Raw genomic sequence first — 72,089 nt, 5'->3', positions numbered from 1 at the left:
CCATGTACCTACCCCCTCCTTGCTGCAGTCTCTCCTGTAACTGCCTATCGAGGTCAGGGAAGACCACCGCCAGGACACGTTTCATGTGGTGGGTAAGGTGTCGGCAGCCGCCGTGGGGGCGGGGAGGAGAGAGCTTGAGCTGGACCCGGGCAATCCGCCGGGTCCAGCACCGGATGTCCTGCCACCTCTTGCGGACCAGGGCCAGCTGCCGATCACGCCCCCGCAGTCCTCACGGCCCTGACGACGTTGGTCCAGATCACCCCCTTCTCGTAGGCAGTTACCTGTCAGGATGACAAAGTGACACAACATCAATACACCTGCTCCATGTCCCAGAGACACACATTAGAACATCTTTGAAATGTTGAACAGGGCATAGGATGCTGACATGAATAGCCTCATTCACAACATGAAATTGGCCTGTGTGCAAGCGCCAATGCAGTACATGGCATTGAAAGTCTACAGGTGGCATGTGGGGTGCAAAATACTCAATGAACATGCCACACACTTTGCAGCACATGCAACAGCAGGCTGATGGGCAGCACGTGCCATGCAGTCACATGTCCCACTCCACTGACGCACCCTCAGCAGACTAGACAGACACACCCAGCCACAGATCACTGGCCTGTCATTGACAACAGCGGATACAACCCTCACTCTGCACATGTGACATTTGCCAGGGGGGAGTCACAGGTGTCGTGCTAGCTCTGCAAGTCAGACCCAAAGCACGGCTCACTTGACACATCAGATGGTTAGATCAGCAGCCTCCAACATGCAGCTGTGGTGCAACACTTCACATAGACACTCACCCACATGACAAGGAACATTCACACACATCAATGTCCTTGAGGTCGTACACGTCATTTGGACACTCTCACCACAGGTCCACTCAACTCATATACATCTGTGGGTAAAAGCCCCCAAGGATTAGCCAGGCTGAATGTCTCATGCACTATGCAGTGAAAGTCACTGTAAGCACCATGCAAGTGAGGATTGCACACAGGAACTACATGATGCACTGCATGAGAGACATAAGCATGCCCCCCGGGACACACTCTGAACAACATTGCATGTCAGTCCCACCTGGACACAATATTGACAGTCACACAACAGGTGCATAGGCAAAGGTAGTGGACTCAGCACTCACCTGCTCCCCTGGTCTCCCATACAGGCTGGTGTACTGTGGGAGGAGGACGTCCAGCAAGGCCTGATTCTCCTCCTGGGTGAATGACTGGGCCCACTCCACAGCACGAGACATGGTCCAGGGAAGCAGAGACAGCAGCAATGTTGTCGACAGGAAATTTGTGCAGGCAAGTGCCCTCTCATGGTTTCTGGCTGCGTTATATCTGTATTGCTGAGGGGCATTCATTTTGAGGAGTACATAGTGATTGGTCAGAATCATTCGCATCTTACGTTTACTACAATCCCTTTAAACATACACCAGTGACAGCATTTGCATCGTTCAAATTTAGAGCATCATGTCAAGTCAACAACCACTTTGCAACATTGTATTTTGTGGCCAACTGACTTTTCCAGGACACCTGATGGAAAAATTTGAAGAGAAAACTCGGTATCCATGACAACCAGCATGCATTTAGGGCCTAATACTTGTCCCTTATGTGTCCCCTATGTAATTTTGCATACTTCCATGTGCAGGCCCTAGGTGTGTTAGCCAGTGATATGGCACACATCACCTTGACACTTGCCACATGTGTGTCTGTAGTCCAACTGTGTCATGCATAGCAGCAGTGGGTGGCACAGTCATCAACACCCGCACCTGTCTCCTGATGCCAGGGATAGGGACACTTTATCAACTGACCTGTCACGATCAGCGTGCCCCTTTGGGACTATGTCAGGTGAGTGTCATGTGTTCCCATGAGCTTCATGTCAGTGTCCCGTCAACGGCATCTGATGTTGGTGCATCCAACAGGGGTCTGTGTGGAGATAGGCATGTAACACATCTACGCACACCATGCCACATGTGGGTTCCCACGGCTGTAGGGTCTGTGTGCATGGGACATCATATATTTTCAGTCATACATGTGTTTGTTATCTCAATGGCTGTGTCTTTGTGTTGTCACGTGTACCCCTTCATCGCACTGTGTTTGATATGTACATTTGACATTCCATGTGACCTGTGCGTGTGCCTTGCAGTCAGCTGTCTGGATGAGATCACATCCTTCAAATGCAGCTATATGGTTGTGTGTCACTCCGGTCATATCTGTGGCTCTTCACTCAGACTGGCCCCCAAATCAATTCAGGGCATGTCATGTAGACTTGACAATCAACAGGTGTATAAGGCTTTTTGTAGGAGTGCCAGCAAGCTGGCATCTGTGTCCTGGATGTATTGCACACACCCGACTCCATAGTTACCTGATGTGTATTAGCAGTGTAGCATGTGCTATGTTCATTGACATTGATGTTTGCTGACTCTCAATCTTCATTCTTCAAAACTATGTTTTGCAGGGCACCACCTGTCCCAAGACTAATGCCAGACTTGGCTGCCATGAGGGAACGTGCCTGCATCCGCCGTTACAGATTCACTCAACAGTTGATTGAGGACCTGACAAACAAGCGCGCACCACACCTCCAACCGCAGCACAGGTATCCTACTGCGCTGACCCCCAAGATGAAGGTGATGGCAGCCTTACATTTTTTTGCCACAGGTACGTTTCAATAGACAATAGCTGATGTGGGTGGGATGTCCCAGACTATGTTCAGCCGTGTCCTGCGTGATGTTTTAGCAGCCATGTTGGAGCACCTTGATCAATTCATCAAATTTCTGACTCCAGAGGGGTTGAGGGATGTCAAGGGGGATTTCTATGCCCTGGGTGGGATGCCCCATGTAATTGGGTCCATTGATGGTACACATGTGGCTTTTGTACCACCACAGGCACAGGAACAAGCCTATCACAACCGCAAACATTACCACTCGATAAATGACCTTGTGGTGTGTCTTGGTAACATGCTGATTTCCCATGTCTGTGCACGTTTTCCAGGATCAGCACACGATGCCTACATCATGAGGCGTAGCAGGGTGCCACAAATGGTGATGTGGCTTCACAACGAACAAGCATGTCTTGTTGGTGGGTATAGTCTTTTTGTCCTATTTGTTGCGGTATCTTTGTCTCTTACGGCATCTCCTGACCCACTTTTTTACATGATGTTTCCATGTATGGGACTCTGGCTATCCCAACATGCCATGAATGATGACACCTCTCCGCAACCCAAGAACAGCTGCAGATCAGTGGTACAACGATGCACACGGGCAGACCAGGCGAGTGATTGAGAGTACGTTTGGACTCCTGAAGAGCCGATTCCGGTCCCTGGACAAGACAGGCGGGCCCTCCCTTATGCCCCGGAGAAGGTCTGCAAAATCTTCATTGTGTGCTGCATGCTGCACAACATGGCAGTTGAGAAGGCAGTGCCACTCATCCTGGATCCAGATGAGCAGGAGCATCCACCCGTGGAGGATCAAGGGCTTGGTCATGAGGCTAGTGATGAGGAGGAGGAGGGGGATGATATCCGGAGTCAGCTCATACGCAACTTCTTCTCTTAATGGTGAGTCACTGGCTATGAGTGTGCACGCTTGTAGCATTGATTGTCATGTGTTGCAATGTGTGTGTCCAGCTGACTGAATGCAAGGTGACTTGGATGTGTGCTCTGATGTGTCACTCGAGTGATGATGTCATGCAACACAGTTTTGCAGAGAGACTAGATTGGCAATTTACATGTGTCCAACATTGTTCATGTTTTGTACACTTCCATGTGTGTGTTGAGAATTGTTTTAGGTGACTTCTCGTGTGTCTGTCATTCCCAGGTATTTTGCACCTGTTGTCTGGTCGTGTCATCGTTGTCCTCCTGCTATTTCTTGTGAGGATTTCAACGTGTGCTGAATCAGCGTTCCATGCACGGACATGTGGAAATGTCAGTTTGGGTAAGTATTGCAGCAAGGCTTTTTGGTGGTGGTACAGGTTGGGAATGTGTGGTGACTGCTTCTGTGCATGTTGTGGTACAATGCATACATGTCTTCTCACCATGTAGCATATAACATGTAGCATCACTCCCATGACATGATAGTCAGCCTTCATGACAGTCATCTGTAGTGGAATATGGCGTCTGATGAAGGCATCAATGTGTGTGAACCTTGGCTCTGAAACATTGCAGATGCTACGGGTGGACATAGCGGGGGATATCACAACAACATGCTCTATGGGGAATTGCAGCCTCTCCGTGTGCAGCAGGATGTCTTTTGCTCATCCCCTTACCTTGTGTGCCAGTTCATTGGGATTGACATCATCCGTGTTGTGAAGGGGGGTCCAGCGTATGTCCCACATGTTCTGTCAACTGACCTGTGAGTCTGTTAAGATGGAGGCATATCCCTTTGTGTGTGTATGTGGAATAAAGGTGTTCAGCACAATCCAAAGTGCCTCATCTCGGTCACTGCAGATCTCTTACCAGTTTGCATGCGTCATCTATGGCATAATTGACAAAGATTGAGCATAGGAGTGTATGTGTACTTTGGCAACATGCATGCAGTGCTTCATGGCTAATGATCTCTATTGTGCATGAAGTATCTGGTTGTGTATGTATTTGTGCAGGTTGCTGCCCACAACGGGACGTGAATGCCTGCTGATGGTGTGTCTCCTTTGTGCATCTCCGGATAGACCTGTGCGCTTCCATTTCGGAATAAGACATTCTTTGAAAACAAATGAGGAAGGACTCTCCCCTCTATATGGTTTTGCTGTCAGAAAATTCAAAGAGAATCTGGGGTCTTTTATGTGCAATAATTACTGTCCTGAAGATGGTCTGACGGATTGTTGCCACCCAAGACCGAAACGTCGACTCCGTCATCTGTTTTCACAATATTTGCTATACACAGTTGATTATTTTCTCAAGAATGAAATATATCTCTGTTTAAATGTATTGGAATAGATGTTTTTCTCATGAAATGTGGATATGATTTGACCCTCCTTGTCATGATCTATTGCTCAACCAATGGTTTTCATGTACTCCTTTTAACTCGATTTATACATAAAAACATTTTGTGTTTATCTCACAAAAAAAGACTTCCCGTGTGTTCTGCTCTTCACATTATATGATTGAATGAATGAGGCGATTGATATCGTAGATTGGTGTTAACTTTGAAATACACTTGCTAATGAATTTTCTTTGAATTATATAACTAGATAGTTTTTTTTAAACAAAATCCCTTGTTGGCACTTTGACCTTTCCAATTTGTCTGCCCAAGCCCTCAAGGGTTTATTGGGTCTTTCCCTACATTTATATCTGTCGCACATGAAGGCCAGGTGCCAGGTGACCTGGGAGATGTGGATGGCCCGCTGCCTCTCACGGTCTTTTCCGTGGACGACCAACCTTCCTCCGGGGACCCTCAGATGCAGGCCTTGATGATGTTTGGGACGCTCCGTCGGATGAATCTTCCTCCTCCTCCCTCCCTGTGGCTGGTGCTGGTCTGCTCCTGGTGGCACAGGGAGGGTTGCCCATGTTGTCGGTGATCCGACGGAGTGAGTGGCTTATGTCCCTTTGCACCGCCAGGAGCGAAGCCAGTCTTGCCTCCATCCGTCCTTGGTGTTGTTGTTGACTGGCGTGTCGCTCGGCCTGCTGGTTTTTGATCTCTGTGAGGGTCACCACTACCTGGCTGATCTCCCTGGTGTCACGCCGATATGCCTCCATGATGTTGCGGATGTGTGACATACCGGTCCCTTCAGCTGGCTGGTCACCAGGTTCTCGCCTCCGCCTGCCTCCACTCCCGCCACCCCTGCCCACACGAGCCTGGCCTGCCGTTGTGGGCACATCGGGTCGACGGGACCCCTGAGGGATGGCAGTGGCGGTGTTGTCTGCCTCCTCCTGGGTGCCCGCCGCACCATGTCCCTCCTGGTCAGACTGGCTCTGTTCACTGCGGGCAGGGCTCCTGGGTGTCTCCTGTGATGTGGCAGGAATGGGGGTGGTGGTTGGCACAGATGTTCCTGAACCAGGTTCTGCAGGGTCTTATACTTCTGGTTGGGTTTCTTAGTCCGTTTTCCCTTCCCCAAGGGTGTCTGATCAATGTCTTTTGAATTCTCTTGGCTAGACACCTCATTCACTTGTTCAGCTCTAGATGACTTTACTCGTGTCAATCGATATCTTAATCTCTTTACCTTGTTTGGCCAAACTTCCTCCTTTGCTGGCCTTTTCAACTTACTTCCCTTTTCACTTCTCTCAGTTTTCCATGCTCTTTTCCTCAGGACTCGGCCTTCTTGCACTTCTTCGTCACTGTCCTCAGATTTAGTTCCACCTTGACTCTTACTTTCGGTAGTTTTTCTTTGGACACCTTCCATTTCCTTATCTAATTCTGTCCCTCCTCATGTTTCTTCCACGCAATCTTCCTGCTTACTAACTGTCCCTTTTTCTACCTGGATGTGTGGTTTCCCTACACCTCCTCTGGGTTCTTCTGCAACAATATTTCCCTCTCTCTCTGTATCTAGTACCTCATCATCTACTTCTGTAACTTCAGGTGGAATTTCTCTCGATTTTACATGTGGAGCTTCTTTATCGAGAATTTATTTGACAGTCTCTTCACTGTTTTCTTTTACTCTTTCATGTATCTGAACTTGTTCAGTATCTGACTCTGAGCTAGTGTCAGAAATCTCCAATCTCCTTCTTTATGGTAGATTCTCTGGTGCTATAACTGGACTTGATTCTAACTCCCCCCTTTCAGGAGTTAGTCTTGTTCTTGGTTCTTCTGATTCTGACTCGGAACTGGTATCAGATTCTTCAAAGTATTCTTCTTCACTGTTATTCGCTGGATTAGGAATTCGCAAGGTATGACTAGCATGGATCCAATTCTTCACTCCGGCACATTTCACAGCTGTCGTGGTGGTCAAGATTACTTGACTCGGTTTACTGCACCGTGGGACCAGACAATTTCTTCTTCTATGCACTTTAACTCTTACCCAGTCTCCTGGACTTAGATCATGAGCTGGCTTTTTTTCAAGAGTGGTTGCATCCGATCCAACCTGATGAAACATAGAATGAATGGAATCAGCCAACCCCTTGCAATAATCCAACACTAAGTCATCAGATATAGGCAGTAGTTTGTTGACAGGAATGAAAACATGTCTCATTGCCCTCCCCATTACTATTTCATGGGGACTCAATCCAGTATTCCTATCAGGGATAGATCTAATAGTCAAGAGCACTAGAGGCAAGACATCAGGCAATTTCAACCCTGTGGCTAAACACATTTTTCCCAATCTATTTTTAATGGTGCCATTCACTTGTTCTACCACACCAGAAGCCTCTGGGCGATAAGCACAATGCAGTTTCTGCTGTACATTCAATGCTTCACAAATCAGTTTCATGATTTCATTATGAAAATGCTTTCCTCTATCTGATTCGATCGTGACTGGAAAACCAAATCTGGGAATGAATTCTCTCAATAGTAGTTTTGCTACAGTTATTCCATCACTCCTTCTAGTTGGGTATGCTTCCACCCATCGTGAAAATAGGCAAACTACCACTAGAACATAACTCAGTCTATTGCAGGGGGCATTTCAATGTAGTCAATCTGCATTCTGGTGAAAGGCCCCTCTTCCCGTCCTATCGTTCCTAGGCTCACCACTGTTTTTCTTCCAGGATTGTATTGCTGACATATAAGGCATCTCTGATACAGGCTCTCAGCTACAAGGCTAAACTTGGCATTATACCATGTCTGTTTGAAAAGCCTAATCATATCATCCCTTCCTACATAAGCTTGTCGATGATACATCCGTGCCATGGCAGAGACCATGCTATCAGGAATGACTGGTCTTCCATCCCGATAAACCCAAACGGGATCTGTCTCTCGGGGTGCACATCCTGATTTTATCAACTGTTTCCTTTCCTCATCTCCTGCTTCTTCTTGTAACTGCCTCACCTCCTCCCATGTATTCACATTGTTAGTAAAAAGTAAGGGACATGAATTCATTTCCTTTTCCCTGCCTCAATTAACTGAATTCTGGTTGCGTGCACAATATTGTGCCATGTCATTTGCAAACTCGTTCCCCGCCGATATATAGTCAGCGGTCTTTGAGTGTGCAACACATTTTACTACTGCCAATTGCTTAGGCAGCTGTATCGCCTCAAGCAACTTTCCAATCACTTCAGCATTCCTTATAGGAGTTCCACTTGATGTCAAGAATCCTCTTTGGGACCAAATCTGCCCAAAGTCATGCACCACACCAAAGCCGTACTGACTGTCAGTAATCACAGTCACTCTCAGATTCTTTCCCAACATGCACGCTCTTGTTAATGCAAATAGATCAGCAACCTGGGCTGATTTCACTCCTTTCAGACAAGATGCTTCCAGTACAGCTGCTACAGTACATACTGCGCACGCTGCACTCAAAATCCCTTCGTCTGTTCTCAAGCATGACCCATCCACAAACATAACATACTGACTTTCTTTCAGAGGTACATCTTTTATATCAGGGCATGGCTTAGTACAAAAATCAAGCACTTCCAGACAATCATGATCCACATCATCCCTGACTTCCACATTCTCAGCATCAGGTTACAATGTTGAAGGGTTCACATTAAGACACCTCACAAGACTCACATGTGTTGCACCTAAAATGACCTTCTCATACTTAGATAGATGACTATGTGTCATAAACTGAGTGCGACTCCTAGTTAAAAGGATTGCCACGTCATGAGGCACAAACACTCTCCCAGGATATCCCATCACAATTCTTTCACTCTGTTCCAGACTCATACAGGTAGCTGCTACAGCTTTCAAAGAACCAGGTAATACCACAGCTACAGGATGTAGTATAGCTGAAAAATGTGCAATTGGTCACCTAAATTTTCCATGTTTCTGCACCAGTACAGATAATGCACATCCATTTCTTTCACTGCAATAGAGCTCAAACTTCTTTTCATAGTCAGGCATTCCAAGAGTTGGGGCTTCACACAAACCATCTCTCAATTGTTTAAAAGCCTTCAACTCCTACTTATTTAATTCAATGGGGTCTTTTACATCACTCTTTGTCAAACGTACCAGAGGTTTTGTAATCAGTGAGAAATTGCTGATCCATTGACGGCAGTACCCAACCATTCCAAGAAACATTCTCACCTCTCTTTGTCATTGGGGCTCTCATTCCTTTGATTATCCAGATCCTATCTGCAGTCACTTTTCTTAGCCCTTTTTCAAATTTATGGCCTAAATACTGTACTTCCTTTTGACAAAATTGTAATTTTGAGGGGGATACTTTAAGTCCTCCATCTGCTAAATGATTCAGCAATGCAACAGTATCCACTACACAGGCTTCTCAAGCTCTCGATGCCACCAATAGTTCATCGATATACTGGACTAGTACCGAACTTTCAAGCATTTTTAAATCTTTAAGGGACTTTTTCAAAATCTGATTAAATATTGATGGACTTTCTGTATACCCCTGTGGGATTCGGAACCATGCCAAAGTACATTTGCCAAACCGAAGCGCAAAACTCTGTTGGCTGTCAGGGTGCAATGGAATAGAAAAGAAAGCATGACACAGGTCAATGACTGTGTACCATTCTGCATCATGAGGAATCTGGTATAGAATCACAGAAGGGTTTGGTACGATAGGACAACATGATACAACAATTTTATTCACCTTTCTCAGGTCTTGCACTATCCTAAAAGTTCCGTTAGGCTTTTTCAGACCCATAATTGGCGAATTGCATGGACTACTCATTATTTCTCTCAAAATACCTTGTTCAATCATTCTGTCATTATAGGAGTAACTCCTGCAATTATCGCAGGTGTCAGCTTATACTGTGGAATATTTGGGTAACTTACTCCTTCCTTTACAGTAATTTTTACAGGGTCTACATTTCTCATTAGTCCCACATCTTCTCCTGTGAAATTCCATACCTCCGTTTTCACTGTTTTCTTTAATTCCTGAGGCAATTCCTCTGGGTCAAATACAGCAAATGCCTCATTAACCTCAGGTTCCATATTGGCTTTAGTCATTTTGTACAGTACATCCTCGTCAGGGATCTCAAAGGCTATGCCATCAGGAGTACAGAAAAATGTGCAGTTCATCTTACGCAGCAAATCCCTCCCTAACAAATTTACAGGGCTGGTGTCGCACACGACAAAACGGTGCATATCGGAAAATTTCCCTATTTTAAGCTTAACTGGTTCAGTAAGATACATTTTTATCTGTTTGTATTTGAGACCAACTACTTGGATTGTGTCATCCGAGAGAGGAAGATTTTTAACGTCAGCTGATCTAACAGTTGAACGAGTAGCACCAGTATCTACTAGGAAAGTAATGTTTTCGTCATTTATCTTTCCATCCACAAAAGGGCCTGTCTGGTATACTTCCAGAGTTGTGCCAAGTACGCACTCTTCTTCCTCTCCTCGGCACCGTCAATAAGTTTCTTATGACTCACTCTAATCGCGTTGCAGCTTAGTTACCTGTTCTTCGGTGTAGAATCATGTCTCATTACTGTATTTCTGAGGGTTTACGCTCTGTGGAAAAGGCGGTTTTGGCACCTGACACTGTTGGGCAACAACCTGCTGCTGTCGCTGTGGTTGACAACTCACCTCATTCTGCACCTGTGGATTTAATGATGCATTATCTCCATTAGCACTTGGAGGTAATTTACACTTGGATTTCCAATGCCCTATCTTTCTGCAGTTATGACATGGCCACTTCTTTTTGGCTTCTTCTATACTAATCTGTCCTTTTCCCTTCCCAATATTGGGTTTTTGTTTCATATGTCTCATGCCATTTGCCTGTTCAATCAGTTGGGCTTCCTGTCTTTCTGCCACTTTAACCTGAGCCCACATGGCCTTTTCTTTTAACTTACGTTGCTTGGCTTCAATCTCATCACTAAAATACTTTGCATGCCTCAATACTTTGTCTATCTTTTTATTTTGCCAATCCACAGTATGTTGTTTAATCATTTCACTTACTTCAGGTCGCAACCCATACACAAATCGATATACAAAATGACTTAAATCTTTCTCACTCAAATTTTCATCACCACTGAATTGTTTAAAAGCCAATAGCAATCTCTCATGATAGGCATGTACAGATTCTTTTACTTCTTGCTGAGTTCTATCAATCTTTACCCAATCAGTTTCTTTTGGAGGTACTTTATTTTTCAAAAAGGTAACTACCTGTTCATATTTTCTCACTACATCTGGATCAGGGGCACCTGTTTTAGGATCTCTAGGGTATTCCTGAGTAGGCCAACCTATTGTAATTTTACATTCTGCCCATAGATCTGCTGGCAAAATTATGACAAATAGACTATTCAAATCTATTCACAGTACTTTTGATAATTTGACAGTCCTGTCTACCTGCCTATACCATTCCACCGGCTTCTCGCGAAGACGGGGGAAGTCATTTGTAAATGATAAAATGTCCTGTCTATAGTCTAGGGAACATGCACATAGCCTCCTCTTGGTATCTCCCTCATGGGACACTCAGTTACCACTTTCTCCTTTTCTCTTATTGGGAAAGCTGAAAACGTTTTGTCTGTTGCATCATCTCATTTCCGAAACCACCTGCTCTTCCATTTATCTACATCGCCCCATTTTCTTAGTAAAAGAATCAGCTCTTTGATTTGAGTCAATCTTCCTGCGGTATTCAAATTCTCAATGTCTTTTTCTCAAAATCGATACCCATTTCACTCGCCAATTTTTCATGCAAATTTTTCGCCCTCCATGTTATACTTTTACATAGAAAAATTAGCTCTTCATCCTGATATGCTTTTAACTTTTCTGTTGGAATAGTTCCTACTATTAGTTCTTCCAAAGTTATTTTTAATGTTGCCACATCCAAAGGTCGAGGTTCTGTATCTTTTTGCTTTTAAGCTCCTTAACCATTCACTTAGTTCATCAGAAGTGGGACCTACAGGAATTATTTAATTCCTCACTTGTTCTAGACTCTTTGGGGATCCTGGTACTGATTCTGTTGTCATTAGTGTTTTATTTGTTGGGCTCTGATTCACTGTCAAATTTTTAGGCATACTTAACCCAGAGGTTCCTACCAATTGTCCCCATGGATTTTCTCCTGAATCCCTTTTTCCCGTTTCAGCTTGTTTATTACTGTTGTAAGGGATTGTTAGACAATGCTCACTATCCTTTTGCTTATCAAAGACAGTCATCACTGGTCCTATTGTTACAGGAACAGTTACAGCTTCCATATTTTTGGTCAATTCCCTAATCTTTTCAGTTAATTCCAGGGTAGTTCTGGCTAATTCAGCTAAGTTTTCATTTGTCATTCTACCGGGCTGTGTATTTTCTGATTCTCTAAAGGGATTGTTTTTTCCTACCTCAGGTGGCGTTGGCTCAAATTTTATATTTTGTGGTGCCTCTTTTACTGGCGCACTTGGTGTCAACAACGTAGAATTTGGTTGGTACGGGGGAGGATTTTTATAAAACATGTCCTCAAGTACATCATCCTCCGACTCATTCACACCATACTTGTAGCCTTCTGATCCTGTATTGTTTCTCTTCTCTGTACACTTTCTACTACTAGTCTCTTCAGCATTTCTCATAGGGAACATCCCATCAGCCATATTTCCACTCCGCCATCTCCTCATTCTGTCATCATGATTCTCCTGTCCACACGGTCTACCAAACATGTATTTATACCTTCCGCCACTCCGCTGTCGCTCCCTTTCATACATCTCATCTTCCCATTCTGTTAATGCTTCAAACTGAGTGGGTCTAGGTCATGGTTCTAATTTCATCATCCTTTCTCTTAAGCTCCTTAATATCGCAAAACTAAATGAACCATTTTCTGGAATTGCTAAAACTCCGTCATCTTTGGTATACTTTGCCCAATTATCTAGCCAAATACATGTAGGATACCCATATTTTGCAACCATGAAGTATGCGGGCGATTTCGGTGGAGGAAGCAACTGTCCCTCTCTAGTCACAATCGGCTTATCTTTTTTAAATAGATTCTTGATCTTCCCAAACCATTACTTTTTCTCTTTCTCTGGTGGATCGTAATACATCATTTTCCTTATTCTGTATCGCTAGATTTCTTCTACGACAATTCTGTGGTCTTATCCAGTCGTAGGGCGACTCACACTAATGCACCAATCTGGAGCGTTTACGTTACCCTGTCACTTCTCAACTCCTAGCGCGGCGTACACTAACGCACAAATCCGGAGCGTTTACATCTCTTAATGGCTGGCCAGTCCCAGCGCGTTCTTTCTGACGTCAGCTTTCTCGCTACTCCTGCTTCTGCTGACCCCTACTTTACAAATTTTATCTGCAAACTTTCTCTACGTTCTCATTCACTCAAAATCTGTTAGTAACGACATAAAAACACCACCATTGTCCGCTTCGCTAAACCAAAGAAATAGTTTTTAACTTTTACCCAAGAATTCCGTATTTCTCGAGAACAGCGCTTACCTCTGCCCTACCATTGAATTATTTCATTTGCCGATAAAGTAGCACTTCCCTCTACCTTACCCTTTTAACAAGCAATGGCTAACCATTTCTCTGGAGATAAAACACATGTGGAGACTATACTGCTCCTGAGAATTAAGGCCAGAGTTTCACGATAAAACCGAATGCTATTTCACTTACGCACATTCATATGGAAAATGTAGTCCATTTGCACAAGAATCCTGTATTTCCCGAGAGCAGCGCTTACGTCTGCCCTTCCACAGAATTATTTCATTCATCGATAAAGTATCACTTCCCTTTACTTTACCCTTCTTACAAGCTTTGGGCAGACCTATTACCTTTCCAGTGATAAGCGTAATCAGAGCTCACAATTGACTCCTGTTCTTAAGACCAAAATTTCACAGGTGGCCTTCGCTATCCATACACCACTTTCACACAGAAATGTCCCGACCAATAACACACGACGATGTTACCAATTCGAACCCAGACAATGCGTCGTGCAACTCCAATCGTCACACGTTTTCCCCGTATACCTACAGGGCAACAAAACAATACACCATGCGACTTCACTTGCCACACGTTTTCCCCATGTACCTACAGGGCATCCAACTTCCTACATCCCAGAAGTCTTCAGAAAAAACATAGAACGCGATGCAACTCAACATAGAATGTTAGAACATAAATCAATAATCAATCAAACGTTCACAATCAATAATCACCAAACCAATGCAATAAAACCATCCTCTGCTACCAGAAAAACTGATCCAGCGGAAAAGGCAAATTTACATATCCTCTCTGCGTCACAGATCCGTCACCACACAAGTTCATTCACACACGCATTCATTGGTGGGGCCCATAACACCAACATTCATACGTCTCACTCGTATCTGTACACAGAAGGAATGAGGAATCCGCTGGACATGTGGGGGGGTACCTTATTACCTATATGGAAGGAAAATGTGTTACAAAATATACATATTTACATCAACACCTATAGGATCCTAACGTTAACATCAAGGCACTCTACCACTTGGTCGATGGACCAATTAGTTGGACTGGTTGATGGTGATTTAGGACCAGCTAAAACACATTAAAGCCTCAGAAACCTTTTAGTGACCTACTTGAAGAACCACACTCATTTTCTGTTAATCAATGTATATTTTATCGAATTTCTTGCTTGCAATTATATAATTAACATTTCGGTCAATCAAGTTTGAGTTTCAATCAATCAACACAAATTTGCATGACATTTTATATTTACCTATTCTTGCTATCGGGGTCTTTTCTAAATCAATTGGTTCTGCATAACCCAAATCCTTTTGCTTAATCGTCCCAATCGAAAGCAGGCCAAGACTCAATAAGTCCGAAAAGTTCTCTCGCTCAGCACGGCACAGTCCCAAAGATATCCAAAGGACCAAGCAATCGTGCAAGTGAAACGATCACACAAGTTCTGGACACTCTCCTCCAGACACGATCTGTCCAAGGTGGACCTCTCGAACGACTAACAACTAACATCTAACCCCTCCCTGTTCTACTACCCTTTTTTATAATAAAATTCTGGGTAACATGAAACATTTATTGAACTGGAAAGAAATGTGATTGGCTCATCTTGCAAAAATTGTTATATGATCCAATTTCCTCAGAGTCTTGGGTTCTCAGAGAATTAGCTTGGTCATATCCTCAGTTTATGTCATTCTCATGCAACAATGTAGATTCTTCATTATAGGTGACTATTGTTTCTCTAGGTAATTTTCACTGACTGAAATCTGGCAGTCCTCCACGTTCCTATCCTTGACCAGGAACACTGTGCTCTGAATTGAGGATGCCTGGAGATCTTCGAAGCTATCCGAGTATGCATAGTAGACATCGCACTCACAAGACGGTGGCCACTTCCGAACTCCATTTTGAATGTCATGGCTTGGTAGGCCCGAATGCCAAATTAAGCAAAATAAACACAAAAGAATAATTAATATGCGGAAATGAAGATTCTAATGTTAAACCCACACTAATCCTTTTATATATTAGTATTTTCCTAGCTTATAGCGACATTTAAAGCAATAATACTCACCATTCGGCCCTAACAGGAACGCAAACGTCACCAAAGCAACATAAATCATACACTTTTCTATCACCACACCTTCTATTGTTAATAGGCGTACCACAATTAGTTATTAAAGTTATTCTGCCATGCAAATAGCAATGAGTCCCACGTGTAATTTGTGTTTACAAAAAAAAAATGCACATTGTTGATTAATAAATCACAGCACACAGTTAATTCAAATTAATATATAAATTGATTTCGTCATTAGTATTTTCATGCAAAATAGAGAAGGTATACAAATTTTTGTTTTACCTGCTCCATCAATATCACTGCCATTCTCAAAACCATGGACACTCCAACATCAATAACTACATACCCGCTCACTGATTCTTAGGTCTACACACACATCCACTCACTCACCCGTACAGTCACTCATACTTACGGTCACTCAGTACAGGACTATCATATGCACTCATACACCTACATAGACACTCACACAGAGCCACTCATCGATAGAGGTACTCACACACCTAGTCACTCATGCAAATAATTAATCACACTCCCATTTACTCACCTATACAGTTATACACACACCAGCTCACTTACTCCTACAAATACTAGCACATTCTAACGCTCCTATACAATTACTGATACAAGCACACACTCATCCATACAACCACTATCACAATCACACACTCTTACTTATAGCCATTTAAATACTCTAACACACATATATACTACCTTTCACATATTTAGTTGCACATGTACCACTGAGATATACATTAACTCACTAACACACCCATACCCACACTCACCCACCCATACAGTCCACCACAGAACCATGCACAAAGTGAATCACCCACTCACACATCTATGCACAGAGTCACACACACCCCACCCATACAAACACTCAGTCACCCATACACATACTCAGACAACAAATCAATAACTCATATATACACTCATGTAGTTATTCACAAACCGATGCAGCCGCTTACACACCAACAGACAGACGGATACAGACATTCACACAGTTTAGTCACTGTTAGACCTGGCACCATTGGCGTGGGTCACCCTTCCATTTTTGTCTGTGCCTCAATGTGTTTTTGTGTTGGTGTTAGCTGCTCAGGGCACTGTGCCACTGCCACCCAGTGCCACAGTGCAAGTGCTCCCTATGGTAAAATGTATTATGTGAATTGACTTCCCTGTTTGGCTTATTTGGTTTACTGTCAGTCCCTAGTAGAGCGCACCAGGGGTGCCAGGGCTTGTAGATACAAATGCCGCTAGTGGGCTGCAGCACTGGTTGTGCCACCCACAGAAGCGGCCTAGTAAAATGCGTCTAGGATCTGCCACCGCAGAACCTGCGCGCGGTCTGGTACCGTCGCGCTGACTGAGCAAGTGTCCCCACTTGCCAGTCCCTAAACCTTCCCTTAACTACATGTTAGTCACCCCTCCGGTAGGCCCAAGCGCAGTGTGCATTGTAGGCATAAGGTAGGACATGCCCTGATGTGTGTGGCATGTCTTAATAGTGAATTACAGCCATTTTCGTTTTTCACTATTGAAGGCTACCTGCTCTCCATAGGCCAGGATGGGCTGCTGGGATCACTACACGCTGTGACCCCAGTGGACTCAGAGAGCATGGTAGAAAGTCATGTTTAGTATGCCTGAACTCAGAATAATAAAATACTTCTTTTAGCAAAGTTTATTTTAATATCCTGTGTTTGTAAATACTGCTTTTAGAAAGTTAGTATTTACTGATCTGACCATCCAGTCCGCCTCTGCGTGTGTGTGTGTTCTGCCTAGCAACAGTAAAGGAGCAGGGCTGGGGGATTCCAAGAGACAGGTTGGCTGCCAGGTGGTGGGTAGAGAGATTACACCAGGATGGATGGGAGGAGTACACCTTGACTCTTGAATAGACCTGTGCTCTGCCACCACAAAGCCGGCTCCGCCCCCTGTGGAGCGGCTGATGTCTCTGCCCTGCTGCTGAAAGGAAAGAGCAGAGTCACCATAACAAAGTGCTCCAGAACTGGACTGAGCCAGGCCCAGGCCCCCTGGCGCTAAAGAACAAAAGAATCACTGTATAAAAGTAGGAGCCTGGCTCCTAAGAAATTAGATCCAGATTGAACCACGAAGGAACTCTGCCCGACTAGAAGGACCTGGAAGAAGCTGAAGGAGGAGTAACTTTCCCTGACCTGAGGGATTGGCCTGCAGTAGGTGCCTTGCTGAGGAAGGAGAGGAAAAAGACTGAAAGAGACTTTTGCACTTTGTTCTTCAACTATCTCCAAGGGCTTGGAAGAAGAGCTTGCCCCCTGAACTGAACCCCAGGACCAGTGGGTTCACCGTGTCTCCGCTCGTCTGAGGACTCGAACCGTGTGCTTTCTCCCGCCGGAGTGCTCTGCGCACCTTGCCACCCCTCCTAGGGCCGTGACACCCAGAAGCCTGGCCGCTTCCCCTCGCCGAGAGCCCCGCTCTGCCTGAGTCGCTCTGGACCCATCGAGGCTGGCCGCCCCGCTTCCCTGTCACCTGCCTGCCACTGGAGCGTGCCTGGTGCCCTCTCGCCCTCCCGCCGGATTTCTACTTGGGAAGTGAAATCAAGCCTCGGACGGCCGCCCGTACGTCGTAACGTATCCGGCCGCCCCGCTTCACCTCCCAGCCTGAGTCGGACCGTGCCGCCCTCCGCAGTGACCTCCCGCACAGTCCGTGTCGGAGGCCTGGGGCCGCACCTGTCTACCGAGAGCCGCCCGCTGATTCTCGATCCGGAGACCCTCGAGGTGCAGAATCTGCATCTCCCCCCCGAAGACTCGTCCAAGCACATCGCACGTTCCCAGGTACAGTGAACTCTCTATCGGACTCGGGGTCCGCAACGTTCTGATTTCCCCGTATCACTGTACCCTGGGTGCACTGCGCATCACCGTGACTGGACCGACCCAACCGAGCACTGCGAAGCGCTCGTGATAGACTAAGTGACCGAAGAAAAGAACAGTGCCTAATTATCATCTTGTGGCTTCCATTTCGCAACCGTTATTTATGGTCTTGTACATGCCTGCGTAACAAAGAATCTTTTATATAAAGCATCAGTATTTTTGATACAACTTACGCCTGGTGTCCATTTGTGGGGGATCGTTGTGGTTTACTGTGTGTGATCATAAATGCTTAACTGACTAGCGCCCTGAAGTTTAGCCCTGACTGCTCGCGCCACACTACCTATAGGGTGAGCAGGGGTTGTTCTGAAGGGGTAATTCTCTCGCCCTGAATAGAAGAAGGGATCGCTGCTTGTCACAAGTACCTACCTGTGCCAACCAGAGGTTCCCCATTCTAACATTGGTGGCAGCGGTGAGGATTCGGATTTGCATTTATGATTTACATACAGTGAATTATTGATCACCACGTAGAGCAGACCTATAACGCAGCCACAGATTGATTGACAGTTTTTGCTAAGGAAGAATCTCCACTTTAAGAAAGCATGCCTAGCTCAGTCAGTGGGAGCAGAGCGTCCTCTGTATTCTCTGGAGTTGATGACATCGATTGGGAGGAAGGCGCACTGCGGAAGTGCAACAATGATATCTTGAAAGGATATCTCTCCAAGTACCGAATTAAGCAAAGCGGACTAACCACTAAGGATCAGTACGTAAAGGCGCTGAGAGCCTGTCACGAATCAAAGTTTCCAGAGAATGCACGAGAGGTGATACCCCCAGAAGGTGTTTCTGAGCCTAGCAGAGGCCTGTCGCCAGAGGAGATGGCCGACAGGAGTGCTGCACGAGCACATGAAGTGGAGATGGCGAAACTGCAAATGGAAATGGAAAGGCAAAGACTGGCCATGGAGCATGAGGTAAAAATGAGGGAGTTGGATCTCAAGGCCAGGAGTTTAGACAACTCGCCCTCTGGTGGCAGCAATTTAACAGAGTCGAGGGTGCACATTCCTAAGGATGTAGTGAAAGAGTATTATAAGCAGGATGATATTGGGCAGTGGTTCAGGGCCTATGAGGTAGCCATGTCCTCCCACCGGGTCCCTGAGAAAGATTGGGGAGCGGGGTTGTGGGGAAGGTTCCTGAGTGAGGGGCGGGACACACTGCTGGATCTCCCCTCTGATGTCAACACATCCTATCCACACATGAAGGAAGCTCTTATGACAAGGTATGGGTTAACTCCTGAGTTGTACAGACAGAGATTTAGGAATTGCACCAAGAAACCTGGTACCACTTATGTAGAGTATGTGACCTTTTTCTGCAGAGCGCTGGATGGTTGGGTGAAGGGTAGCAAAGTGAATGATTACCAAGGGCTGTTTGACTTAATTGCATGGGAGCACTTGTCGGATAATTGTTTTTCTGAGCTACGCCAACACCTGATCGATAGCAAGCTGACTAACCCTAGGAAGCTTGCTGAGGAGGCGGACCGCTGGATCAGCACCAGGGTCCACAAGGGTCCCGTGGGAGGCCCCGCCAAAGGTGTCCAGGGTCCCCAGCAGAAGAATGGGGGGGACAAGGGTAAACAGACGGAGTTCTACAAAGGGCCCCAAAGTAATTCCCAGGGGAACCAAGGGAAAGGTTCTCAGCCTCCCCCACCCCCGAAGCAGACCGGGGCCCCGACAGGTAACCCTGTTCAAAGAGGGCCCCTCAGATGTTACAAGTGTAACAACCTGGGGCACATTTCCGTGGATCCCAAGTGCCCCATGTATGGTAAACCAGCACCCTCTGGTGCTCCACCCCCCAAGCAGGTGACTAGTGTAGCCTTTGGGAGGGAGATAGATGTCCAAGGGGCGGGGGATCCCATACAGATGACCCTAGTCTCGTTAGGAGACAGTGAGATGGTCGCTGAGGCCCAGCTGCCCCCTAATACTCAAAAGTACGGGCAGTGGGTGACCATAAATGGCCGAAGGGTGGGGGCTCTTAGAGATACAGGAGCCAGTGTGACGGCTGTCAAGCAACACCTGGTGTCTCAAGAGCAGGTTGTCCCACACGCATTCTGCCGTGTTGTCAACGCCGACAACACCGAGAGTCAGTGTCCAATGGCTCAGGTTCCCTTTGAGTGGGGGGGGGGGGTCTCTGGTACTCTGCAAGTGGCTGTGAGAGAGGCCATGCCTGTTGATTGTCTCCTAGGTAACGATTTGGAGAGCTCCCCTTGGGAAAAGGTTGAGAAGAAAGCACACCTGCGGATGGTGGGTTTACCTGATTGGGCGTGCGTGACCACTCAGTCGATGGCAGCCAGTAGGGGTGTTGAAGGAACCCTGGAGCCTGAGGAAGAGGCCCAGGAACCAGCCTTAGAGAGAGGGCACAGGAGGCACGGGAATCCGGCTCCTGAAGTTCCTACGGCCCAGGAGGAAGCAGACCCTGAGGGGGATGCCCTGGAGCCTACCGGGGAACAGATAGCCGAACTGGGGGACCTGCCTGAGCTGACCCATTGGCAGCAAGAAGGAGGCCCCACCAGGGAGGAGTTCTGCAGGGAGCAGAAAGAGTGCCCCTCTCTAGAGGGTATGCGGCAGCAGGCTGCAGCCCAGGCCAATGGTGATCAGTCCGGAACTCACTTGATCTACTGGGAGAACGACCTCCTATACTCAGAGCCTAAGGTTGCTGAACCTGGGTCAGCCCGTGCGCTGGTGGTACCCCAGAAGTTCAGAGCCTTCCTACTGGGGCTGGCTCACGACGTACCGTTAGCAGGACATTTGGGGCAGGACAAGACCTTTGAAAGGCTTGTCACCCACTTTTATTGGCCCCAAATGCGCAAGAGTTCTGACACTCACTGCAGGACCTGCCAGACTTGCCAGGCAAGTGGCAAGAGTGGAAGGAAGCTGAGAGCTCCACTCCAACCTTTCCCTGTGGTCAGTACCCCATTCCAGCGAGTGGGGATTGACATCGTGGTGCCACTGGACCCCAAGACAGCCATGGGCAACAGGTTTATCCTGGTCTTGGTGGACCATGCCACCCGGTACCCTGAAGCCATCCCTCTGAGGACAGTGACGGCCCCCGTGGTGGGACGGGCACTGATGGGAATTTTCTCCCGAGTGGGATTCCCTCTAGAGGTGGTGTCTGACAGGGGGACCAACTTCATATCGAAATATATGAAGTCCCTTTGGCAAGAGTGTGGTGTGACCTACAAGTTCACCACTCCTTACCATCCCCAAGGAAACGGGTTGGTTGAGCGCTTCAACCGAACCCTGAAAGGCATGATTATGGGTCTCGAGGAACCCATGAGGCGTAAGTGGGACGTCCTCTTACCATGCCTTCTCTTTGCGTACCGCGGAGGTGCCACAAAAGTCTCTAGGGTTCAGCCCCTTTGAGCTTTTGTACGGCCACCCAGTACGAGGACCTCTTAGTCTGGTCAAGGAAGGCTGGGAGCAATCTCCCAGGAAACCTCCCCAGAATGTATACAGTTACATGCTGGCTTTCCGGAACCAGACTAGGCGTTTCAGGCAATTTGCTGAGGCAAACCTGGAAGCCAGCCAGGAGGAAATGAAGCGGTGGTACGACCAGAATGCCACTCTGGTTGAGCTTCGGCCTGGTCAGAAAGTGTGGGTCCTGGCCCCTGTGGAGCCTTGTGCACTCCAGGACAAGTGGACCGGACCCTTTGAGATTGTGGAGCGCAAGAGTTCTGTCACCTACTTGGTGAACTTGCAGTCTCCTAGGAACCCCTTAAGGGTCCTGCATGTCAATCGACTGAAGCCCCACTTGGAGAGGTCCGAAGTGGGCATGCTCTTGGCCACCAATGATGGGACGGAAGAGGAGTCCGAGCCTCTTCCTGACCTCTTGGTAGCGTCAGAGCAGGACGGGTCAGTGGATGGAGTTAACCTCTCACCCACCCTGACCCCTGAGCAACAGGATGACTGCCGCCAGCTGCTGGGGCAGTTTCCTGACCTGTTCTCCCTGGTTCCTGGTATCACAGATTGGTGCGTCCATGACGTGGATACCGGAGACAGCTTACCTGTGAAGCACAAGGCTTACAGGGTAACTGACAGGGTCAGAGCCTGCATCAAAGAGGAGGTCTCAAAGATGCTTGCTCTTGGGGTGGTTGAGTCCTCCAGCAGTCCTTGGGCCAGCCCAGTTGTCTTGGTCCCAAAGGCTGCCTCGCCGGGTGCCACACCCGAACTCCGGTTCTGTGTGGACTACAGGGGACTCAATTCGGTCACGAATACTGACGCGCACCCCATCCCCAGAGCTGATGAGCTCATCGATCGGTTAGAGACTGCACGGTACCTCAGCACGTTTGATCTAACGTCTGGGTACTGGCAGATCGCCTTGACTGATGGGGCCAAAGAGAGGTCAGCATTCTCTACACCAGATGGGCATTTTCAGTTCCGAGTGATGCCCTTTGGGATGAAGAATGCCCCTGCCACCTTCCAGAGGTTGGTCAACCAGGTGTTGGCTGGGCTGTCCGAGTTCAGCACAGCATACCTGGATGACATCGCAGTGTTCAGCGGCACATGGGAAGAACACCTGCGACATCTCTGGGAAGTGTTGATGGCGCTGCGCAAGGCAGGCCTCACGATCAAGGCAAGCAAGTGTCAGATCGGGCAGGGGTCCGTGGTGTACTTGGGACACCAAGTAGGGAGCGGCCAGGTGGCGCCCCTACAGCCCAAGATAGAAACCATCCTGGCTTGGGAGCCCCCAAAGACCCAGACGGAGGTGAGGGCCTTTTTAGGACTCACCGGGTACTACAGGAGGTTTGTCAAGGGGTATGGCAGCATCGTTGCCCCCTTGACAGAGCTGACTTCGAAAAAGCAGCCCAGAAAAGTGATATGGACTGACACCTGTCAGAAGGCCTTTGACACCCTGAAAACTGCCATGTGCACGGCGCCCGTGCTCTTGGCCCCTGACTTCTCCAAAGAGTTCCTGGTGCAGACAGATGCATCAGAGCATGGTGTAGGGGCTGTTCTCTCACAGATCACTGAGGAGGGCTTTGACCAACCCGTAGCCTTTATTAGTAGAAGGTTACTTCCCCGGGAACAAAAGTGGAGTGCGATTGAGCGAGAAGCATTTGCGGTGGTCTGGGCATTGAAGAAGCTAAGACCCTACTTGTTTGGGTCTCACTTCCGGGTTCAAACGGACCACCGGCCCCTCAGATGGTTGATGCAGATGAGGGGTGAGAATCCTAAGTTGTTGAGGTGGTCCATTTCCCTACAGGGGATGGATTTCACGGTGGAACATCGCCCCGGTACAGACCACGCCAACGCTGATGGTCTTTCCAGATTTTTCCGCCTTAGTGATGAAGAACTCCCTGGGGTAGGGTAGTTCTCCCCACTTTTCAGCTGGAGGGGACACGTGTTAGACCTGGCACCATTGGCGTGGGTCACCCTTCCATTTTTGTCTGTGCCTCAATGTGTTTTTGTGTTGGTTTTAGCTGCTCAGGGCACTGTGCCACTGCCACCCAGTGCCACAGTGCAAGTGCTCCCTATGGTAAAATGTATTATGTGAATTGACTTCCCTGTTTGGCTTATTTGGTTTACTGTCAGTCCCTAGTAGAGCGCACCAGGGGTGCCAGGGCTTGTAGATACAAATGCCGCTAGTGGGCTGCAGCACTGGTTGTGCCACCCACAGAAGCGGCCTAGTAAAATGCGTCTAGGATCTGCCACTGGTACCGTCGCGCTGACTGAGCAAGTGTCCCCACTTGCCAGTCCCTAAACCTTCCCTTAACTACATGTTAGTCACCCCTCTGGTAGGCCCAAGCGCAGGGTGCATTGTAGGCATAAGGTAGGACATGCCCTGATGTGTGTGGCATGTCTTAATAGTGAATTACAGCCATTTTCGTTTTTCACTATTGAAGGCTACCTGCTCTCTATAGGCCAGGATGGGCTGCTGGGATCACTACACGCTGTGACCCCAGTGGACTCAGAGAGCATGGTAGAAAGTCATGTTTAGTATGCCTGAACTCAGAATAATAAAATACTTCTTATAACAAAGTTTATTTTAATATCCTGTGTTTGTAAATACTGCTTTTAGAAAGTTAGTATTTACTGATCTGACCATCCAGTCCGCCTCTGCGTGTGTGTGTGTTCTGCCTAGCAACAGTAAAGGAGCAGGGCTGGGGGATTCCAAGAGACAGGTTGGCTGCCAGGTGGTGGGTAGAGAGATTACACCAGGATGGGTGGGAGGAGTACACCTTGACTCTTGAATAGACCTGTGCTCTGCCACCACAAAGCCGGCTCCGCCCCCTGTGGAGCGGCTGATGTCTCTGCCCTGCTGCTGAAAGGAAAGAGCAGAGTCACCATAACAAAGTGCTCCAGAACTGGACTGAGCCAGGCCCAGGCCCCCTGGCGCTAAAGAACAAAAGAATCACTGTATAAAAGTAGGAGCCTGGCTCCTAAGAAATTAGATCCAGAATGAACCACGAAGGAACTCTGCCCGACTAGAAGGACCTGGAAGAAGCTGAAGGAGGAGTAACTTTCCCTGACCTGAGGGATTGGCCTGCAGTAGGTGCCTTGCTGAGGAAGGAGAGGAAAAAGACTGAAAGAGACTTTTGCACTTTTTTCTTCAACTATCTCCAAGGGCTTGGAAGAAGAGCTTGCCCCCTGAACTGAACCCCAGGACCAGTGGGTTCACCGTGTCTCCGCTCGTCTGAGGACTCGAGAAGTGTGCTTTCTCCCGCCGTAGTGCTCTGCGCACCTTGCCACCCCTCCTAGGGCCGTGACACCCAGAAGCCTGGCCGCTTCCCCTCGCCGAGAGCCCCGCTCTGCCTGAGTCGCTCTGGACCCATCGAGGCTGGCCGCCCCGCTTCCCTGTCACCTGCCTGCCACTGGAGCGTGCCTGGTGCCCTCTCGCCCTCCCGCCGGATTTCTACTTGGGAAGTGAAATCAAGCCTCGGACAGCCGCCCGTACGTCGTAACGTATACGGCCGGCCCGCTTCACCTCCCAGCCTGAGTCGGACCGTGCCGCCCTCCGCTGTGACCTCTCGCACAGTCCGTGTCGGAGGCCTGGGGCCGCACCTGTCTACCGAGAGCCGCCCGCTGATTCTCGATCCGGAGACCCTCGAGGTGCAGAACCTGCATCTCCCCCCCGAAGACTCGTCCAAGCACATCGCACGTTCCCAGGTACAGTGAACTCTCTATCGGACTCGGGGTCCGCAACGTTCTGATTTCCCCGTATCACTGTACCCTGGGTGCACTGCGCATCACCGTGACTGGACCAACCCAACCGAGCACTGCGAAGCGCTCGTGATAGACTAAGTGACCGAAGAAAAGAACAGTGCCTAATTATCATCTTGTGGCTTCCATTTCGCAACCGTTATTTATGGTCTTGTACATGCCTGCATAACAAAGAATCTTTTATATAAAGCATCCGTATTTTTGATACAACTTACGCCTGGTGTCCATTTGTGGGGGATCGTTGTGGTTTACTGTGTGTGATCATAAATGCTTAACTGACTAGCGCCCTGAAGTTTAGCCCTGACAGCTCGCGCCACACTACCTATAGGGTGAGCAGGGGTTGTTCTGAAGGGGTAATTCTCTCGCCCTGAATAGAAGAAGGGATCGCTGCTTGTCACAAGTACCTACCTGTGCCAACCAGAGGTTCCCCATTCTAACAGTCACTAACCCATGCATTCAGTAAGATACATTTAATCACTCACTTATAGAGTCACTCACAAACCAACTAAATCATTCATTCAGACACTTATACACCCACTCATTCTTCAATACACCTTTCCCTATATTTATTAAACATATTTAAACTTTACAGAAACACACAGTCACTGGATGATGTCATCAGTGATGTCATTTGAGATGTCATCAGTGATGTCATCAGTGATGTCACTGACCATGTCATGAGTGATGTAATATGTGACGTCAGCAGCAGTGCATTGAGGGGGCACGAGTTATAGTTAGCTGAACTAACTATAACGGGGGAATTTCACGGGTTTTGTACGAGTGAAATGTCCAAATAACTATACCGCCCCTGAAACCTATGGTTTTTTCAGTGAATATAACAAAATAACTAAAACCCATATTAGTGATGTATCACATTTAAATTTGTATTTTCACCTCTCCTTGCTTCCCTCCATTTCAAAGCTGATCTTAGCTCACAAAATACGTGATCCGCATACCCCCATAGAACAAAAGTCCTATTATTTCTTTCAAATGCAAACATTCCTCTCTTTTATTGTTTCTACATAATTCGATAACTTCAATAAACCATCTAACATTACATTGTAATTCTATTAACTACATTCAAGCCTGTTATAGTATCATCTTAAATTTGTTTTCTCTATCTCCTGGTTTTAATCTTGAGTATCTGCTCGTACCCTATGATCTATGTGTCCCATGGCCAGATTCTATGGGTTTCCATTCTGTCCCTGTTGTCTATGGAGTTTTTTTTCATTATAGATGTGAGTTGTGATCCACTGTGGTATCCCTGTGGTCTGAATAACTCTCTTATAATGTTGGTGTAGGGGAGGCATCAATTGGAACACCTAAGAGGCTGTTTTAATGGATGTACAGTGAGTAGTGCCATGCATGACTGAATCTTCCCCATGTTTTAATGAATATTCAAACTTGGTTGTTTATAGGTTGAATCAAATGCTCATATGTAGCAGTCACATTCATTTCCAATGATCAACTGTATTGAAGACTGTTTTAAGATCTAAGGTCCTGATGCTCTATTATATGTTTTACTGAATTGTAATTTGCTTTTCATAAGAAATGGCAATTTACGATTTGGTAATTCATCCCACACATGTTCCTAAAAGTGATTTTTCAGTATTCACTTGCCAGAGAAAGCGCGTCACTAAAAGCGATTTGTAAACCTTCACATGAGCGGCACCCAGAAAAATACTCATGGCATCACAATCAGCCAATACATTGATGCAATTCCATTCTGAAGCACAGGCGTTGCAGTGAAGATCTAGTTGGACTCCCAGCTACATGTTAGTGCCAAAGTGACAACTCAAGAAAGACAGGCCGAAGACTCTTCAAAAGTTCTCGGATGATGGGGTTGCTATACTGGTGGAGACGTCTGTAGCAAACAATGACTATCTTTTTAGTAAAGCCTCTAACTGTTTTTAAAGCCAAAAAGAAGATATGAACCCATTTCCAAGAATGGATAAATGCTGTAGGAATAAAAACACACAGTATTCCTGAAATTCGAAATCAGTGGTACGATCTTCGCACATGAGTGAAGGAAAAGCTGGCCAGTAGGAGGAAGGATCTGTTGGCACTGGAGGGGGACCTTCTACTCAGCCACCAAAGACAGCAACGGAGGAGGCCATTGAGAGTGACCTCACTACTGTGTCTATATCCGGCCCAACAAACATTAACACATCACAACCTCCTCAGCAGCACACTGGTTAGTGTTAAATTTTGCTTTGTAATAACAAATACAAGTATTGGAGCTTAAATAAATTGTGGCTCTCAATGTATTCTATATTCACAGATTACTTCATAATTTATCTAATTTTATATGTCAATCCATTAACATTTTGTATGTTCATGAAATTGCATTGTGGGATTTGAAGTCCAATTACTTTTTTGCTGTTTTAGGAGCCAAAAAGAATGTGCTGTTTACTAATGTGTTATAAGGGAATTACTTTAATAAATAGAATAACATAAACGTTTAGTACCATGATCCTGGAAAGAAAAAGAATAGTGCATCATAGATTTCAGAGACTTACTCTTCAAAAAAAGCTGTCATTTATTATATGTGGTTGCATCATTTCTTCCTTTTTCCTATCTTTAAAGCTTTAGACCTGGAGGGTTTTTCGTTATCAGTTGACAACTTGCGTCATGTAATTACATTGTGTTTCTGTTTTCAAATGTTGATACTCCTAAGCTCTTTTGAAAATATCAAGGACACCCTGTAAATATTTAGGTAAATTCCTAGGACAGGGCAACAGACACAATGTGGGGTATATTCCTAGGCAATTACATTGGATATAGATATCAGCCACTAGGTCAAGTGATATAGAACTGAAAACGTTAAAAAAACTGGTAATGAAAACCAGTGTACCATACAATATTGAAAATTAAAACTTTTTTTATTATTGACAATGTAAAATCATATTTTATGTTTAAATCAACAAGAAACTAAAACACAATTCAATTTCTAAAAATGTACATGAGTTTAATAAAAAAACAAAACTTTAACCAAATATAAATTGGAGTACAAATATAATGACATAAAAAACCTATTCAATAGACACAATTTAAGATAATGAGGGTGAATCAGAATATGGACATTCAAAATATATGAAGTTGCGGCAATAGATTGTCTTCGACGCGCGTTTCGGCGCAATGGCGCCTTCGTCAGGAAAGCCACACAATGTTTCCTGAAAATCAAAGGTACACTGGCTTAAAATATAGAACGGTATGCTTATATTGATATCTGGATGACATAGTTGCCAAAGAGTTTGGCTGTAGGGTTAAAATTAACTCTTCCAAGTACAACAACTGCGTACTGAAGTAGATGTGAAAAGTGAACCACATAGTAGAGAATAGATAATAGTGGTGACTGAACATAGAAGTGAAAAGTAAAAAGTACTTTGAACAGGATGTCTAAGGTGAACAGAGTTGATTAAACATAGTAGTGATGATAGAATTCTTATAGGGCTAGCGATAGATTGACCTGTTTAGCGAGAAATAGTTTGAAGATCCCAAGAATGAATGGTGAACACCATTAGTGCAAAAAGTGATAAACACAAAATGACCATCAAAGAAAAAAAGAAAAACTTACTCAAAAAACCAGTAAGAATGAGAAGGTCGAAAGAAGTTGGGATATAATACTTGCTGATAAAGTAGTCACTGAAAAATAATCTAGAGAATGGAAAACAAGTTTATTCGAGTTAGAAACTGATGAGATAGTAATTATGTTTTTTGGTATAGGTCTAGAAATGTCGGTGAATTACCTTTTAGCTGATACTTTTGTCAGCTGCGGTACTATGGTAGCTGGGATATATTAAACAAGCGACTGATGAGGCAACTGTTGCGTCGATGATGTCTATGAAGATATAATTATAGGAGTTGGTATAATTTAGCATATTGATAACATTGTTTGTGTGGTGCAACAATATAGAATAGAAGGCAATAGTGCATACCCAGTTGGATGTGACGACAGCGGTAGAGGGTAGTTCGCGATATATAATACTAATTACTTTGACGTGCAGAAGTGTATATCTTCCTTTTTGGCTTTTTTCTTTCTGTATGTTTCTTTCTTTCCTCCAGGAGGTCTAAGTAATGGAGTATAAACGAATAGATTACATGATATTTTTAGTATTTGGCAAAAAGATCCAGAGTGATTTAGCCTAGCAATGTATCTTAAATAATGTTTTCGATAATATCATTACACATTATAATGCTTCCCTGATGGCAGCAAGCAAGAATTATATATTATCATTCTTTCCTGATAGCAGCGCGCACAACTATTTGACCGAGGAGATGATATTCGTGACAGGTACAGGGCACCTATGTTGTTATTATTTGGCGGTGGAGTTTCTGATTTAAAGATATCTATGGCGAGCAGGTAGAAAAGCTAATGGGCTCCGTAACGGTAGCCAACGAATATGGGACCTTCAATTCCAATTTGCATGCATTACTGACGGCACGGAAGAGAGCCGAGAGGTTCTGCAAACGCTTACCTATTGATAAAAGATCCTCGTGGAAGTTTGGGCGTACCTCACTGCCTACTTCGCCGCTCTCGAAAGGTTTCGGCCATTAATGTCAGGTGGACTGAGAGTGGGGTTTTAACCAATGAGATAATACGTCGCATACGTAACGGATGTGATAATATGGTTACGTCCGGAATGGACGAAAAAATACATAATGACTTGGATATGTATATTATACATCACGGAACACGTAAAATGTTCCGTGGAAGTGTAAATATTCGTTTTTGTGCAGTGAAGCTAATTTTATCGATAAAACGTTATATACGCTTTTTAGCAATGATATCAGGGAAATACATGAAGATTTGAATCTAAAAAGGAGCGTATGTATCTCTTGAAAGTAGACGTGAATTTTTTTTAAAGACTTTTTTTACTTTTTCTGAATTATATAAATCTTTATTTGTTTGACAATATGTTCTATCTATACTTCGTTACGAAATGTTTATGTAGTTAGATAGTGCATCGAGTATATGATTTTAATGTGTATCTAGAGATCATATGGTGGGGAAATAGATGCAAAGAGGTAGTATGTTTCGTAATTCATTATTTCTAAAGCCCGACAGTGGTGTTGTATATTCAGTGAATATCTTAAATTTAGTATAATAGTTTCTGATTTAAGGCCCTATAGTGCAGGTATGGGGGGGAAAGTTATTAACTACTAATATTTTTGATGACATATAATATATGTAGTCTATATAGATATAGCGAGCGGGGCATTAGCTTTATATAGGAATAGAGATGATCTTTAATGTGTAACATTAGGAACTGAAGGTATAACTAGACGATGTGGGGAACAGCCCTATCCTATGGCATTTTCCCATGGCAATTCGTTGTTAAGGCCGCATTGGAATGTGTTCAGAACAAAAATCCAGAACACTTCCCTTTTCTTGCGTATCTTGTCGCCACCATTGTTCTCAGGAATGTGAATTTTTTCTAGAATTCTCCATTTGATTTCTTCTGGTTTGTGTCCTGCATCAATATAATGTTTAACCAAAGGTGCAGACAATTTTTCATTGCGGATGGCAGAGCGATGTTCAGCTATGCGGATGTGGGCTGCTCTGGATGTTTCACCGACATAGCCCAGATTGCAAGGACACAAAATGAGATAAATCACATTCTGTGTCTTGTAATTCCATAGCTGTGATGCTTGAATCTTGTAGTTGTTATGTATTAAGATTTCTCCTTCTGAGACCTGTGTGCATGATTTACATGCGGAGCATCTGACGGTGCCTTTGACCGGTTTCTTGCCATCAATGGTTTTTTGAATGAAAGGGGTGTCTGACTTAAACCTAGAATGCACGATCATGTCCTTAAGATTTTTATTTCTTCGGTGTGCAAATAGGGGCTTAGCAATCTTATTATCTGTTTCAGGGTGGCTATTTAAAATGTGCCAGTTGGCGTTTATTATTTGTTTCACAGTGGCATTTAGAGTGGAGTGTCTCGTGATACAGACTAGTTGATCTTTCTTTTTGCGTGTGTTATTTGTAAGCAGATGGTCTCTATCAAAGAAGCGTGCTCGTTTATAAGATTCTCTGATCAGTCTCCGCGGATACCCACGGAGTAGGAATTTTTCTTTCATTTTTTCTGCTTGGATGTCAAAATCTGCCAGGTTAGTGCAATTGCGGCGAACTCTGAGGAATTGTGAGAAGGGAATACTATCTTTCTGGGACCGTGGATGGAAACTATTAAAATGGAGAAGAGTGTGTTTTGCTGTGGGTTTGGTGAATAACTCAACTTCTAATATACCAGATTTATGTTTTATAAGAATATCCAAAAATTCTACCTGTTGTGTACTGGTATGGGCTGTGAATTTGAGATTTGAGTCTGTTAGGTTTATCCACAGGAGAAATTCCCCAAGGGTAGCTTCCCCATCGGTCCAGATAAGGAAGATGTCGTCAATGTATCTGGACCAATGGGAAACAGACTCAAAAAATGGAGCCACTCCATTGTAAATGAACTTCTTCTCGAATAAGGCCATATAGATGTTTGCTATTGTGGGAGCAACTGAAGCTCCCATACTGACTCCTTTGGTTTGGTGATATAGTTGATGATCAAATTCAAATACATTTTCTGTCAAGACGGTCTGCAAGCATTTTGTAAGAAAAGGTTTAGAGCAAGGGATGTTGTATTCTTCAATGAACCAGAGAACCGATTCCAACGCTTCTTTTTGGGGGATATTACTATATAAGGATTCTACATCCAAAGTTACTAGGATATCAGTGGCTGGATTAAAATGGAGGTTCTCTACTTTATTGATAATGTCACAAGTATCTTGCACAAATGAAGGAGTTTGGCAGACAAATGGTCTGATTTTGTGATCTAGAAATTTTGATATTGGTTCAGTGACCGAACCAATAGTGGACACAATGGGTCTGTATGGGGGGTCATAGATGTTTTTATGTGTTTTTGGGACCCCATAGATACAGGGAGTTTTTTTGTCTGAGGAGTTTAAAAAATCGAATTCTTTTTTGCTAATATGGCCAGCTTCTAGGGCGGCCATTGTGTATGTTAATATCTCTTGGCTTACTTTCGTCATGGGATTGGATGTTATTTTTTTGTAAAATTTGTGGTCATTAAGCATGGCTTGCATCTTTACTTTATAATTGTCAGTGTCAGTGATCACGATTCCTCCTCCTTTGTCGCAACTTTTTACAACAATGTCCTTATTATTTGCTAATGCTTTTAGAGAAAGGAATTCTTCTTTGTTCAAGTTGTATAGTGGTTTAGGGATGAAGCGAGTGGCTTGATCTAGTCTTTTTAAAACTACATGTTCAAAGATAGCGACCTCAGGGCCAATTTGGTCTAAAGACGGAAGAAGGGTAGAGGGTAGTGATAGTTCTTTTACGGTATTTAGATATTCGGAGGGACCTTTTTCGTCATTAAAGAACTTCTTCAACCTAATTTTTCGAAAAAACGAAAAAATATCTTTGTAGAGTTCAAATTTGTTGACAAAGGCGTGGGGAACAAAGGAGAGTCCCTTTGATAATACCGTATTGGTTGTAGGATCTAATGTGTGGGATGATAAGTTAAAGATAGGAATGGTTTCTTTTATCTCCAGTATTGTTTGTTGCGAGTCTCTAGAAATGGTTGAGGGTCTGCTTGGTGATGGTAATTCTGGTATGTCTCTCTGGACTGTGGTTGGAATCTGACTCTCTGACGTCCCCTGTTGTTCCCGCGCTGTCCCAAAAAAGGCTTGCGTGTGGTTTGATTAGAGGGATTGTATCTACCATCTGACTCATAATAGTTTGAATTATTTTCTCCTTCTGAGTCAGTCGTATCAGAGAAAGTTCTAACTTTTTGGCTTTTGGAGGTGTTCTCATTTATATATTGATTGGATTTATAGAAATGCTCTCCAAGATATGGGTAGGTTCTCTCTATAGAATAAAACCGTTTATCTTTTGTTAATTTCTCTGTTTTACGTTTATTTAGATACTCGGCAAAGGATGCTAACTCTTTTTCAGATTCCTCCAATTTCTTTTTTGCGTCCTCTAAGCTGTTACATTTTTTTTATTTTGTCTTCTAATTCTAGAAGTTCTAATTTTAGGGTCGCTACTAGTTCTTTCGCTGTCTCTATTATTAGGATCATCAGATCTCTTGAACATCTACTGGCTATCATGCTCCATTTTTCTAAAAAAGGTTTGTGTTGGATAAAGAGGCCTGGAATGTTACGAACACGGAGCCCCTGGGGAATAATTCCAGCTCTAAGGTATTCTATCATAAATTCTCCATGCGCTTCCATCCTTTTTATTTTTTTCTTTAAATTGGAAATTGTTAAGATGTCATCATTATTGTGCATATTCATATTTGTGCTATTACTGAAAGTATTACTGCTGCCCACAAGTGCAGCGAAATCTTCGTCTGAGAATCCGAAAGTTCTAAGTTTGTCCATAGCTACTATGAGATCTAGATAGACCCTTACTTTTGGAAGAAGTTAGTTGTCTATGAAAACATCTATGACCCCCCATACAGACCCATTGTGTCCACTATTGGTTCGGTCACTGAACCAATATCAAAATTTCTAGATCACAAAATCAGACCATTTGTCTGCCAAACTCCTTCATTTGTGCAAGATACTTGTGACATTATCAATAAAGTAGAGAACCTCCATTTTAATCCAGCCACTGATATCCTAGTAACTTTGGATGTAGAATCCTTATATAGTAATATCCCCCAAAAAGAAGCGTTGGAATCGGTTCTCTGGTTCATTGAAGAATACAACATCCCTTGCTCTAAACCTTTTCTTACAAAATGCTTGCAGACCGTCTTGACAGAAAATGTATTTGAATTTGATCATCAACTATATCACCAAACCAAAGGAGTCAGTATGGGAGCTTCAGTTGCTCCCACAATAGCAAACATCTATATGGCCTTATTCGAGAAGAAGTTCATTTACAATGAAGTGGCTCCATTTTTTGAGTCTGTTTCCCATTGGTCCAGATACATTGACGACATCTTCCTTATCTGGACCGATGGGGAAGCTACCCTTGGGGAATTTCTCCTGTGGATAAACCTAACAGACTCAAATCTCAAATTCACAGCCCATACCAGTACACAACAGGTAGAATTTTTGGATATTCTTATAAAACATAAATCTGGTATATTAGAAGTTGAGTTATTCACCAAACCCACAGCAAAAAACACTCTTCTCCATTTTAATAGTTTCCATCCACGGTCCCAGAAAGATAGTATTCCCTTCTCACAATTCCTCAGAGTTCGCCGCAATTGCACTAACCTGGCAGATTTTGACATCCAAGCAGAAAAAATGAAAGAAAAATTCCTACTCCGTGGGTATCCGCGGAGACTGATCAGAGAATCTTATAAACGAGCACGCTTCTTTGATAGAGACCATCTGCTTACAAATAACACACGCAAAAAGAAAGATCAACTAGTCTGTATCACGAGACACTCCACTCTAAATGCCACTGTGAAACAAATAATAAACGCCAACTGGCACATTTTAAATAGCCACCCTGAAACAGATAATAAGATTGCTAAGCCCCTATTTGCACACCGAAGAAATAAAAATCTTAAGGACATGATCGTGCATTCTAGGTTTAAGTCAGACACCCCTTTCATTCAAAAAACCATTGATGGCAAGAAACCGGTCAAAGGCACCGTCAGATGCTCCGCATGTAAATCATGCACACAGGTCTCAGAAGGAGAAATCTTAATACATAACAACTACAAGATTCAAGCATCACAGCTATGGAATTGCAAGACACAGAATGTGATTTATCTCATTTTGTGTCCTTGCAATCTGGGCTATGTCGGTGAAACATCCAGAGCAGCCCACATCCGCATAGCTGAACATCGCTCTGCCATCCGCAATGAAAAATTGTCTGCACCTTTGGTTAAACATTATATTGATGCAGGACACAAACCAGAAGAAATCAAATGGAGAATTCTAGAAAAAATTCACATTCCTGAGAACAATGGTGGCGACAAGATACGCAAGAAAAGGGAAGTGTTCTGGATTTTTGTTCTGAACACATTCCAATGCGGCCTTAACAACGAATTGCCATGGGAAAATGCCATAGGATAGGGCTGTTCCCCACATCGTCTAGTTATACCTTCAGTTCCTAATGTTACACATTAAAGATCATCTCTATTCCTATATAAAGCTAATGCCCCGCTCGCTTTATCTATATAGACTACATATATTATATGTCATCAAAAATATTAGTAGTTAATAACTTTCCCCCCCATACCTGCACTATAGGGCCTTAAATCAGAAACTATTATACTAAATTTAAGATATTCACTGAATATACAACACCACTGTCGGGCTTTAGAAATAATGAATTACGAAACATACTACCTCTTTGCATCTATTTCCCCACCATATGATCTCTAGATACACATTAAAATCATATACTCGATGCACTATCTAACTACATAAACATTTCGTAACGAAGTATAGATAGAACATATTGTCAAACAAATAAAGATTTATATAATTCAGAAAAAGTAAAAAAAGTCTTTAAAAAAAATTCACGTCTACTTTCAAGAGATACATACGCTCCTTTTTAGATTCAAATCTTCATGTATTTCCCTGATATCATTGCTAAAAAGCGTATATAACGTTTTATCGATAAAATTAGCTTCACTGCACAAAAACGAATATTTACACTTCCACGGAACATTTTACGTGTTCCGTGATGTATAATATACATATCCAAGTCATTATGTATTTTTTCGTCCATTCCGGACGTAACCATATTATCACATCCGTTACGTATGCGACGTATTATCTCATTGGTTAAAACCCCATTCTCAGTCCACCTGACATTAATGGCCGACACCTTTCGAGAGCGGCGAAGTAGGCAGTGAGGTACGCCCAAACTTTCACGAGGATCTTTTATCAATAGGTAAGCGTTTGCAGAACCTCTCGGCTCTCTTCCGTGCCGTCAGTAATGCATGCAAATTGGAATTGAAGGTCCCATATTCGTTGGCTACCGTTACGGAGCCCATTAGCTTTTCTACCTGCTCGCCATAGATATCTTTAAATCAGAAACTCCACCGCCAAATAATAACAACATAGGTGCCCTGTACCTGTCACGAATATCATCTCCTCGGTCAAATAGTTGTGCGCGCTGCTATCAGGAAAGAATGATAATATATAATTCTTGCTTGCTGCCATCAGGGAAGCATTATAATGTGTAATGATATTATCGAAAACATTATTTAAGATACATTGCTAGGCTAAATCACTCTGGATCTTTTTGCCAAATACTAAAAATATCATGTAATCTATTTGTTTATACTCCATTACTTAGACCTCCTGGAGGAAAGAAAGAAACATACAGAAAGAAAAAAGCCAAAAAGGAAGATATACACTTCTGCACGTCAAAGTAATTAGTATTATATATCGCGAACTACCCTCTACCGCTGTCGTCACATCCAACTGGGTATGCACTATTGCCTTCTATTCTATATTGTTGCACCACACAAACAATGTTATCAATATGCTAAATTATACCAACTCCTATAATTATATCTTCATAGACATCATCGACGCAACAGTTGCCTCATCAGTCGCTTGTTTAATATATCCCAGCTACCATAGTACCGCAGCTGACAAAAGTATCAGCTAAAAGGTAATTCACCGACATTTCTAGACCTATACCAAAAAACATAATTACTATCTCATCAGTTTCTAACTCGAATAAACTTGTTTTCCATTCTCTAGATTATTTTTCAGTGACTACTTTATCAGCAAGTATTATATCCCAACTTCTTTCGACCTTCTCATTCTTACTGGTTTTTTGAGTAAGTTTTTCTTTTTTTCTTTGATGGTCATTTTGTGTTTATCACTTTTTGCACTAATGGTGTTCACCATTCATTCTTGGGATCTTCAAACTATTTCTCGCTAAACAGGTCAATCTATCGCTAGCCCTATAAGAATTCTATCATCACTACTATGTTTAATCAACGCTGTTCACCTTAGACATCCTGTTCAAAGTACTTTTTACTTTTCACTTCTATGTTCAGTCACCACTATTATCTATTCTCTACTATGTGGTTCACTTTTCACATCTACTTCAGTACGCAGTTGTTGTACTTGGAAGAGTTAATTTTAACCCTACAGCCAAACTCTTTGGCAACTATGTCATCCAGATATCAATATAAGCATACCGTTCTATATTTTAAGCCAGTGTACCTTTGATTTTCAGGAAACATTGTGTGGCTTTCCTGACGAAGGCGCCATTGCGCCGAAACGCGCGTCAAAGACAATCTATTGCCGCAACTTCATATATTTTGAATGTCCATATTCTGATTCACCCTCATTATCTTAAATTGTGTCTATTGAATAGGTTTTTTATGTCATTATATTTGTACTCCAATTTATATTTGGTTAAAGTTTTGTTTTTTTATTAAACTCATGTACATTTTTAGAAATTGAATTGTGTTTTAGTTTCTTGTTGATTTAAACATAAAATATGATTTTACATTGTCAATAATAAAAAAATGTTTTAATTTTCAATATTGTATGGTACACTGGTTTTCATTAACAGTTTTTTTAACGTTTTCAGTTCTATATCACTTGACCTAGTGGCTGATATCTATATCCAATGTAATTGCCTAGGAATATACCCCACATTGTGTCTGTTGCCCTGTCCTAGGAATTTACCTAAATATTTACAGGGGGTCCTTGATATTTTCAAAAGATTTACCCACAGCTTGTCTGTGCGGGACTGTTGTTGTGCTTCTTTATCCCCACGTGTCAACCTTATATTGTAAAAAATAAACTCTTCCTACTATCACAATTTCTCTTCTTTTCTATTCTACATCTTGAAATAAGCTGTCGAATCTACATTTTCTAACGGTTATCCCCTAACTTTTCATAGACAACTAACTTCTTCCAAAAGTAAGGGTCTATCTAGATCTCATAGTAGCTATGGACAAACTTAGAACTTTCGGATTCTCAGACGAAGATTTCGCTGCACTTGTGGGCAGCAGTAATACTTTCAGTAATAGCACAAATATGAATATGCACAATAATGATGACATCTTAACAATTTCCAATTTAAAGAAAAAAATAAAAAGGATGGAAGCGCATGGAGAATTTATGATAGAATACCTTAGAGCTGGAATTATTCCCCAGGGGCTCCGTGTTCGTAACATTCCGGGCCTCTTTATCCAACACAAACCTTTTTTAGAAAAATGGAGCATGATAGCCAGTAGATGTTCAAGAGATCTGATGATCCTAATAATAGAGACAGCGAAAGAACTAGTAGCGACCCTAAAATTAGAACTTCTAGAATTAGAAGACAAAATAAAAAAATGTAACAGCTTAGAGGACGCAAAAAAGAAATTGGAGGAATCTGAAAAAGAGTTAGCATCCTTTGCCGAGTATCTAAATAAACGTAAAACAGAGAAATTAACAAAAGATAAACGGTTTTATTCTATAGAGAGAACCTACCCATATCTTGGAAAGCATTTCTATAAATCCAATCAATATATAAATGAGAACACCTCCAAAAGCCAAAAAGTTAGAACTTTCTCTGATACGACTGACTCAGAAGGAGAAAATAATTCAAACTATTATGAGTCAGATGGTAGATACAATCCCTCTAATCAAACCACACGCAAGCCTTTTTTGGGACAGCGCGGGAACAACAGGGGACGTCAGAGAGTCAGATTCCAACCACAGTCCAGAGAGACATACCAGAATTACCATCACCAAGCAGACCCTCAACCATTTCTAGAGACTCGCAACAAACAATACTGGAGATAAAAGAAACCATTCCTATCTTTAACTTATCATCCCACACATTAGATCCTACAACCAATACGGTATTATCAAAGGGACTCTCCTTTGTTCCCCACGCCTTTGTCAACAAATTTGAACTCTACAAAGATATTTTTTCGTTTTTTCGAAAAATTAGGTTGAAGAAGTTCTTTAATGAAGAAAAAGGTCCCTCCGAATATCTGAATACCGTAAAAGAACTATCACTACCCTCTACCTTTCTTCCGTCTTTAGACCAAATTGGCCCTGAGGTGGCTATCTTTGAACATGTAGTTTTAAAAAGACTAGATCAAGCCACTCGCTTCATCCCTAAACCACTATACAACTTGAACAAAGAAGAATTCCTTTCTCTAAAAGCAGAGCAAATAATAAGGACATTGTTGTAAAAAGTTGCGACAAAGGAGGAGGAATCGTGATCACTGACACTGACAATTATAAAGTAAAGATGCAAGCCATGCTTAATGACCACAAATTTTACAAAAAAATAACATCCAATCCCATGACGAAAGTAAGCCAAGAGATATTAACATACACAATGGCCGCCCTAGAAGCTGGCCATATTAGCAAAAAAGAATTCGATTTTTTAAACTCCTCAGACAAAAAAACTCCCTGTATCTATGGGGTCCCAAAAACACATAAAAACATCTATGACCCCCCATACAGACCCATTGTGTCCACTATTGGTTCGGTCACTGAACCAATATCAAAATTTCTAGATCACAAAATCAGACCATTTGTCTGCCAAACTCCTTCATTTGTGCAAGATACTTGTGACATTATCAATAAAGTAGAGAACCTCCATTTTAATCCAGCCACTGATATCCTAGTAACTTTGGATGTAGAATCCTTATATAGTAATATCCCCCAAAAAGAAGCGTTGGAATCGGTTCTCTGGTTCATTGAAGAATACAACATCCCTTGCTCTAAACCTTTTCTTACAAAATGCTTGCAGACCGTCTTCACAGAAAATGTATTTGAATTTGATCATCAACTATATCACCAAACCAAAGGAGTCAGTATGGGAGCTTCAGTTGCTCCCACAATAGCAAACATCTATATGGCCTTATTCGAGAAGAAGTTCATTTACAATGAAGTGGCTCCATTTTTTGAGTCTGTTTCCCATTGGTCCAGATACATTGACGACATCTTCCTTATCTGGACCGATGGGGAAGATACCCTTGGGGAATTTCTCCTGTGGATAAACCTAACAGACTCAAATCTCAAATTCACAGCCCATACCAGTACACAACAGGTAGAATTTTTGGATATTCTTATAAAACATAAATCTGGTATATTAGAAGTTGAGTTATTCACCAAACCCACAGCAAAACACACTCTTCTCCATTTTAATAGTTTCCATCCACGGTCCCAGAAAGATAGTATTCCCTTCTCACAATTCCTCAGAGTTCGCCGCAATTGCACTAACCTGGCAGATTTTGACATCCAAGCAGAAAAAATGAAAGAAAAATTCCTACTCCGTGGGTATCCGCGGAGACTGATCAGAGAATCTTATAAACGAGCACGCTTCTTTGATAGAGACCATCTGCTTACAAATAACACACGCAAAAAGAAAGATCAACTAGTCTGTATCACGAGACACTCCACTCTAAATGCCACTGTGAAACAAATAATAAACGCCAACTGGCACATTTTAAATAGCCACCCTGAAACAGATAATAAGATTGCTAAGCCCCTATTTGCACACCGAAGAAATAAAAATCTTAAGGACATGATCGTGCATTCTAGGTTTAAGTCAGACACCCCTTTCATTCAAAAAACCATTGATGGCAAGAAACCGGTCAAAGGCACCGTCAGATGCTCCGCATGTAAATCATGCACACAGGTCTCAGAAGGAGAAATCTTAATACATAACAACTACAAGATTCAAGCATCACAGCTATGGAATTGCAAGACACAGAATGTGATTTATCTCATTTTGTGTCCTTGCAATCTGGGCTATGTCGGTGAAACATCCAGAGCAGCCCACATCCGCATAGCTGAACATCGCTCTGCCATCCGCAATGAAAAATTGTCTGCACCTTTGGTTAAACATTATATTGATGCAGGACACAAACCAGAAGAAATCAAATGGAGAATTCTAGAAAAAATTCACATTCCTGAGAACAATGGTGGCGACAAGATACGCAAGAAAAGGGAAGTGTTCTGGATTTTTGTTCTGAACACATTCCAATGCGGCCTTAACAACGAATTGCCATGGGAAAATGCCATAGGATAGGGCTGTTCCCCACATCGTCTAGTTATACCTTCAGTTCCTAATGTTACACATTAAAGATCATCTCTATTCCTATATAAAGCTAATGCCCCGCTCGCTATATCTATATAGACTACATATATTATATGTCATCAAAAATATTAGTAGTTAATAACTTTCCCCCCCATACCTGCACTATAGGGCCTTAAATCAGAAACTATTATACTAAATTTAAGATATTCACTGAATATACAACACCACTGTCGGGCTTTAGAAATAATGAATTACGAAACATACTACCTCTTTGCATCTATTTCCCCACCATATGATCTCTAGATACACATTAAAATCATATACTCGATGCACTATCTAACTACATAAACATTTCGTAACGAAGTATAGATAGAACATATTGTCAAACAAATAAAGATTTATATAATTCAGAAAAAGTAAAAAAAGTCTTTAAAAAAAATTCACGTCTACTTTCAAGAGATACATACGCTCCTTTTTAGATTCAAATCTTCATGTACTTCCCTGATATCATTGCTAAAAAGCGTATATAACGTTTTATCGATAAAATTAGCTTCACTGCACAAAAACGAATATTTACACTTCCACGGAACATTTTACGTGTTCCGTGATGTATAATATACATATCCAAGTCATTATGTATTTTTTCGTCCATTCCGGACGTAACCATATTATCACATCCGTTACGTATGCGACGTATTATCTCATTGGTTAAAACCCCACTCTCAGTCCACCTGACATTAATGGCCGAAACCTTTCGAGAGCGGCGAAGTAGGCAGTGAGGTATGCCCAAACTTCCACGAGGATCTTTTATCAATAGGTAAGCGTTTGCAGAACCTCTCGGCTCTCTTCCGTGCCGTCAGTAATGCATGCAAATTGGAATTGAAGGTCCCATATTCGTTGGCTACCGTTACGGAGCCCATTAGCTTTTCTACCTGCTCGCCATAGATATCTTTAAATCAGAAACTCCACCGCCAAATAATAACAACATAGGTGCCCTGTACCTGTCACGAATATCATCTCCTCGGTCAAATAGTTGTGCGCGCTGCTATCAGGAAAGAATGATAATATATAATTCTTGCTTGCTGCCATCAGGGAAGCATTATAATGTGTAATGATATTATCGAAAACATTATTTAAGATACATTGCTAGGCTAAATCACTCTGGATCTTTTTGCCAAATACTAAAAATATCATGTAATCTATTCGTTTATACTCCATTACTTAGACCTCCTGGAGGAAAGAAAGAAACATACAGAAAGAAAAAAGCCAAAAAGGAAGATATACACTTCTGCACGTCAAAGTAATTAGTATTATATATCGCGAACTACCCTCTACCGCTGTCGTCACATCCAACTGGGTATGCACTATTGCCTTCTATTCTATATTGTTGCACCACACAAACAATGTTATCAATATGCTAAATTATACCAACTCCTATAATTATATCTTCATAGACATCATCGACGAAACAGTTGCCTCATCAGTCGCTTGTTTAATATATCCCAGCTACCATAGTACCGCAGCTGACAAAAGTATCAGCTAAAAGGTAATTCACCGACATTTCTAGACCTATACCAAAAAACATAATTACTATCTCATCAGTTTCTAACTCGAATAAACTTGTTTTCCATTCTCTAGATTATTTTTCAGTGACTACTTTATCAGCAAGTATTATATCCCAACTTCTTTCGACCTTCTCATTCTTACTTTTTTTTTGAGTAAGTTTTTCTTTTTTTCTTTGATGGTCATTTTGTGTTTATCACTTTTTGCACTAATGGTGTTCACCATTCATTCTTGGGATCTTCAAACTATTTCTCGCTAAACAGATCAATCTATCGCTAGCCCTATAAGAATTCTATCATCACTACTATGTTTAATCAACTCTGTTCACCTTAGACATCCTGTTCAAAGTACTTTTTACTTTTCACTTCTATGTTCAGTCACCACTATTATCTATTCTCTACTATGTGGTTCACTTTTCACATCTACTTCAGTACGCAGTTGTTGTACTTGGAAGAGCTAATTTTAACCCTACAGCCAAACTCTTTGGCAACTATGTCATCCAGATATCAATATAAGCATACCGTTCTATATTTTAAGCCAGTGTGCCTTTGATTTTCAGGAAACATTGTGTGGCTTTCCTGACGAAGGCGCCATTGCGCCGAAACGCGCGTCGAAGACAATCTATTGCCGCAACTTCATATATTTTGAATGTCCATATTCTGATTCACCCTCATTATCTTAAATTGTGTCTATTGAATAGGTTTTTTATGTCATTATATTTGTACTCCAATTTATATTTGGTTAAAGTTTTGTTTTTTTATTAAACTCATGTACATTTTTAGAAATTGAATTGTGTTTTAGTTTCTTGTTGATTTAAACATAAAATATGATTTTACATTGTCAATAATAAAAAAATGTTTTAATTTTCAATATTGCATGGTACACTGGTTTTCATTAACAGTTTTTTTAACGTTTTCAGTTCTATATCACTTGACCTAGTGGCTGATATCTATATCCAATGTAATTGCCTAGGAATATACCCCACATTGTGATACTCCTAAGCTCCCCATGATATATTCTTTAACGCTGTTAACTTCCTCTCTCCTCTACCCTCCCCATCTCTTCCCCTTGTCCTCTCTCTCCCTAGTCTTTTATTTCCCTTTTCTCTTTTTATTTATGATTGTTATTGTACTGTTTTAACTTGCATTTTCAATAAAAGAGATTTTAAAGAAAAAAAAGCTGGTAAGTAATATAATATGGAAAATACATATTAGTAAAACATATTGCATTTTATATACAGAGATATATGACAACATTACAGCGGAACATGTTGGTGACAATGAGGATGACGTAGTGGATCAAAAGTCTAACAAAAATGATATGGTTCGAGAAACGGACATCACACCAGCACAAATATTGTCTCAAACAACTCTGCCTACAAGAAGACACACACCTAGATCTGCTAAAGATGTACTGACAGCTACCCATGTAGACAAAAGGCATATATATAGAGCCTCAGGAGTCAGAAATCCTTACCACTACGATCATGACTTAGAAACAGAGGTGCTGATACAGGTGCCACACAACCTAGAGCAGAATTTGTTGAAATAGGAAAATTTATGTTAAATAGTCAAACAAAACAATTAGAAGCCAATAACATGCTGGAAAGAAACATGAATAAATGCACATCTGCTCTGAGTATTAGTATTGACGAATATATGTCTTTACTACGCATGCTTTACATCGCATGCCATTACAACCCGGTTGTTACAACGACGCGTTGTTACATCGCGAACCATTACATCTTGCTGTAGGGGGCGCCCTGGACTTAGGAATAGTATAATTTACTATTCCTACTCTAGGTTGTGCAACAGCAGGGAACGGGTTGGATTGTAAATCCAACACCTTCTGCCCCCTACAGCAAGTCGTTGTAATGACTGGCTATGTAATGGTTTGCGTTGTATTGACAATTTAAATGAAACAATAAAGTCTTTACATGACTCTATTGTTCAGGAGACACATCAATAAAATAAGAGATTGACACGTTTTTTAAACTGAAATATTTTAGAAAAAGTATTGAAAAAGGAGCAACTGCAACAGAGATACTCAGTTGCAGCCCATACAGATCCAGTAAGAAATGCCCCACTGTTACAAAGATGCAGCAAAATGCTTACGGCACATTACATTGTGTCTTTAATTTTTACTAAACATACAAACACATTCTAGTAGTCTGGCTACCTGGCTATACAGAGTGAGGAGTGAGGAGCCACAGTAAGATGTCTGATGTCATAAGATCTAGACGTACACATAGTCAGGCTATTGTTTTACAAAGCGATATGTTGCCAACTGACCTAGAGAGGGCCACTCCAGCAAACAAAGAAAGAAGAATTAAAAATATGTTTTGTGTAATTAAATTACTGAGCCTTTAAAATGTTTGTTAAGACATAAAAAGAATGCTTTCCTATTTGTATGTCTTCACATTTCTTGTGAATAAACATGGAAATAAAAATTACTTTTCTGCATTTCAGCTATGATTACCTTATTTTACATTGAATGCAATAGACTTACCATAATAAAGTTGGTGGTTATGTAATTGCTCCTCTACCTCCCATCTGCCTCTCTGGGGGCATCTTTAGATTGGTTTGGGTGTGGGAGTTCCTCCTCTTTATCAAAGCTGTCCTGGTCTGGCTGTGAAGGAAGTCCCTTCCTTGTTGCTATATTGTGTAGCATAGTACACACTCCCACTATCTTGCAAGCCACTGGAGATGAATACTGAAGGTCTCCCTCACTCTACTGAAGACAACAAAACCTTGCCTTAACAGGCCAAAAGTGATCTCTATAACTGCCCTTTTTCGCTTGTGCACAATACTATAATGGCATTCACTTGTTGTACTTGCATTGAGGTATGGGATCAAAATCCATTTGAATAGTGCAAAAGCACTGTCACCTAACACAAATGAAAAATACAATTACAACTACCCCTATATAGTACAGAATTGTTACACTTACATTTCAAAAATAGAAATACCTAAAAGATAATCGTCCCCAAAGTTACCTCATGCAAGCTGGTTGTGGAGGGCATACTGCCAAAAGATATTGGAGTCATGAGTGGAACCTGGAAATATATCCACAAGGTCAATGATTAAGGAGTCAGCATTGCAAACTACTTGAATGTTTGAGAAGTGCTGGCTTTTCTGTTTCCTGTACAAAAATTCAATAGTACTAGTAGGGTGAATTAAGACATGTTTCATAAACACAGCTTATAACATGTGGGAAATATGGCACACAAAAAATAAATCTAATTTTGTTTGCTGCAAGTCTTGTTGGGAGCTGGGAAAAATATATCTGTCAACGTTTAGCAGCACATCATCTAAAGCGTGTGAAAAAACATGAGAGAGAACTGTTGGAGCACCCTTTGGCTGTGCAGAGAACCCCCTGATAGCTTCCTGAGGCAAAACAGTCTAGGCAGCAAAGTACCTGAATGTAGGTTGTTATAGAAACACTCCTGTGTTCTCCCCACACAAGATGGGCTCCAACTTGACTATTGAATAAAAAACATCAGCAGCTGCTCCTCGAGGGAGTGCAGCGGGGCGGTGGGCGGGGCAGGGCAGGGTGGGGGGGTAGTAAACTAGTAAACTCCAGCATTCGGCTGACTGGAGTTGAGTAAAGAAAGAAATAAATAAAACGAATTACATTGCTCGGGCTGCAACGCAAAATCGTCGCTGCAGCGCGCAATGTAATTCGTTTTATTTATTTATTTCTTTACTCAACTCCGGTCAGCCGTATGCCGGAGTTTACTACCCCCCACCCTGACCATCCCCCACCCCGCCCCACCGCCCACAGCACTCCCTCGCGGAGTCGCTAGTGTAAAACATCAGTGCTGCTGAACCTATACTATCTATGTATCTCCTCTTCAGTCTACTGACACAAAATTAGGCTTACTTTGAAAATGCATTCTGTCTTTGCCTTCTCCTCTGGTGGTTTGGAGCAAACAGCCTAATTTTCCACGCTATAGTACACAGAGCTGCCATTGATGAAAAAAATTCAAAGTTTACACCCCTTTTATAGTTTGCATCTGATTACCACCCACACACACTTGATGCTGATTTGTGAGTGTGAAAATCTCATTTTACAACCGTTTACATATAGCACATCAATAGTATATTCCAAATAACAAATGCAAATTGCCAATAGGTAATTGAAATTTCCAATCGCAAAATTAGCGAGTCAATAAGATTCAGTTTGCTGTGCTAATTTTGAAACTGGAGATGAAAACCACTTTGATACATTCCAAACTTATCTTTTAATGGGTGTTCATCTATTTGCGAAGATTATCGAATCACAAACACTTTGTACTTTTGGCCTTAGAGTACTATTAGAGAAGAATCCCAATAGTATCCAATGAACATTAGCTAGGACTTTTGACATGACTGTCTTGATTAGGCCTGGGTGGAGCTCGCAAAGTTTCACTCCCTGGAATTCCACGGAGTTGTTGTAAATTGAAACAATGATGTGATTAAGCATTTACTAAAGACATTAATTCCCTTCTCTAGATCATGTTTTCTCCGTTATGTTGACCGAAGTTCGGACTCCATTTTGTATTGTTATGCTTCCACGTGTTCCCCACGAGGAGAGTCCAACCTCTGTGTTAGTTGTTCTTGCAATCTGCCTAGTAACAGTCTATAAATAGCTCCTTTGTCCATCTGGCGCATGGCCAGACTTGACCACATCTGTTATCAGTTAGCCTTGCTTGACCATGTTTTCGTGGGCTCAAGGAGTGTGTTAGCTCCGCCCACATATTGATTCAGTATCGAAAATTACCATAAATGGTAATGTTCTTCGGCCTCATGCTGTATCCACCCACTTATGAGCCCCTCTATTGTGTATAAAAGGGGACCATGTACGTAAGTTCTTTGTGCTACTCTATGCAATACTGAAGAGTGTTGTGTGGATTGTAGGACCACCCTTAAGGGTTAATAAATGCTGTCTTTGTACTTTGCAGTTTCCGTGCCAACTTCCTTATAGATTCCATTACAGGAGAGCGAACCCTTGTGTCCTGCGGGCCTAGCTGGGGCCTGTATTCATCAATTGGCGCCCGTCACGTGGGGCTCATCGGCGACTCGGATGCTCGAAGGACTGGTCGCGACGAAGGTGAGGAACTTGGCCGGGGACGTGATCACTGCCAGCGGCGTCTTAGCCCTGGCATCCCGAGGTTTTTCTTCCTTCCCTTCCGAGCTGACCGTCTGGGTGGCGCCGGTCCTCGACTGAGACCTCTTCTGTCGGTCCTGCCGTGAAAGCCGTTTGGGCGATTGTGGAGCTTGGCAGTTGGAATCTGGACTCTTGATTGGTAAGAACCGGTGTACGGTACTTGCTCCGAGTTTTTGAAGCCTGGTCCGGCTATTTGAGTTTGATTTGTGATGACTAGTCATATTTTGTATTTGTCTTTGTGAAAATATATGCGTTGCAACACATATAGGCAGGTAATGTGGAGAGATTTCTCCGGAGCTGTGTAACTTTGAACGGCGCAACGATTAAGTGCCATTTTCTCTATAATATTGCATATTTTGCATTATTCCTGAGCATGCCTGCTTTCAGCGCACTCCGTAAGTGGTGTTGCTGTTTTGGAAACCGGTTGAACCTCGAGGAATCTGCTCCAGCTCCCCCAGAGGGGACTCCTAATAGGGATATGTATGTGAAGCATGGTCTTTCTTCCATAATGTACAGCACAGTATGGAGGAAATATACTAAAAAAGATCCTGAGTTACGATGGCCTTTGTATGGATCGTTTGATATACGTAAGATTGAGTATGTGGAACAGTGTATGTGCAAGCGGCGTGCTCGGCAGGATATGTTTGAGTGTGTGCGGTTGTGGGTGAAGGAGGTGCGTGAGCGAGAGAAGCGTGAGAAAGCGCTGTTTGATAAAGAACAACGGAAGAATGATCATGTGCGAGCACAGGAAGCGAGGCGTCGGGAGGACAAAGAACAAACGGAGAGACAAGAGAAAGAGCGTAGGCTGCAGGTCTCGGGCCAATATGCTGTTCGGCAGCCACTTTATCCTGTCCTTAATAATCTTGATGATGATTTTTATTTACTAGATCGCTCTCCGCCCCCTTATGTTGGCGCATCTGCTCCGAGGCCACAAGATTCTGTCCCGGGTACGGGTAAGGTAGATACGCGGTCCATGTTATCGGCTGAGCATATGGCTGAGCTTCGGCAAATTTCTTTCCGTGCACTTAAGGGTAAGGTGTCCGTGGATGAATTGTTCCATACTTGGGGGTCGTGGCAGGATAGAGAGAGATTGTATTTTTTGAGTCATTTCGCTGAGGAAGTGATTGCTGCTTTTCGGAAATATTCTAGTGTCTTTGAGCCTGAAGAAGTGACATCGGATGCTAAAGCATTGCATGATGGTGTTTTTTCTCCCTCTAAGGCTCCTGATACGGCTCGGCGGCTATTCGCCTTGCGGGACGCGGTGCTGGCCCATAAAGAAAAAGCGCGCCAACGAGCAGGGGAGGAGACGCAGTCGGATTCGTGTACCGCAGAAGGCCACTCATCCACTTCTCAATCAGATAAGAGCGATCTAGTGCATGCTAAGCCAATGCGCGAGGCGGCGCCTTTGTATGTTCCTCCTAAAGGAGCGGGGACTAGCTCGGACATTACCTCCGCCGATGCTAAGGGATATTTTGTGTATAATTGGGTTTATACTCCGTGGCATAGAGCTGATGTTATGGCATTAAAGAATGCGCTGCCTGACCCCCGCAAGAATCCAGCGGCCTTCTACGAAGAAGTCGAGGGGGCCTTGAATTCTTGCGTTATGACTTTAGCAGATATAGACCTGTTCTTTGGCCTTATTCTACCACCGGATATGTGGCGATCTGTCCGAAAGGTAGATGATACAGTTGCCTTCAAGGCCCGGTGGCCTGAGCTTGAGGATGAGGATAGGGAACGGAAGCCCGCACAGAAACCGCCCCAGAGTATTTTAGATCTCCCTGCTGCTATTGTGGCTAAGTTGAAAACAATTATCCCCCCTAAAAAGATTGACTGGAATATGTTAGCTGCATGTAAACAGAAAGCTGACGAGTCAGTTGCGGACTTCTTTACGCGCTTTGAGGAGACGTTTTATGATTTTAGTGGCCAGTCGCTTACTGACGATACGGGCCGCCACCTTTTTGCGGATAAATATGTGGCTAATCTGCTGCCGGCAGTTGCGGCCCGTTTAAAAGCGAGTGAAAGTTCTTGGTCTTCCGCTACACCGACAGCCCTCCTGACTATCGCCCAGTATTATGAGCGTCAGGAGCAAGAAGCAAAGGGCCAGGAGGAAAAGAAATCGAAAGATTTGAAAACAAAGGTGATGTTGGCACAAGTCTATGGCCCGCCCCGACGGGGTAGTAAAAGAGGTAGGGGAGGATCTTATGGTCCTCCCTCGGGCCGATCTGATTTAAATAGGAACCAATGTGCGTATTGTAAGCAATCGGGTCATTGGGCTAGGGACTGCCCGGTGTTGCATGCATCGCGTCAGGGGCATACCCATGGTGGCCCGCGAGGTAGAGGGGGTTTCTCGAACTTTCGAGGGAATTCTAACAAACAGGCTCGTTTTGACTCTGATGGGCAGCACCGAGACAGATCAAATGTTTTCGATCGTCAGCATCAGTATCAAGTGTCGGGGATTGACCGGTCGGGGTACCATGACTCTCAGCATGCATAGGGATGCGTTGGATGGGGGTTAGAATCAGTTGAGGTGCCGGTCGATCAGAAGGGTCCTTATGTGTCGGCTGAGGTTTTGGGCTCTACTGATCAGTTCCTAGTGGATACAGGAGCGACACGTAGTGCACTGTCTAAGCAATTGGTTCCGGGGGCTCCCCCATCCGGCTTAATGGTCACATCGGTAGGGTTTGACGGTACACTCTCCCGAAGCCCTCTTTCGCAGCCCCTCATGTTTAAAGTTGACTCTTTTTCTGCACCCTGTCCGTTTCTGCTTGCCCCGTACACACCGGACAACATTATGGGTCTTGATATGTTAAAGCATTTTAGGGCTACGATCCGCTGCTCCCCTGCTGGTGTACGGGTAATATTGAATGACAATTACCCCCGATCTGAACGGATGTGTGCGATGTCAGAGGATGTGCTGTTAGCTACCCTCCCTCGTGCCTTATGGGCAACTTCGGATACTGATGTGGGACAAATGGTGATTCCACCGGTCCACATTAGCGTCCAGGAGGGGGCGGTGTTACCACGCCTCCCTCAGTACCGTATTTCCCAGGAGGGTGAGGAGGCTCTCATACAGATAGTGCAGGATTTGATAGCGGTAGGGGTAGTGGAGGAAGTCCCCTACAACATTTGTAACAGTCCGATTCTTCCCATACTGAAAAAGGATACGGATGCCAGAGTTTATCGGTTTATAATTGATTTGAGAGAGGTGAACAAGATCGTGATACCTCAGTACCCAGTGGTTTCCGATATCACGACGTTGCTTACTTTGGTACCACCTACGGCGACTATGTTCTCCGTGATCGATTTAAAGAATGCCTTTTTTTCCATTCCCATTCACCCTGATAGTCGATATCTTTTTGGGTTTACATTAAATAATAGATCTTATCGTTTTTGTAGGATCCCCCAGGGCTACACAGAAAGCCCTAGCATTTACAGTCAGGCTTTGAAACGACAATTGGATTCCTTTGCTCTGCTCGAGGGGGTCGCCCTCATTCAATATGTCGATGACATCTTGCTGGCGGCTGACACCCTGGAGTTGTGTGAAAAAAGTACGTTATCCTTACTTTCTTTTTTAGCATCCCACAATCATAAGGTATCTAGGAAGAAATTGCAATTCTGTAGACCAAAGGTGACTTATTTGGGTCACCTTTTGTCTAAGGAGGGACGTGCACTCACACCAGATCGTATCCAAGTAATTTTGGACACACCGAGACCGTCCACGCAGAAGGACGTGCGTGCATTTTTGGGTCTTGTTTCTTTTTGTAGACAGTGGATATTGGGGTTTTCGCACATAGCTAAGCCATTGTTAGCCCTCTTGACAAAGGACACGCCTATCCCAATCCCTTGGTCAGATGAGTGTGATACTGCTTTTCAGCAACTACGACAGGCCCTTTGTTCAGCACCAGTGTTAGGGACCCCTGATTATGCAAAACCCTTTTCGTTGTATGTGCATGAGAAAGATGGATGTGCATTGTCAGTTTTAGTGCAGATGCACGGCGATAAGCAGCGCCCTTGTGCATATTTTTCGGCTGTACTTGATCCTGTCGCCCGAGCATTACCAGGGTGTTTTCGCTCGGTTGCGGCGACAGCTGTGTCAATACGCCAAAGTGAGGGAATTGTGTTATCCCATAAGTTGTTGGTATTAGTCCCCCATGCTGTCGATGCCCTGCTCAATCAAACGAAGACGCAGCATTTGACCAGCGCCCGTTTAACGGGATATGAGTTGACGCTTTTGGCTCCTCATATTACGTTAAAAAGGTGCGTAACGTTAAACCCGGCAACATTGTTGCCATACCCCGAAACCCAGCCTGAGGCGCGGAAAGCGCATGATTGTATTCTCGTGACTGAGGAACAAACAAAGGGTCGTATTGATCTCCAGGATACGCCCTTTTCAGATGTAGATGGAGAACTGTGGGTGGATGGATCCTGCCTGAAGCTACCAGATGGTACGACTTCAGCAGCGTATGCGATTACCACATTGCAAACGATAGTGGAGACAGCACGCATACCACAGAAATCAGCTCAAGCAGCGGAACTGATAGCATTAACACGAGCATGTGAGCTCAGTACAGGATTGTGTGTGAATGTTTATACAGATAGCCGCTATGCCTTCGGAGTAGCGCATGACTTCGGCCTACTCTGGAAGGAGAGAGGGTTTTTAACGCCACATGGAGTACAGATAATGCATGGAGAGTTAGTTCACAATCTTTTAACTGCACTGACATACCCAAAGAAAATTGCCATCGTTAAGTGTAGCGCCCATAGGAAAGTAGTTGATAAAGTTGGAGAAGGGAATGCGTTAGCAGATCGAGTGGCACGGGAGACTGCGATGCAGCCCGGTACTACTGCCATGTATGTAGTAAAGTCACAGGTGGAAAGATGGCATGATGCGAAGGAGGAAGTGCGAGAAATGCAGAGGACCGCTTCTGACAAAGAGCGGGAACAATGGGCCAGTGAGGGAGAATTGGATGATGAGGGTTGCTGGAGAAATAAGCAGATGGATAGATGGAAATTACCCACGGCCTTTGTACAACCTATGGTTCAGATGGCACATGGGCTAGCACATGTTGGAGCTTCCGCAATTGTGAAATTGCTTACCCAAGTCTGGGAGCATCCAGAGATTGCTAGCACAGCGAAGAGGGTGGTGCAGACCTGTATGATTTGCCTGAGGTATAACCCAGGAAAGGGTACTCGAACTCCAGCAGGAGGATTTGTGACACCTACTGCACCCTTCGAGGTTTTGCAGATGGATTACATCCAGCTTGAGCGCTGTAACAATCTGAAGTATGTTCTAGTAGTGGTCTGCGCTTTCAGCAAATGGGTTGAAGCGTACCCTACGAAAGACAATACTGCAATGACTACTGCGAAGCTGCTGCTGAAAGAGTTCTTCCCTCGATATGGCGTCTGTAGACTCCTGTGGAGTGATAATGGGCCTCACTTTGTAGCGGATGTTATAAAGTACGTCTTGAAGGGCCTGGGCATCACCCAGAAGTTTCACGCGGTATTCCACCCTCAGTCTGCAGGACTAGTCGAGAAGTATAATGGCACACTGAAGCTCAAGATCGCTAAAATTCAAGCTTCAACGTCTTTGACTTGGCCAGATGCTCTACCGCTGGCGTTATTGTCAATTAGATCGGTACCACACTCTCGAACTGGCCTTACACCGTACGAAATTGTTTTCGGACGCCCAATGAATATTTGGGGTCTACCAAAACCTAAGGCTGTGTATGATGTACCTTGTGTAATGATGAACGATTATCTGGCACAGTTAACGGATAACTTGGTTTCTATTCATCAACAGGTCCGAGAGGCGCTCCCTGATCGGTCTACCGGTGAAGGACATGGTCTCCGACCTGGTGACCACGTGATGGTGAAAATATTTGACAGAACAAACAGCTTGGAACCGAGATGGGTGGGTCCTGAGCAGGTCCTCCTCGCAACGAGGACGGCTGTGCGAGTCTCCAACAGAAAGAATTGGATCCACTCCCTGCATTGTAAGAAGGTGCCGCCCGGGTTGGTGGAACCTGCCGTGCTGACCGATCAACGAGAAATCTTGGCTGCAGAGACAGGCCGTGCTGCGGAGCCAAACGCCACTGAGGAGCTCTTTCCGGACCACGCGACTCCTGGAGGAAGGCGATATCATCTTCGACCAAGGAAGTGAGTTTTCCAGTACCGGGACATACTGTCAGAACGGCCCTTGGGTTAGTGAAACGGAGAGCCGATGAGGCAAGGGGGGGGGATCAGCCCTGCATTAGTGTAGCGACACCCGTCTTGGCCCGCTGGTGAAGAAATCAACCGCTGCTCAAGGGGAGGAGTTCTGACAGACTCTTAGTTTCAGGAAGATATTGGGTTTTATTTTTACTTTGACATGGAGAAAAAGAAAATCCTTTGTGCATTAGGGTTCATGTTGACAGTAGCCATTGTTGGGATAACCACATGGTTCATGGAGGATGTAACACCCGCTCGGAAGATTCTTGTGTTGACAACTCCGGTGCCTGAGGAGCACTACTTTTATACATTACCGTATCAAGAGTTGAAGCATCGACAGTCTTACTTGAACAACACTTTCATCCAGATGCTGCATCATACCCACGTTGCTACGAATGCTACGAACTGTTGGATATGTGGGATGATGCCAGCTCATCAGAAGAAAGGAGGAACGCCATTCATACCACTTCTTTTCTCTCATAATGGCTCTTGTAGAGCATGGTATACTTTGCTTTTTGCTACTCGGAAACCGACAGTGGGACGATTGCTCTTCAGACTCAATAAAGAATGTCACCAGGATAAAAATGGGTATCCACAAGCGAATGGGACAATTTGGGAGTGGGAAGAGTACCGACCAGACAATGAATCCATTCCCTACATCTTCACGAACACAAGAGACACTGTGGGAAAGGACAAATTTGTGATTCAAGTAGCACAAGCTCAAGCGGACCTGTGTGTCCAGAGTGTGGGTTTTATCCCTGTTGGTGTTAGTGATTGTATTACTGTTCTGAATATCGATGGGTTGAACAATAGTACCTTTTTAGCCTCCCATAATACGTACTTTGTGTGTGGAAATAAAGGTTATTACCGTCTGCCGGCTGGGTGGTCTGGGGTATGCTATGTATCATTTCTATTACCTCCTGTATTTCTAGCTCCCGCATCTTATCATAAGGATCTGAAATTATTGAATAATGTGACTGTAAATAGGTATAAACGTACTTTATCAATTGACGATGTAGATCAGACTGATACCAGTCTGCAACAGTATATTGATTTTAACGTAGGACTGTTTTTCTTTGTTGGAGCTGCCCTGAATAGTAGGAAGATTCGAAGATTAACAAGAGTGGTAGAGGCTGTGACAAATCAGACTGCTGCTGCTCTTGGGAATCTTACGGAAGAATTGCAAATTACTAGAATTGTTGCATTGCAGAATCGTATGGTATTAGATGTCATGTTAGCCGACCGAGGTGGAGCTTGTAAAATTATTGGAAGTAGCTGCTGTGTGTTTATCCCTGATCATACGCCATCAGTTTATAATGCCATCAATAAACTGCATAAAATTGCAGCTGAGATCCATACAGAAAACGGCACTTGGTCCTTTTCTGGATGGTTTTGGGCGTTAATTACTGCCTGGGGATGGAAGGTTCTAACTGGTCTCTGCATTATTGTAGCGGTTCTGTTTTCGTGCTGTATCTGCGTTCAATGTGGTCCCTTGCTCTGCTCATTATGTGTATCATTCTGTATCCCTGATAAGAAAGCTATTGCCGATGTTGCTCACCAGAAACGTTTAGCTAAAGAAGTTGAAGAAATGATGACAATTGACATATATGATGATTATCCTAGCAAGCCGGATGTCTTCAGTAAATGCTGAAAGGGTCGTCTGTTGTAAATTGAAACAATGATGTGATTAAGCATTTACTAAAGACATTAATTCCCTTCTCTAGATCATGTTTTCTCCGTTATGTTGACCGAAGTTCGGACTCCATTTTGTATTGTTATGCTTCCACGTGTTCCCCATGAGGAGAGTCCAACCTCTGTGTTAGTTGTTCTTGCAATCTGCCTAGTAACAGTCTATAAATAGCTCCTTTGTCCATCTGGCGCATGGCCAGACTTGACCACATCTGTTATCAGTTAGCCTTGCTTGACCATGTTTTCGTGGGCTCAAGGAGTGTGTTAGCTCCGCCCACATATTGATTCAGTATCGAAAATGACCATAAATGGTAATGTTCTTCGGCCTCATGCTGTATCCACCCACTTATGAGCCCCTCTATTGTGTATAAAAGGGGACCATGTACGTAAGTTCTTTGTGCTACTCTATGCAATACTGAAGAGTGTTGTGTGGATTGTAGGACCACCCTTAAGGGTTAATAAATGCTGTCTTTGTACTTTGCAGTTTCCGTGCCAACTTCCTTATAGATTCCATTACAGGAGAGCGAACCCTTGTGTCCTGCGGGCCTAGCTGGGGCCTGTATTCATCAGAGTGACCAAAAAACACAGCGAGATTCCATGGAGTATGTTCTGCGTGTGGGCGGAGTCAACCGTCTCCCGTCCCATCCAGTCATGTCTCATTTGACTTCCTGCCTATGCAAATGAGGCTGGTAGTGTGATTTACTTTTATCTCCATCACCTTTTGCAGAGGCCGCCCCCGAAGGGGGCCTCGAGGGTCAGCGCCATAACGGCCGCCTGACCCCCTAAGGCACGAATCGATTGGCGCTGGTTTGCGCCGCCCAGCGAAACGCGCCGAGGCCTGCTACCTTCCCCCTTCCAAGGACAAAGGGAACAGAGGAAGGCGGAAGGGGATATAAGGCGAAGCTCCGCCTGGGCAGCTCACCTTTGCATCAGGGAGCTGGGGGAGTGGCGCCGGTGAATTGCGAATCCCACCCGTCCACACCACAACAGCAGCTTCTCAGGCTAACAAGAACAACAAGAGCTGACGGGTCAAGGGTCGGCTATGGAGATACACCGGGTGGTGTGTAGGAGTAAAGCCACTCACTTTGGGATGCCTCACATGGCTAAGTGAAGTGGGGCCACTCACTTTGGGATGCCTCACAGGGCTAAGTGAAGTGGGGGCCACTCACTTTGGGATGCCTTACGGCTAAGTGAAGTCCCCATCGGACGGCAGAGCACAAGAGGGTCCCGCAAGGTAGCGAGCTGTGGCCTAACTCCGGGGAAAGATACTGCCCACATACAAAGGTAGCGCGGAGAGAGGGCAAATCCAACCAAAAAGGGCGGAAGCAAAAGGTGTATTTGGTTATGGAAACACACCGACAGGGCGGTGTGTAGAAGGAGGGCCACTCACTCTGGGATGCCTTACGGCTGGGTGAGGACACCTGAAAAAAATCGGGGTGGCAAACGAAGACGGCACTCGCAGCCCAGCCCCCGCCAGACGGCAGGGCACAAAAAGAGACTAGCAAGGTAGCGAATTGGGGCCTAACTCTTTGGAAAGGCTACCCCCCCCACACGCAAAGGGGCGTGGAAAACAACAAAGAACAACCTACGAGCTGTCAGGATGATTTACGACCATAGGAGATGCAAATGAGCAAAGACAAACCAGTGATTTATGGCCAACCGATGATTTATGGCCAATGATTTATGATGCCCATGCAGAATGATTTATGACAACAGAATGATGACAGATTGTGACAGGATAATTTATGACAGCCCGATGATTTATGACCATGATGTACGGCTGATGATTTATGATGATCAGGCAGAGTGATTTATGACAGCAAAATAATGGCCGGTTGCGGCAGAATGATTTATGACAACCTATGATATATGACCCATGAGTTATGATGTCCTATAACACCGAATGATAACTAATTTGTGATCATGTATGATAATGATTTATGAGCCCGGCCACCAGAAGGTGTCCAGGGGAATGTACAAATATGATGTATGTAATGAGTAATAAAAATTACGGCCAACAACCACTACAAACATGCAATGACTGTTGGCTGTGTTCATAATGCAGATGCACAAGTATGGTACGGGTCCCAGAATGGGCGCAGTGTGGGGGCTATGCTACACACATAATGGGGCCAATCATGTGGAGTCGTGACTGCACAATCTGGCACTATCGTAGCATGAGGAACGAAGGCGCGAAGGAAGGAGGCCACTCGTAGCTCAGTGATACCTACACAGTAGCGCAGTGATTTAAACAAACAAACTGCAATGCATTGCTCATGGGCTATTAATTAAATGTGTGCTACTCCATCGGGTGTTCGTCTGGTGCGCTTGTTTCTGATACAGAGTTAAATACCCCACACTTTGCTTAAATACAAATCTCAATTTTACAAGGGAAAGGGAGGGATGTGGTTTATTACCCCTGCCATGAATAGGTTGCACTTCCTATAGCACATCCTCCTCGTGCAGCAATGCCTCCACAACACCAATATTCTCTGACCGCCCAGGCTCCCCTCTTACTTGCGAGCACCTGACATCAGTTAAAGCGCTTCCACACCAGCAGCATCAGCTTCTTTTTGCCATTTTATGTCTCTTTGAGGTTGTCCAGGAACTGCCCGAACTGCAGTTGTCTGTCGGGGGCCAGAAGAAATGCTTAACAGGCTTTGCATATAAACTCTAAAGCTGCGAGCTGATGTATCTGAGTTGCTAGTGGATGTTGCTAATGTAGGCAATCATGGCGGTGTCCAGCAACTGGCAAAGGGGGACCTTCTCCATCCCCTGCAGCTTCCCGGCAGTCCTGCATCAGGGGAGTCCTGCCAGATGGGCGTAGGGATACTCCAGCACTGCGAGATGTCCGAGAGAGGACCAGGGCACACTGCACACTTGATCACCAGCAGAACCACTGCAGCCACCTCGTTCTTTCCCAGTGAGTGTCAGTGAGCAAGCCAAGAGCACGTCATTCACAGCAGACTGAGTGTCCTGGTTGAAGGTGATGTTGAGGTGCGAGAGCACTATCTTTGCCAGCTTGTAGGTGTGGAGGAGCAAGTCTCTGTGTTCCATGTAGCGGGCTACTTTGAAGAGGTGGGAGTGGCCCTTGCGAGCCCAGCACAAATTGGTAAGCTGCCTCGATGGTGGCGTGGTACTTCTCGCACAGTGTGAGCACTGGCAGCAAGCAGTTCTGGGGCTCCTTCGTGGTGCACTGCAGGGCCACGGCGCGGTAACAACTGCACAGCTCCTTTCGCTGACTACAGTCCAGCCAGAGCCCAGTTAATATCACCCGCCTGCTGGAGATTCTTTGATTGCCAATGCCAGCCTTGCACTCACATTCACAATGGCACTGCCTATAGCAGTCTGGGAAATGTAGTCTACCCACGTCTGCTTCCTCTTTAACCACAGTTATAAGCCTCAGGGCACCGGTAAACTCCGCTACATGGCGGTTGGTGGAGTTTTGCGGAGCGCTGAGGGGCTAAACTCGGCAAACTCCGCCAGCAGAGTTTATCGCCTAGCCCTCGTCTTGATGCTGCAACCTGTGTGGATACATACCTGACAACCTGATACGACATGTGTGAGTAGGTTTAAGCTGTTTAATGCAGAGATATTAATCTTGTCAATGGTTTTGCCTAGCCATAGTAAGTTAGATACAAGTCATAAATTACAACAAGCTGTTTAGAAATATAGTGAGGAGCAGCTCCATCTTGAAAAAAACAGATCCCAGAAAAGGGGTGGGCGGAATTTGCGTAATTGCGTTACGCAAATCTCCGCGAAACGGTAAAAAATCTCCGCGAACACGCAGAAATTCCGCGAACATGCGGAATTGCTTGTTCGCGATGCTTTTTTCCTGTTCACAATTGCTGTTTGCGTGCCCGGGGAGAAATATCTCGCGAACACGCATTTTGAGAACGCGAACAAGCAAAAATTTCGCGAAATCGCGGAAAGCAGACTTTTGAGCAATTTCGCGTTCTCCGCGGAACGCGAAATTCCGCAAATTCCGCAAATTCCGCGAGCGGAACGGAATTTACCACCCAGGCCTACCCAGAATCACAAATAAGGATTGTTATGACTAACTTCGTGTCAGTGCAGAGCATACCAGATTAAAGAATTATGTCTAATCTGCAGATGGATCTCAGATGCAGGTTGGAGGATATGATTTTAAAGGAGTAAGAAAAAATACATGATTTTCTGAATTGTGCTATAAGTAGTTTACATTTAGCAAATTAGGCCAGGGCGGATGCTGGGAGGTCTTTTTTCCATGCAGTTATAGATACAGTAGTGAATATGAGAACTGAGGACTGTGACCAGATTAAGAGCGTTTTTCTTCAGGATTTCCAGATTGTCTATTAAGAATCTTTGTGTACAGATATGGCAAATGTTACCAAATGGTTGAATACATTACATTTGCCTTGTCTACCTTATGGACAACAGATGGATCTAAAGCATCCCATATCAGATGAAGAGGTTTGAGATCGTATAATTGCATTTAAAAAAGGCAAAGCTTCTCGACCAGATGGCCTTCTAGCTTAACTGTTTATAATTGTTATCCATAAAGTTGTATCTGTTGTGACAAAACTGTCTAATCTTTTGCAGTTTGGAGCCACTTGGGTGTTGGGATGAACACTCAGCGGGTTTTGTGGGATATCGGCTAGTTTCACTCCTTAACTGCGATTACAAGTGCTTCTCCGGCATAATAGCAAGCAGGCTAAATAAAAACATGATGTTCCTGTTTCATGAAGACCAAAATGGATATAGCCTAAAAAAAAAGACATGGAGAACTATGTCATAGCTTAATTGGCATTACAGATCTGGTGGTGTCATCCTCGTCATCCCTCTCTGATTACAGTATGGATATGGCCACGGCGTTCAACAAAGTCAATTAATTGGCTGTTATTGTTGACAACCCACAAAATGTTTTGGATAGCAAAACATTTACAGTGGCTATCCCGGCACTGTATAAAACCACTAATATTAATATATGTATTAATGGGCACCTGACAACATGATTCCCTAGCATCAGGGGAACAAGACACGAATATCCGCTGTCTCAAGGTTTATTTGACTTATATTTTCATCTGTGCAGGAATTACAATCTGAGCCTTCAGTTATGGGACCTTCCACTGAAGACACGTTAGCGCTATTTGCAGATTGCAGATCTTTAGATCTAGTGGTAAGTATTTATGATATCACTAAAATCATCATACAGGTAAGCCAGTTCACAAATGTGTTTGGCCAGATGACTGACTATCTGGTGGACAAAAACAGTTCAACGTCATGATGTGGATGTTGGACTTTAATTCGCCTTAACAGGTGGGAGCTATGCAATATTTAGGGGATTTATTACAAAATACGTATACACCTTGATCAGTGTTAATGTAAATAAAGATGGTAAGGAAAGTAAACAGATGTTTAAGTGATTGGTTTGTCGTCTCCCCCTTCCCATCCATTGTAGGGGTCATTTCCTAAAGATGCCCTTTTAGCTGGAACTTGAAAACATGCCTTATGCTTTAGTAAACAATCTAAGCAAAGATCCAGGGAAGATAATTAGCCTTGTCTGTGGCTGACGCGGAGCACGTCTCTCTTGAGAAAAGAGTAAATGGTTTTAACTGGAAGGAAGACAAGCACTTCCAATTTTACAAACATATTACTTGGTCCTACTGTTAAAAAATAGAAGACAAAGATAAGAGATACTCGTGACGGTGAGTTAGAACCGTGACCAAAAGCCATGCTTGCATTCTATCCGCGTATGAGGGTTGTATTTAAAAACTCAGTGCTCAATATCTTTGGTAAAAAAGTGAAATTAAAGACCCTTCAATCTGCTGCAAGTCTCATGAGTGTCGGTAGCAAGCAATCATGTCATGGTTCTAGGATTATGCCACGTGTGTATACTATAGGGATTTCATAAGGCTACACCCCAACAGATCTTTCCATAGAAAGAAGGAAGTAATGTCAATAAAGAGTGTTTGAGGTTCATATGAGGATAAATGTAAAGAAAATCTCTTACTGACATTTATGTCTTAATATCAGTTGGCAGTAACACAGTAGATGTGATAATCCATGCAATATACTACATGGTAGGTCATAGGTGATTTAAAAAATCTTTGGTTTACGCTATTTTTGGGGAAATCAGGCCAAATTCTTGATAATGCCTATGATATTTCAGTGAGATGGGATAAATTTGTTCAGTTAGAGTCCTTGTCTGATCCTAAGTTTACAAGGGAATCCCTGATAAACAAGAGAAGCTGATTGTATTTCATCCAATCGTCCACAGTTGGGTATGACAAGACACTTCTAGCATCTTGCTGATGGTGCAATACCTTATTGACCACTTGATAAATATATCTCATCGATGTGTTGCTCGCAAGAGGAATTGGCTCACGTGAACCAAATAAAATATGTTTGCATGAATATGACTGAGTCAGATATTGGGTAACTGATTGGAATATCTCGTTTTATAGCTGTAACGAAGCTCAATTCATTTTTATTGTATTTTAAAAGACTATTGAATATGAAGGGTGAATATATACTCTTCTTTCATGAGAATGATTAAGCATGAATGTGTTGGTTGACAATAGAACAAGAGGATAACTGTTCATCTTCTCAAGAATGCTTAAGGCGTTTTCAGATATTACTGTCCATTAGGCACTATACAAAATAGGCTTGTACTTCTAACCAACACCAACTAGAGCATTGCTATTATGTCCCGAAAAAAAAACCCCTAAATTACCAATACGGTGAGGGGGTGAACAATTGTAATCCCTATAGGGCCAGTGATTCCCATTATCTGGATTACCGAAGACACTCAGAATGAAGTCCCTAGCGCTTGCAAGCAGACAGGAGGGCAGGCACACGCTGGGGCAGTGTGTTCATGCATTATTGAGTGTTAATCTCTGATTGGGATCCACCACCGCATAGAGAGAATACAGAGAAAACTCCCAAATAACTGAAATCAAATCATGGTTTTCCAACTTCACTTGACTAAATAATTGGATTATGTATTTATTCATTTTCATGATGTGCAAAAAGGACTCTAACTTTAAAGCATATCGTACAGTTAAATGTGCTTTAATTATTTGGAAGATATCCTAAATATGATGGTATTTCTGGTTTGTTTCACATATGCTAAATGAAGAGATGTGAACGCAAAAGAAACAAGCATTTGCAATGCAATAGGTCTCGCATTTGTGAGAGTTTAAGTTATTGGCATTGTAAATGACAATGCCTTTTATTTATGTGTTTTGATAACTAACACAAAAAGGCATTGAGCCAGTAGCATAAGACATACCATGTAACAACTGAAGTAAAAGGACCAGTCCTCATAGGAGGTTACAAATGAAGACAAGGCGGTACTAGGGAGGGACTAACAAGCCTATTCATGAATTAGAAGCCAGCATTTACGAAAGACAATTACACAAGCCAATGAAAAATATGGGGGGGGATAGTAGGCGGGGCTTCAAGTCCATACTCTAAAACAGTATGTCTCGCAGAGCAGTGCATGCACTGCGTAGGTTCGACCTAAAAAATAGGACACGTGGAATTTGAGCCCTCTATGATAACACCCTGTGTGACTAACTACAGCACATTGAAGTGTGTGCTATATTGCACATTTGTTCATACAACTTCTGACGTCACCCTGTCCCTCACTGCAAATCACAGAGCCGCTAATGCCTACAACCCATGGCCCTGAACAACATCATCCAGTGCCTTGATGTACAGCAGCAGGCGCTGCCACGAGGCACGCGACTCAGTGTTCCTCAGAGGCGCATCATAAAGTGCTCCCCTGAGGAACATTCAGTGGTTAATTTGTACCAGTGTGTGGCGGTGGGGCTTGCCAGCATGCGGACTAGGATTCACTTCACAATCCTTCCCCCTCCCACACACACACACACCGCTGCTTTTCTACAGCCTGTTAGTTTTGTGTAAACGGAGCAAGACTGGCGCTGTTTACACAACACTAATTGTCTGTCTCTTATGGCAGCGTGTGACGCGAGAATGAGGAGTAATGAGAGAGAAAGAGAACAAATGTTAGTGGGACTGTGTGTGAGGCAGGGGTTGATATGCGGTGAGTAGTTAGCATCGGCTGTATTTTAAAACAGACTTTGAAATTTACCCTGTCTTTCAAGTGCCTAACTCTCAGGCAGGGACAATGATTTCTTTGTAGACAATGTATGCGAGAATTATTTAGGTAATCCAAGTCAGTGATGCGTTCTCTGTTACATTTCACACTTTCTCTTCAGGTTGTGTGGGATATGTTGCCTATCTCTTAACAGTGTTTCTTTTCCCAGGCGTTTTGTTTCTGCGGTTGAGTGTTTCATGCGAGCGCATACTGAGTGAGTTGCTTTAGGTATGGGGCTGCACTCGGGAAGTGGATTGGTGTTCATGACAGCAGCACTGCGCCCTCTGGAGGTGAGGCTGAAGGCAGCCCGAGATTCTGACAGTTCCACTGTCAGTCATTGTCATGAATTGAATGTGCTCTTACTACGGGCTCATCCTATCCTTGGCCTCTGCAGAACGGTGGCCAGGCATGCGCCAGTTGAAGTTCTAATTCGATGGGAAAATCTTTTGAGGAATTACCTAACTTTTAAAATATGGAAAGGGCCAATGGAAACATTTTCTAGGTGGCTCGCTCGCTTTGGTTGTTGACAGCCTGGCGTGTGTTCTCAGTGCAGGCAGTGGCAGTAGTGAAAGTGAGCTGTGCCACAAAGGGAGGGGGATAGACGTCGGACTCCTTAGAAAAAGTCTAGGTACATTCCACTGTGCTTCCATGTGGCACATTTTCCAGTACCCTCCTGGTACACATCTCCCTGTGCACGCGCTCTCTCTCTCTCTCTCTCTCACAGACAATTGCCTTGTGCACCACGCATGTTTATAAACTAATGCCCCCCCCCCCCCCTTCCACTTGGGCTCTAATGTGAGCACATTGCCAGTGCTCCAGTATTATACATCAACCTGGGCCTCTTGCTGGTGTGTGGTGTTTTGTTATGTTTTATTATCTACTCTCTCCTAGGGTTATGTACCACTGTGGGTCCATGTGCATGAAGGGCTGCATGTTTCTTGTTCTGTGTACATGGGTACATGCGTGTATGTCTGCTGAAGGTCGATAAAACGGCTGTAGGCATATAGGCGATCTGCTTGTGTGGACATGGGCCCGCCCTTCGTTGTGTTTTGTGCCTCGCTGGGCGTACACTATAGTAAAAGCCGAATTAATGGCCTAGTTAGTGCTTGCTCTTCATTATTTTTCCGAGTTTCACACTTGAAAATCTCAAAATTGTGGTCCTGCTTTAAATCTTTGTTCAATAACAGCCCTGATTGTTTCTAGACTCCACTGCTTTAGCAATGACAATGAATTCATAGAGAGCCGTGGTTAAAGCACACACAGAAGCTTTGCTTTCTTCGCAGCGCTTTCCTCACTCCCGTGTCCAATTTCCCAAAAAGCTGCACCGCGCCTACTGTTAACTTATGCTGTCTTGTTGCGGTCGCACCCAGGGAGAGGGCAGTGTACCACCAGAAGATGGGGTGTGGCACAGCTGCACCCGGTAAATACGAATTAAACACTGACTCACCGCAGATTTTGGACAGGCTTTTCCGCCCGCTGGGTCTTTGCTTGGCTGTACCGTGTGCTGCGATGGCCAACCCCCTTGTCCCGTTCTGCATCGGAAGTGGCACGGAGATGATGAAGTTGGTGGATGGGCACATGTGAAACGTGTCCCGCTGGCTCTTGCCTGAAACCAGACTGTCCTGAGACGCACCGAAAGGTTCAGGGCGTGATTAAGAACAGCTTTCATTTAGATACCCCGTGTCCTTGCTTACAACTTACGAGGCCGATGGCGTTTACTGGGAGGTAAAGGAAGTCACAATTTCCGAGATGCGTTTGGTAATGAAAAGTGGTTACCCGATTTTTATTTAACCGTGCTCACTACACTGAGTTCCAAATCCCTCACATGAGAGGCATACATGCTTAGTGTATGTTGTGGGGAACATCACTTTCTGAAAGGGTACCCTATATTATCTTGGCATTGAGTTTACAATGTTACATAAAAGACACTCTTGAAAGATAATTAAAGCATAGCCAGGGCTTTAAGTGGGCCGGGTCCAGCCGGCCCACTTAAATATGGTCTCGCCTTTGGGACCTTATAAGTGTTTAGCAATGCAACAGTTGCATAACTAAATACTTATAAGGTCCCAAAAGCGAGACCTATTGGCTATGCAAAGCGCCCTGTGGCCACGAAAGTGATCGCGATTGCGATCAAACATCAAAGCGGCCCTGCCGCTGCGAAAGTGAAAGTAATCGCGGTAAAAGTGGCGCGCGCGCCCGCGCACATGCACTGGAGCTCTAGGCTGGCCTGGTAGCACTTTTTGGAGCCCTCTCAATAAGTCTCGCCAGACCAGCGCATGCGCTGGGTCAGGCGAGACCTAAAAACCTGTCCAGCGTCCCTGTATGTTACACATTTCCAAATGTCAGTGCTGGATTATGCATCAAAGTGTAATACAACAATAATGTAAGGTACTAATGCACAATCAACTCACTGGAATTATCCTGTAAATTCGATACAAATGTGATGCTGAATCCGCAAAACCTGATAATAAATATTTATTTTCTCCTGTCAACACACTGTAATTGTTTCGGTCTGGCGCGAACACCGCAGAGTATAATTTGAAGACATCAGGCAGTTTTCAAAGTTTTCCCATTACAGAAACACATTCTGTAGGCCTTACATTAAAATACTCCCACAAGTTTCTCAAAACAATTTCTTCATGAAACATAAAATATCAATTGGTATTAAATCATCCTGCGGAAAGCAGGATCTGTGGCTTCTGACATGTTACTTTATACTCTGTCTATTCTGCCCACGCCCTTTAGGTTTTATTTAGCCTCCTGCAGCTAAACACGGTTGTGTGTAGAAGCTAATATATTTTCATTATTGTTTTTCTGTTGAGATACATAAAAAAAAAAATGAAAAAGAACACAATAATGACATGTTTTCAAAGCAGTTGAATAAGAATAATATTCTAATTTCAACATTGCCAAAATATTTTCTTAAACAGTAAAGTATGTTAAGTTATAGTGTTATGCTCATTATGATAGGTTGTATTATGTAAAGTTTTACACCGCTTGCATCTAAAATTGCGTGCCACGTTTGAGGCATTGCAGCGCTGTTGCTTGTTCCTGCTTGCGTTGAGCCGTTTACCTATCCGGGGTCTTGCTATGCAAAATGTTATGGTCCTGGAATGGTTATTTATATGATTTTATTCAGGGCATTTATAAAACGCAAACCTAGACCCAGTAGGTATTGAGCGCTGTAAATAGTAACATGATTCATAGACAACATGTGATGATAGCAAGACATGCAGGTGTGTTTACAAGGAGAACTGCAGACAGTGAATGCATCTGGAGCTCAGCATCTCTCTTTGTTTTCCGCACTGGAGAGGGGTGAGACAAACTATTTTTAAGAGCGGGAGGAGTATGTCCGAATATGAAAAGAGCATTTTAAGTCAAAACTGATGGTCAAACATATCAAAGGAAACTAACAGACCAAGCAGCACCAACACATATGGATCCCCATTATCAGTGATTGATAGAATATTTCCTGCTACAGCGGTGAGATACCACATTGACAGTGATTCGATGCAGCACCCGCGTGGCTGGTCGTGATAATGTGTGGTGGAAGTGTTCCTCATGTAGTAACAAAATGGCTTTGTGTCCGAGGTTCAAATACGTTCTCCGAACATGTAAATGTATAGGGGCATAGGTTAGGCATGCAAGTGTTTCAGAAACCTGTGAGGAGATAACGCATGTGGAAGCCTAAGGTAACGTTTTCGTGTCTGTGTAATAGTTTACTAATGTGTCTTGTCTGCGTGCGTGTTTTGTAATGATTCTTTGTTTGGGCGCTGTACAAAAAGTATGTGGCCTAAAACCTGATACCTAAATAGTGATGTCTGGCAACTTTGCCATAGGTGCACGTCATCACTGCTGGAAGTATTGGCTGGTAATGAGAGAGGGGTATGCTTAACATAAGAGGCACTCATGAAGTGTCCATTGGTGTCTAGAGATGCAAAAACAAAAGTGGGCCAAGTGCATGAGGGCAAATACTTGGAAGTAGTAGCGGCTGGTGTTGTGGAAGAGTGGAAGGGCAAGGGGGAAGGCGTTATGGCACTGCAAAATTTTAAAAAACGTACCTGCAGCCGCCCGAGTCATGCTCTTCTGCGCCTTTCTTCACAGGTACAGGCTCCCAGACTCTACTGCGGACAATCCTGATGCTGCTCTCAATTTATGAGAGCAGCGTCTGGAATTGCCTGAGCGCTCTGAATTTGCGCTCCCAGTGAGACTGGAAGCCTGTGCCTGCTGTCTCCAACCCAGCAACGCAGCTCGGGTGGAGGTGGCATCAGTGCGCATGATGGTCTGGCTGGCCTGAGACAGCCAGCCAAACCATCACGCACACTGACAACAGTGCCCACCCCTCCTCCTGCAGCCTGTCATCCCCCATGACCCCGGCCCCAAAGACTATGCAGGAAAGGAAAATAAAATGATAATAGGATGTATTTATAATCATTTCATTTTTCCTTCCCTGCCATTTGAGGCTGCTGGTGGGGCGATGCTCCTCTGCCATAGTGGAGGACCGACCGCTGCATGGAGGGAGAGTACAAGGTTGCCGTTCTTTAGCTGACTACAATGTAAGTACTGTACAGTACACACAGCTCAACTAACCTGTTGACGGGAACTTGGTTTACATTAATGTAGAAATCTGAAATGGGAATGTGACAGAAAGTTGTTATAGAATGTGAGAACACTGTCTGCACATGGCAGGCAGGCAGTCAGTGTAGATATATTCTTTCGAAATATTGACTCCAAAATATCGTCTGACTACAACATTGCGGCCAAAATATTGTGAACCACAAAAGTATTGTTTTTTTACTATAACATCAAAATGTAAAATAAGGTTTACTTTAACATTGTTTTTTTAATAGTGTGTTCTGTGGTATAGTATTTCGCCTTTATTTGTAAAATTTATGTTTATTTTTATACAAATATTTTATAAAAATGTTTGTGTTTTGGGTTGTGTTTGTTGGGTGATTGTGTGGGTAATATTTTTTACATTTATCTTGATTGATATTAATAGATGAATATGTTAACTATTATATCATTTTAATTGTTATTTGCTTAAATGGTTGACTTATTGTTCAATACAAATTACATTTTAATTTCTGGTTGTGGGGTTAATTGAGGATTGTGAGGATAGTGTTTTTTATATTATATAGTGATTACATTTAATTGACTAACATATTAACTATTTAAATATTTGTTATTTATTTCTTTGAAGTTTATCTTTTATAATGTATTAATGTTTAATTGTGAGTTGTGGGAATAATTGGGGAATTGGGTGGATAATATTTGTAATAAAAAATGTATTGATGTTAATTTAGTAATATGTGCATTATTTTATCATTTGTCTTTCTCTGTTTAGATATTTACTACATTTCTAAATGTGCATTAAATGTCAATTTCAGGTTATGGGGTTAATTGGAGATTAAGAGCCTAATTACAAGTCTGGCTGTCTGAGGACCGCCAGACTCTTAGTGGCGCGGAGGTGGCAGTTCAGCCATGCCACACTGGCGGTCCGACCGCCCCAATAAGACTTATTCAGTTCGGACCGCCATGGGACCACTGAGGTTGCAAGGGAACCGGCGCTCCCTGGTGGTAGTGTGGCAGTGCTTAGGCCGCAGTATGCTTGGCGGGACAGCACAGTCCCGCCAAGCATATTACAAGTTTCCTCTCTACCACGGCTTTCATGGCAGTTCGATCTCCATGAAAACTGTGGCAGAGAGGAAATCAAGGGGGCCCAGTGCCGCATGGCATATGGATGCACACAGGGGGCACAAAATATGCCTCCTGGTGTGCATGCACACCAGTTTCTTCACTGCATGGACTTTACAGTCGATGCAGTGCGGAAATATTTTTGGCGTTCCCATTGTGATGCCCATTTTCTGAGGTACCGCTGTGGGAATTCCAAAAACTAGCCTGCCAGAGAGCAGATAACTCTAAATCCAATGGATGGACCGACCACGGCTTTGGTGCAACGGGAGAATGGAGGTGGCATACTGCCCACTCACGCAGTGCCAAACGTCACAATCGGGCCCAAAATGGACACGCTTTCAAATTTTATTTATGCATTTAAATTGATATTAATTGATAAATGTAATATTTATACACCTGTTTAAATGAAAAATCTATTATTGTAAGCTTTACTTATAGTAACAATTTATAATATTCGATTATATATCTTTAAAGAAATCTTAGGAATTGTTTTTTTTTGATAAACAAGTTTTTATTGTTTTTTGCAACAAAAACAGTGAGCCTTTCAGACCAACAATATACAGTAGTCCCATCTGGGAATCATTCCCCCTCTCAGCCCCCCCCCGGACCACCCCCCCCGCCCCCACCCCGCCCCACCAGATCACATTACATTTCCTAACCATTTCCCCCACACCCTACGATATTTTTTGTGGCAGCCCCGAGCTTGGTAAAGAGTCCGCTCCTGCGCCGCACACCAGTCCACTCCCGCGCTCCACCTGGTCAGACTGGGCGGCTGCGGCTGTTTCCAGGCTGCCGCAATGTCCCGCTTTGCCACCATTAGCGCTGTCATAAGGAACAATTTTTCAGCGCGGGTGCCGTCCAGGCCATCAGTGATACCCAATAGGATGTGTTTGGGGTCGTGCGGCACCTCCCACCCCAGGACATCCGCCAAGTCAGTTTCAATGCTACGCCAGTACCCCTCCAGTTCCGGGCATGACCATACCATATGGATGAAGTCGGCCTGGTCAAAGCTACAACGAGGGCAGGCTGCGTCGGTGGAAAGACCCACACGGCGCATGCGCGCTGGTGTAAGGTATGCCGTATGCAGATAATAGATTTGAATGAGCCTCAGCTTGGCGGAGGCCGTCACCAGCCTAGGGGCCATAAGGGCATCCCGCCAGTCGATCTCGTCCAAGGGACCCACCCATTCCTCCCATCGCTCCTTCAGACCCTCCTGGGGCACAGGGGTATTGTTAACAAGGGAACGATATATTCTGGATATGCCTCCCTTTCCTAGGTTACCCATCAGAACCTGAGCCTCTGGGGGGCTATGGTCCGGCAGCCAGATGTCCAGCGGGGTGTGTACCCGTATGGCGTGTCGCAATTGGAGGTATCTATAGAATTGGGATGAGTGGAGAGAAAAGCGCGCCTGCAGTTCTGAGTATGAGCACATGCGCCCCCCTCGCCACACGTCCCCCAGCTGGGAGATACCGAGCAAATCCCACGGTCCGAAGCCCTCCAGCCCCACAACCTCCCGCAACCATGTCCCATGCCAGAGAGGGGTGGCGCGCGTCAACGTCCCGGTCCATCCGGTGTGGCGGAGCGCTGCCCGCCAAGCCAGGAAAACCGCCCTAGTGATGTCGGGGCAGGAGGTGGGAACCGGGGCGCCGTACATGCGGTCCTGAACGCTGGAGAGACCCAGGGCTTCCAGTTCCACCCTGTAGGCCGGATCGGACCATCCCCCCCCAAACCAGTCATGGATGACCAGAAGCCGGGTGGCCAGGTAATAAGGGTAGAGGTTGGTCATACCAAGCCCCCCGTCAAAGGTGGGGAGGCGGCAGATCGGCAAGGCCAGCCTTGGCCTTCCACCACCCCAGAGGAACCTGGTGGCCATCCCGTCCAACTCGCGAAACCACGACCTCGGAAAGGACACCGGGGTGTTCTGCAATACATACAGAAACCGAGGGAGGATCATCATTTTGTAGAGCGCCACGCGCCCCAGCGGGTTCAGCGGGAGCGAGTGCCACCGAGTGAGGTCCGCTTTGGCTTTTTTGACTAAAGGGGCCACATTGAGTGCCCAGCTCAATTCCGGGAGGAGGGAGACCCAGATGCCCAGGTATTTGAAGGACAGTCGGCGGAGGGGAATCGTGGTCTGCCAATCGAAGCATTCGCGGGAGGGGTGAAGAGGCA

This window comes from Triturus cristatus, chromosome 5_1 (assembly GCF_964204655.1).
Source record: "Triturus cristatus chromosome 5_1, aTriCri1.1, whole genome shotgun sequence".
Lineage (NCBI taxonomy): Eukaryota > Metazoa > Chordata > Amphibia > Caudata > Salamandridae > Triturus > Triturus cristatus.
This window is presented reverse-complemented; position numbering follows the sequence as displayed.